Raw genomic sequence first — 72,089 nt, 5'->3', positions numbered from 1 at the left:
GTTAGCTTTATGGAGTAGGAGATGTTAGGAATTCTAGATCCAAGGGATGAGTTAAGGTCTTAACGGGTTAAGACCCAGAAATTAATTTAAGCAAAACGGGGAGTACGCCCAGCATAATTCTAGTACTCCCCGCGTACTGGGCTGAGGTCCCCGATTAGATTTGTGCATGCTTGAGTATGTTGAGTGTACCAAAGGAGGTACGCTCCGCGTAACCCCTCTATGGGCTTTTGGGCTAAGTGATGTGTTGGGCCTAGGGTTCAGGTCATTAACGGGCTGGTAGGTGGTCTATCTTTAGACCCAAATAGTGAGAGGTTGGACTTAGCTCCTAATTGACATAATTGTAGGTTTGGCACAGAGTTAGAGGCCGGTGCGTGGCAACAGTGTTTATAGGAGTTGTTCTTCTTTCGAGGTGAGTCTTCTCATTATACTTTAACTTGAGTGGTAGATATGTGACCGGAAGGTCTTATGTGCTTACATTGAGTATTATGTTATATTGTTGTATGTGACATGCTATGCATTATGTCTTTGTGATTTATGCTATGTAGATTTTATAGACCGGACCAAAGGGTCCAACAATTATTGAGGCCGAAAGTCTTAAGCAGACCGGACCGGAGGTTCCAACGAGCTTAGGACCAGAGGATCCCCAGAGTTAGGGCCAGAGGGTCCACAGAGTTGGGACCGGAGGGTCCACAAATTTATAGCCTCGAGTGGCTAATATGTGTTATATGTGGTATTTTGGGGAACTCACTAAGCTTCGTGCTTACCTTGTTATGTGTTATGTGTTTCAGGTTTTCTTGTATGGATCGCGGGACGGCACCGGCTTGATTGTACACACTAGAGAAAGAGTTAAGAGGATCCTTGATTAATATTGGAGTTGTGCTTTGTAATTAAATTGAGGATATTTTTATAAGATATGTTATGACGAGTATGCATTTTAAATGAAAAATTGTTTTAAATTTTCACGTCGTTACATTTTTAACGCTGCATGGCAGTATTTGGGTGCTTCATTCGGATGGGACCCGATAGATTTTGATGGACGAGACACACAAATTGAGACCTTCTATTCACCCGGGGGCAATGAAGAGGTATCATGATCTGAGAGATAGTTACTAATGTCCATGTTTGAAGAGAGATATACCTTGGTTCATGGAGCAGTGCTTGACCTTTCGGAAGGTCATGGTCGAGCATAAGCGCCCTTACAACAAATTGCAGCCCTTGGAGGTCCCATTATGGAAATGGCAGCATATCCCTATGGATTTCATCATGAAGTTACCAAAGACTGCAAATGGTTTTGATGCCATATGCATGATTATGGATCGTTTGACATAGAGTGCTCACTTTTTCGACATTCGTAAGAGCTCTTCTACTAAAACGTTGGCGGAGATCTATGTTTGAGAGGTGGTTTCTCGATACGGTGTACCCAAATCTGTCGTTTCAGTTCGGGATGTTCATCGCACTACCAGATTTTGGAAGAGGTTACATAAGGAGTTGGGTACCTGATTGCATTTTAGTACTACTTATCATCCACAGACAAATGGGAAGAGTGAGCAGACCGTTCAGACACTCGTGGATATGTTAAGGGATTGCATTATAGACTTCAGTAGGAGCGGGGACTCCTACCTTCCCTTGGCTGAGTTTTCATATAACAAAAACTATTATCCAACATTGGTATGCCTCCCTTTGAGTTTCTCTACAGAATGAAGTGTCATACCCCTATATGTTCAGGAGAGGTTTGGCAGAGAGTCATGGGGAGAAAGGAGATAGTCAGCTTATATAGTAGGTCAGACAGAGGTTGTTGACGATCCAGAGCCATCAGAAGAGTTATATGGACTAGCGTCATTCTGAGTTGGAGTTTTAGATTGGGGATATTGTACTCTTGAAGGCGTCGCCTTAGAAGGGTGTTATCTGATTCACGAATAGGGGCAAGCTAGGCCCCAGGTTTATCATTCCTTTTAGAGCTATGGCCAAGGTAGGTAAGGTGGCCTACCGGCTGGCTTTTCTAGAGGAGCATAGTCAGATTCATAACACCTTTCATGTTTCCTAGTGTCGGAAGCGTGTGACCAACAAGACAACGATAGTAACTTTGGATGATATTTAGGTCGATGGCCACCTGAATTATATCGAGCGACCGATAGCGATTCTCAACAAGAAGAAGACACTTTTCATAACAAGGTGGTGGACTTAGTGAATGTTCATTGGCAGCAACAGAATTGTAACATCCTAATGATGAGATATTTTCAATTTTTACCCCTATGTATGAAATAATATTGCATTTTGACCCTTGGGCTTGAGAAAGTTTGCAAGAATAGCCCATAGTGGCATTTTGGTGATTTTGGCCAAAGGCCTAGTACGTTGTGCGTACTTTGTGTATACTGAGCGTACTAGGATGGACCTTAGTATGCTAAGCGTACATCGCGTACGCAGGGCGTATGTGAAGAAACCTTAAACCCTAATTTTTAGGGTTTGGTCCATATATAAACATCATGATCTCCTCATTGCTCCTTTCCTCACCAGCCTACATTTGAGCTAACGTCCCTCTAGCTAACCCTAAGAGTGCTTCTTGAGCTTATCCTCGTGTTTTTTCATAATCCTGAAGAAGAAGAAGGTGGTGGGAACCCTTGGAGCTTGGAAGCAACTTAGATATGGGATTCTATCTTTGCTAGAAACCTCTAGGTGGTAAAAAGGTCATAACTTGATCATCTTATCTTATAGATGTAGCCATTTCTCAATTTTGGGCATTTTTGCTCCCAACTAGGATGATTCTTGAACATGGCATGCTCTTAGTCAAATAAGTCGTCCTTTTAGACCTAATGAGAGGTCTTGAGTCATAAAAATGTGGTCTTGATGCTTAGGTTTTCTCCGTGCATGCTCTAGAAGGTCTTAAGGTGTTAAGAAGTTGGGATTTTATGTATTATGCACTTATTCGGCATGCAAAGTCATAAAGTTGGAAACTATATGACTCTTAGTAGTATTTTGGCCTTGGATCAGAAATTAGGACGTGAGAGCTTAATGCATTAAGCTTTTATGGCGGAAATAAGGATATGAGCGTATGTCGTGCGTACCCTAGCATACGTCGCACATACATGGTCAACCTCCCGACTCCGATCAAAGCAAGAGTACGCCCAACGTAGGAGCTGAGTACGTCGCGTGTACTCAGCTGAGTGGACCAAGTTGACTCCTTGACCCATTGAATTTGAATTTGACTTTGACTATGGTTGACCAAGTTTGACTTAAGGGTATTTTGGATATTTTGAGCTATAGTTAAGCCTTGGTCTCTGTATGTTGAATAGGTGACCTGTAGAGTCGGTATTTGGAGAAGTATACTATACTCGTGGGTTGAAGGCACCAATGTCGGGCCACTAGATCTATATCTTGGTATATAGGATGTTGCTATGTGGTAGGGATATGTAGATCTGTCCGCTAATCTGTTAACAAGTTATATGATTATTTGATGTTGGATATATGTTATTTGTTTTGTATATGTCAACATGGTATGGTGAGGTTGAGACTGTATTGCTTTGTGTTGTAAGTCAGCATATCGGGTGATTCCAACAAAAAGTTTGTGGGCCATGGCATTCTAACCAGAAAGGTTATGGGCTGGGCGTAATCCAACCAGGAGGTTGTAGACCTGTTTTGAATTGGGAAAGCCAACCAAAAGGTTGTAGGCTGGGGCATTCCTGCAGAAAGGTAGTGGGCCAGGGGTAATCCAACCAGTAGGTTGTGGATCCGTTATCTGTTTGATTATATGTTTGTGTGGTGGTACTTTGGGGGAACTCACTAAGCTTTGAATTACAGTTTTAGTTTATGGTTTCGGCTACTTCCGAGGATCATGGGAAGACAAAGTCGTGATCGTACATAACTTCCTGTTTTATGTATCTAGGTCTTGGGGAAAACTCTTATTTGAAATAACGCTTTTGAAATAATGACTATTTTGTAAACAATGTTAATGAATGGTTGATTTTAAAAATTTTATATTTATTGTGGTTTAGAGTGTTACAGGAATGGTTCTAAGTGAACTTGGGAACTCGAGGAGGAGATGCGTACCCACTATCCTGATTTGTTTACTGTAGACGATTTCGAGGGCGAAATCTGATTCAAGTAGGGAAAATTGTAACATCCTCTTTCTAGGTATTTATTTATGGGTTTTATCTATTTATTTTTTTTATATGTTCTAACCACAGTATGGTATTGGGAGTGCTATGACATCACACTCAATGGATGAGAAACACACATCCACGATTGGCCATGACCTGTCATTATGTTTGGCACGTCGTGACAATCGTTTGGGCCTAAAACCCTAATCTCGGGGTCGGTGCCCTATTTAAGGACACTAACTCCTAGGGTTGCCTCATTTGGCAACCTCCAACCTCTAAAAACAAACCCCCATCTAAACCATAGCCTCTATTTGTGTTTTGAGTGCTTGCACTCCATTCTTGTGAAGGTTGAAGGAAGAAGGAGACTTTGGTGTTGCTTGTGAGTGTCGTTTCAGCTTAGATCCATCTCTTCTTCTCATTTCCGACTCATTGGAGGTATAAAATCTCTACATTTCTCCTTATTTCTCTAGATATAGTTTTAGGCCATTTACCAAATATTCCTATTCTTGGAGTTTGAGTGAAATCCATAACCCTTGAGTGTATTTTTTAGCTTCTGGACTTTGGGGTTGGTAGGAAAGTTGGCTTGGATGGATTATTGAGTGAACCTATGCCTTGGTGTTGTCATTAAGAACTTAGAATTTGAGATATTATCTTAATAGGATGTATTAATGGATAAAGTTAGAAACGTTATCCATCAAGACCTTGAGGGTATCTAGATCTAAACTTTAGAGTTGATGGGATTGAGGAATAACAACTTAATCCATTGAGCTGTTGGTGCCTAGTGCCCAAGCTCATGACTACTAGCTGCCACGACATGGCAACTGGTGTTTTCACGACCATTTTGTTTAGAAGTTGCCATGGCATGGGAATCGACTGATTACCGATAGTTTGTCTTGGACTACCCATGAGGTGGCCTATGGATGGCCACGATGTGGAGACCTGTCAAAGTTGGCTTTGACCATTGACTTTGACTGTTGACTTTCGACTATGATTCAATTTTAGTCAATATGGGGGATATAGAGTGTAGACCGAGAGGGTACTTCCTTATTGTTGAATAGGTGTTTCATAGTATCGGTCTTCATCGTGTGAGAGCTATTGTGTTTTAGCTGCTATCAACGAGGTGAGTATTCTCACAATACTATATGACACTAGGTGTCATTTCTGCATGTGTTGACTATTGCTGGTATGATTGTATATTATATGCATGGAGCCAATCTAGGCTCGGAGACACTATGGACTCGTGATTGTTCCGATGGAGTTGATCTGGGCTCGGAGTCATTATGGACTCGAGGTTGATATGGACCCAGGGTTGCTACGGATCCGATACAACTACATGTTGTTATATATGTTGTATGTAGTATTTTGGGGAAAATCACTAAGTTTCATGCTTACAATTGTTGATATATTGTGTTTCAGGAACTTCAGCTGATCGTGAGAATGCGAAGGATTGATTGTACACATCCACCGATAGTTCTATGCTTTTGCATGTTGTGATAATTTGATATTTTTGGGATGATTGTAAGTTGATACTTATGTTCTTTGACTTGGTTTTTGGAGAAACACTGATTTATCCTTATTTATAAATGATTTTTTTTAAATGGGTCGTTACACTTAGTCATCACTGAAAGGATGGTATTGACAGATACCGACAAAATAACTTAACTATAAGTGCCTTAGTAACCTAGTGACTTTTCTAGATCTAAGTGTGAGTCCTATGCTTCTGGTAGTATGGGCCTCTACTACCTTTCACACATACTCATACTTATCCTAAAAATCATCTCGCAGTTTCCAAGTCACTTCCAATACTACACACATTGACCACCAAACATATATATGTATGTATGTATCGCGTTAGCACATACAATAGTTTTTCCTAAACTCCACTAGGGCTTTGCTTATTTACCGATGCCTTATCCTACGAATATATGCCTTATATAGCATATATTAAACTTCATAGATTCTCATTATATGTTTCCTTTCCACTCCACCCACTATTAGCTGAGGATGAACTTCTAGCAATATTAACTAATTATCGAATGAATACGATTATATGCCCATAAAATCAACCACTGTGTCGACTGAAAGATTCGACACTACGACGGTTAGACTCATAGGAGAGTTGCGCAGTAGCGCCAAATCAAGCAATCTAAAACAATTTAATTCTGGGAGCATGTAACCTAATGTATTTGTCAAATAACTAATTAATATCAATATAGGTTCTAAGCAACAATTAACAAGCAAATATCCAAGCCATCAGACATTTTAATTATCAAGGAATTCTATTTAGCAATTCCAAAAAAGATATATAGCTTTCAGAACATTTCAGAATATCAACAATCATAACAATATGAGTATTTTGGGAATCACTTTCCTTTATGAGCTTTGGCTGACTATACGCATCACAAGGGTCTGATACCAACATGTTACATCCCAATTTTCAAGGAAAAATTTTTCATTTTTATTCATTAAAACATATCAGAGTATAATTACATTATTCAGAAACACTTTGCGAATATGCATGTGTACGGTCGAACCTTTCCCTTCATTTGAATAACTGAAAAATATTTATCTTCAACTAGGACAACAAAAATCTTAGTGATTTCCCTAATATATCATATCCCACAATACACATACAATGCATACACGAAGCTGTTCCGCCCCTTTTTGCCTTCATCATATAGTTGGTCCACACTTTGGCTTATAGCATAATGCCAGTACATCTGAGTCTCTTGGCCTTCAACATGAAGCTGGTCCTCCCTCAACTCCACATATAATATATCAACACATATATGGCATACCAACAGTCCAATATAACAGGCGACTAACTAAACTAGTCTAGTGGCCTAATTACATACTACAAGGCAACTATATCCTAACATACATAGGATATATATATATATATATATATATATATATATATATATATATATATATATATATATATATATATATATATATTGAAGCACATAATATAGCAAGAAAACAAAACTTTGATATCGAGCATTTCTATTTGCCCCACCCCCTGCCTCAGAGCTTCACTAAAGTGGAGTACCTCAGACTCCTAAAAATACCTCAAGGGTCGAACTTGAGAGGGAGATGAGAGAGTTTGGAGTGAGGGTGGTGTGGAAATGAAAGAGACCAAAGACTTCTATTTATAGTTGGGGTGTGCGCCGCGCAACATAGATGTGTGGTGTGAATCTTGTCGAGGCTGTTGACGTGGTTTGACTAATTTCTGAATTTATTTTTAAAGTTATATTTTTAATACGCTTAGATTGTTACAACCTGTACAAAAATCATAAATATCTCATATGAATTCCGTACTAGACTATGTTTATATCGACGAAACAATACCGGCGAGATCTTCAACTCTTGTTTAGATTTTTTTCCCAACAATTGACCGATCTCCATTTCGGTTTCTCTGTCATACACTGCTATGTTGAAACTTCTAAAAATCATAACTTCCTCTCATGAAGTCAGATTTGGAGGTTCTCTGTACGCATGCTCTTAGTTTTCCGATTACTACAACTTTCGTTAAGACTATTTATCCTAAATAGACTTCTATAAAAAAATGTTTATTTATGTGATCATTCGTTTATACTATAAGGCGGAAAAAGGGTGTTACGTAGTCCATTTAGTCTTTTTGGCTCCAGTGAAGGTTGTTTCCTTTTCCATATTCATAGTCATTTTTGGTCTTGTAAGGAACATATTCTGATGCCTGAAGTCCAAGTATATTCGGAACATCCTTCTACGATTTGATAGTTTCACCCCCAGAATCAGATCCAATGTCCCTTTCCTACCTTGCTTCCTTTGAACACTAAGCAGTAAAGTCTTGGTCTAAATAAATGGTTGTGACATCCTATTACGCTTTAAAATCATTATATCTTTGTTTGCGGAAATCCCAATACAATAAAACATTTTAAGGATGTCTTGTTTTGTTAAAATATCTTTGAGTAATGATGTTGTTTCAAAATACAAAAAATATAAGGATGTCATAATCAATACATAACATTGTTACAATGTAAAGACCTAATGGTCTTGAACACTACTACAGGTTGTCTCTTAATCACTCAGCATCCTAATCAAGTTCCAATAGCTTTATACTTGTTACCTGTGATGCATATAATTTGAGTGAATTAGGTTGGGAAACTTGGTGAGACACATAGGGTTTGCAATCCCACAATATTATTATGATAGTAATTTATAATTATCAAACCTGCAAAACCAACTGTTACCAAACAATATATATATATATATATATATATATATATATATATATATATATATATATATATATATATATATATATATATCCCTTAACTTATATATCTATAAAACATTACACCCATTCATACCTCTCTATGACAACCCGAGATTTCTATTCTGTACAACCCTTCAGTTCAATAGAAGTCAGAAAAGTTGCTGCTAAGTTTCAAACTTTTTGGAACAAGTTTGAGTATTTTAGGATTTACATTTTGGGTGATATCAGGAGAAAGGATGCCCTAGGGTTTAGTGTGCAACACTGTTATTCCAAAACTCAAAGAAATTAGAGTTTACTGCCTGAATAAAATATTTACAGCCAAAAACCCTAAATCTGGGAGTATATATATGACAATTAGTCATTATTTACACTTTTTCCAAATCTTAAGATCCAAATCCAATTCTCTCTCAACTATCATCCAAAAGTTTTTCAAGATCTTCAATCTAGTAAGTGTTTCTAGCTTTCTTAAGTTGTTATATGACTTAATCTAGTGTTTTAACACACTTCTAATCGTGAAATCATTCCAAAAGGGCCAATCTTCAAGCTTCAATATAGTAAGTACTTCTATCCTAGAGTCTCATAGATCTTGTTATACTTCTTAACATCAAGAAATCGTCTCAAGAACACCAAGATCAAGGTGTTTACGGTCCAAGAAGTTCTTGGACCGTAAACCCCAAATAAAGGTGCCAAAGTGTGCCTTATCCTTTCATAAGCCTTGGATATTAACCTAGAACCTTAACTTGATGTGTTTATCACATAAAAACCACCAAAATATCTCATTTATATGTGTTTACGGTGTGGGGATCTCCCAAAACTGTAAACACCCCAAAATGTGTTATAAATGACCCATATTCCTTCCTTATGCCTAGAATCTAGCATAGACTTTTACCTTGAAGTGTTTAGGACTTGAAAACATCAAAATACCATGGTCCATAGGAGTTTACGGCATCAAACACATGGGGATATGGTCCATGGGCCGTAAACTCCATTTGGGAGTGTATTGATGCCACAAACATTTCCTAAGGCTTAAACATGGAGTAGGAATGCTTGGATTGACTTAGAAGACTTCAAACCAACAAATGGTCAAAAGGTTATGAGCTTACGGCCGTAAACTCAAGGGTTTACGATCGTAAACTCAATGGGTTATGGTCTTTAGGGAGTAAACTCATGAAAGGGGTTCTTTTGAACCCTAAGCTCAATAGCTTTGTCCTACAACACTTAGATGCAATCCTTAGCACTTATAACACTTATATAAAGTGTTTAACATGTCTTAGGATGTCTTAACTTTGTTAATTAGTGTTTAAAGGCTAATTGGATACATATATGAACTACTATATGTTAACTAGAATCCTTGTGTGTGTACAAGTCTTCACTTGGCGCTTAGCATCCTACGGCGGTCAATACATCCAAACCACCAACTACAGGTGAGTTCATACCCCTTAATCAATGGTTTAAATGTTTTTAAATGCTTTTATGGGGGGGGGGGATACAAGTTGAATCATGTTAGTTATTATATCAATCACATGTGATTAATAAGTAGCACACAAAAGGATTTACTACTCTTTTAGCTGTTTTACCAAACAGATTACTTCAAATGGTTTTCCAAAAACATGTTTACTCGTTTAAAACTCATTGTTAAACTGTCTTACATACTGAATGTTTCTTTTCAAACCCTGCTACAATTGTGTTTCAAAACAAAGGTTTTCCTTATACTTTAAATTGTTCTCATCGAACAAATTGTTTTCAAATCGTTTTACACACTGACATCAAGTCATCTTTTCCTAGTTATAAAACTTTTCAAAGGTTTTACAAAACTTCTTTTATACTTTTATATTGTCAATTGCATGCCTATATATGTATAGTTATATACGTAATGTTTAAAGGACTTAGGAAGACTAGCTCGCTTTACCTCCGTTTCCTCGTTAGGATGTGGCTTTAGGGCATCGGTTATCCGTCCGAAGGTCGTCTAAATATTAGTTATATATCATGTATACATATATAGACATAAAAGTTCTATTAGTTAATTCAATACCCTTGGGTAGCAAGGGTATACTTTCATGTTCATACATACCAGTTACATTACTAGTAAGCTACCATATGGGTAGTTTAGGAAGATACTAATACTATTCTAGAACGCGGAATTATACCACGAGTCAGTTCATTCATGAGTCAATACTTGCTAGATAGAGAGAGAGCACACATTACAACTAGTACACACAGTACATTACTATAAATGCTAGATAGAGAGAGAACACACATTATAGCTAGTACACACAGTACATTACTATACATGCCAGATAGAGAGAGAACACACATTACAACTAGTACACACAGTACATTACAATACTATATAGAGAGAACATACAGGCTAGACAGAGGGAGAACATATGTCATAGCTAACATTCATTACGTATACATTCATGCAGTTATGTGAGACATTAAAAGGGTCCTGGCACTTCCTGCCATGATCGTTTTTGTATCCAGAATCTCCTTAATTGGGGAGCGTATGAGTTTGCGTATAGATCTATACTGGATTGACTATCCTACACCTTGCTGCTCGCTACAGTGGGACTTGCAAGTCTACGGGTGCCAAATGTCATTTCTTATGGCGTCTTACATCGTCGTTTTACTAGAGTCGGTAGCAGGATACAGGTCGATCACATGTTACTTTAAATTACAATAGATTTAAGGTAGTTAGTACGGTTGTAGTTATTTGATACTACACCATAGTACTATTTCATTTTCCCATTACATTCACTTCGTGAACATTCACACGATGCACGGTAATGTAGAAGCTGTATTTTTGGTTAATGATAGTCAGATTTGGGAAAATACACACTTTTACAAAAGAAACAGTCAAATACTAGATGCCTTGGTAGAAGGCTACTTCCAGTAGGAAGCATAGGGTTTTGTAGGATATTCAAAACTTTTACATACTCATACTTACAAATACATTCTTACAAATTAAGACACTAAAATACTTATGATCTCACCAGATTTAAAGTTGATACTCTCTTTCAAGATAACTTGTATCCTCAGGTCAACAGTATACAGGTACCGATGCGAGGATTAGAGAAGATGAAGCTCGTTCAAGACTCGTCTTTCATTTTGATTTATACTTTAGTGTCTATTAGACATATCAGAACACTTGTATTAAAATTATCTTATTAATGCAATGGATGATGTTGTTGCTTGTTTACTACTATTCATTGTTGTGATACTGTACATGACGTCCTCCGTTGTGACATCCCCAAAATCTCGGCCAAAAAAGACCGATTTTCATTTATGCTTTTAAAATAATTTCAGAGTAAATCCTTTTGATTTGAAAGAGTTGCGGAATTTGTTCCCAAAAACAAAGTATGATAAAATAATATTTACCAAAGCATTTCATAAAGAAATGTGTTTTCATTATATAATCAAAACTCAGGATGTCATGTTCCGATACAGACCATAAAGCATAAACGATAACATTACGAGTCGTTCAACAAATATATACATATACAGACTTGTAAACAAAACAAATTGATGATTCATCCATCTTATGCCCTTGCGCCACTTCCTGTAAACAAAACACGTATTTTATACAAGATACTTCATAATTATGCATTAGAAGAAAGTAACCACACACTCACTTGATAAGAAGATGATCGGACAACACTACGGCTTGCAGAAGTAGTGTTTTTCCGTAGATCTGGAAGATCTTCACAAAAATCGATCTCCTCGCGGGCAGAGCTTCGGCTCGGGAATCGCACTTCTCGGGATCCCGGGAGGGTAAAACTTCCTTCTTAACTTGGATATAAGATCCGGGGTGTCGGGATGGCTTCGGGGGTTTACACGCAGGGCTTCGGCACGAAAAAGAGAGGAGATGAGCAAGAATGCCCGGAACCCTCGCATCCTATTTATAGGAGGCTGAAGCCTCACAGTACGTTGGGCGTACGCGTCCGAATTCGTCACTGCATGCGTCATCTGAAGAACTCGAGTGCGAGGCGTGTCATGCTTCGCTGTACGCTGGGTGTACTTCAGATGAGTCCGATGACTCCCCTTCGGATAATACCAGATTTATTAATTAAATTTAAATATTAATTATTTAATAAACTTCGGAAATTCATATCTTCTTCATACGAACTCCGTTTTCGACGTTCTTTATATCCACACGTAGGTGAAACTACGCTCTACAAGCTTTGTTTAGACTCCGTCGGCTAATTTTGACTTTTATTTTTATTATATATTTTTAGTAGGCCCGGATAGGAAAACTACGTTATAAATTCATAACTTCTTCGTCCGACGTCCGTTCTCGCCTAACTTTTCATCGTTTCGCTACTAACAACGAGATCTTCGATTCTCGTTTAGATTGTTTCGGTTACGAATCACTCGATCTCAAATCGAGTATTCGGGCTGCATACTGCTAAGTCAAAACTTCGAAAATCATAACTTCCTCATACAAAGTCAGATTTGGGCGTTCCTTTTATGCACGCTCTCGGTTTAACGAACTCTACGAATTTCATTTAGATCACTAAGGCTAAATATCGCTCTAACGTAAATTTCACTTTTTACGTCATTCAGCGTTGTCGGTTTTGTCGCGAAACTTCGACAGGTCATAACTTCTTCGTTATAACTCAGATTTCGACATTCTTTATATCTTCGGAATCCTTGTTTCGACCACTACATCTTTACGCAAAGATATTGAGTTTATTTTACACTTAAATTTTGGCACTTATTTTATTCTTAATTAATCAAATCACATAATTAAGAAATTAAGCACACAAATACACATAATTCACATAATACTCAAATATTTTATCATTAATACTCCAAAAAGAGTTACAAGGGTTGACCTAGACTATTACATCAATGATAATACCTAGCCTGGAAACGCGGGTGTTAGAATTCTCTCCCCTTAAGATGATTTCGTCCCCGGAATCACACATCAACAAACAAACGCGGATAGCGACTCAACATGTCATTCTTTGTTTCCCAGGTGAGATTTGGCCCATTCGAATGTTTCCAATGAACAAGCACTAATTCGACCATCTTGTGTCGAAGCTTCTTAGTCTTTCGATCAACAATTGCCTCTGGTTCTTCAATTAACCTCTTGTTTTCATCAATTTTCAATTCAGAAATTGGAATTATATCGGGAACTTCTCCCGTGAACTTCCTCAAATAACACACATGAAAAGTGTTGTGAATTCCATTCAGTTCTTCGGGTAATTCGAGCTTGTAAGCTTGGTTACTGTGACATCCCTAAAATCTCGGCCAGAAAAGACCGATTTTCATTTATGCTTTTAAATATTTTCAGAGTAAATCCTTTTGATTTGAAAGAGTTGCGGAATTTGTTCCCAAAAACAAAACATGATAAAACAATGTTTACCGAAGCATTTCATAAAAGAAATGTATTTTCATTATAATCAAAACTCGGGGTGTCATGTTCCGATACAGACCAATAGGCATAAACGAATACATTAGAAGTCATATAACAAATATAAACATATGCAGACTTGTAAACAAAACAACTTGATGGATCATCCATCTCATGCCCTTCCGCCACTTCCTGTAATACAATTTAAAACTGAGTGGGTCAGGCTTGGGAGCCTGGTGAGCATATAGGGTTTTCAACCCACAATAAATATCATATTTAATTTTCACCAACCAACAATAACCCAATTACCCATTCCCGTTATTCTCACTTTAATGTCCCTAATTCAACTAACATAAGGGACCTAGTCTAAGAATATTTCATCGGGGCGACAACACATGCTTCGGGGGTACCTCAGCAATATAAGTCAAATAAGGCAACCATGAGTGGGATGGAGTACAGCGAATGAACACCCAAGTTCATTAACACCTACAGGTGGCGAACCTGCTAATGTTTCCACAAGACTGTCTAGAATAGCCAGTGGTCGTCATCTAAACTCCGCTAGATAACTCAATCAAACAACAACGAGGCCTCTCATCTGTTTATTACACACCAACTGTCTACCCATGTTCTACCCAACATATTAGTAGATAAAAATATACATTTGTATACATAGTTTAAAGAAAACCTGTATAGCATGCTTTAATCAACACATATATCACAAAACAGATGAGGCACACACACACATAACACATATTTCATAAAGAAATAAGCAGATCATTAAGATAGAAGAGAGTGAATACACATTCACACATAACACAACCAAGTATATACACATAGCACGTATTTTTATATAAAATACTTCGTATTATTGTATTAGAAAGAAAATAACTACACACTCATACTTATAAACAACAATATAATTAATACACTCGAACCAAACTCGTATTATTATTGTGTTTAAGAAAGTTAGTATACACTCACTTGATCAGAAGACGATCGGACAGCACTACGGCTTATAGAAGTAGTATTCCTCAGCAAATCTGGAAGATCTCCTCGAAAATCGAACTTCTCGCGGGCAGAGCTTCGACTCGGGAACCGCACTTCTCGGGATCTTCGGGGTCTCGGGACTTGCCTCGGGGCTAGAGTATGATACCGAGGCTTCGGGGTAGCTTCGGCACGAAAAACGACGCAAAAGACTAGAGAGAAGAGAAGAAATGAACAAGAAATATGGCTGTCTTCGGATCCTTTATATAGAGGCTGGAGCCTCGGAGTACGCGGGGCGTACTGCAGTACGCAGCGCGTACTGCTTCCGAAATCGTCATTGCATGCGTCATCCGAAGTGTCGACACTATCGGAGTACGCGGTAGCGTAACCTCGTACGCGGGGGCGTACTCCGGATCACACCGGTGACTCGTCTTCGGATAAGGTTTCCGATTTTGAATTAAATATAAATACAAAATGATTAATAAACTTCGGAAATTCATAACTTCTTCATACGAACTTCATTTTCGACGTTCTTTATATCCACGGAAAGGTGAGACCACGCTCTACGACTTTCGTTTAGACTCCGTTGGCTAATTTTGAATTTATTTTTATTAATTATTTTTAATAGGCCGTGACAGAAACTTTCGTTATAAATTCATAACTTCTTCGTTTGACGTCCGTTCTCGCCTAACTTTTTATCGCTTCAATACCAACAATGAGATCTTCGATTCTCATTTAGATTGCTTCGGCTAAAAACTGCTCGATCTCAAATCGAGTATTTCAGGCTGCATGCCGCTAAGCCGGAACTTCGATAAATCATAACTTCCTCATACGAAGTCATATTTGGGCGTTCTATATATATTCGGAAACCTCGTTTCAACTACTACAAGATAAATCAAAGTTATTAAGTTTATTTTACACTTAAATTTTGACGCTTATTTTTATTCTTAATTAATCAAACCACATAATTAAGCAATTAAGCACAAAACACATAATACTCAAATAATACAATCTTATTATTTCAAAACGGGTTACAAAGGTTAACCTAGACTATTATATTGCTACAAATAGCAAGCCCGGAAACACAGACGTTACAGTTCCTAACCCTTTGAAGAACTTTAAACGGTCCAATAAACCTTGGACTCAACTTTCCCCTTTTACCAAATCTTATAAGCCCCTTCCACGGCGAGACTTTAAGCAAAACCGAATCTCCAACTTCAAAAGTCATCGGTCTTCGCTTCTTGTTAGCATAGCTCTTTTGACGATCCTGAGCTGCTAACATTCTTTCTTTAATTATTTTCAACTTTTTAGCGGTTTGATGGACCATCTCGGGACCCATAAACTGCTTTTTCCTAGCCTCAAGCCAACAAGACGGCGTACGACACTTTTGTCCGTACAAAGCTTGATAAGGTGCCATCTTTATGCTCGAGTGGAAACTATTATTGTAGGAAAATTCTACCAAAGGTAAATGTTCATCCCAGTTACCTAGGAATTCTAGGGTACATGCTCTCAGCATATCTTCAAGTGTTTGTATTGTTCTTTCACTCTGACCATCAGTCTGTGGATGGTAAGCTGTACTTAAACACAACTTGGTACCCATTTCCTCTTGTAGACTTTTCCAAAACCTTGAGGTGAAACGGCTGTCACGATCTGACACAATCGTTAACGGAACACTGTGAAGCCTCACAATTTCCTTCACGTAAGAATTTGCAAGCTTTTCCATAGACCATTTCTCATTGGCTGCTATGAAATGCACACTCTTAGTGAATCGATCAACGACCACCCAAATCATGTCGTGACCACTTTTTATTCTGGACAGGTTAGTGACAAAATCCATAGCAATGTCTTCCCATTTACCCATAGGCACAGGTAAAGGTTCTAAACTCCCGTATGGTTTCTGATGTTGTGTCTTGACTCTCATACAAGTCACACACTCGGCCACATACTTTGCAACATCAAGCTTCATCGTCGGCCACCAGTAGTAGGGTTTCAGGTCCCTATACATTTTAGTGCTACCAGGATGAATCGAATACATGGTTTTGTGAGCTTCTTCCATCAGAAGATCTCTTATCCCTTTTGACTTAGGTACCCAAATACGATCTTGGAATACCTTCAGTCCATGACCGTTTATACTGAACATTAACGTTTTACCCAAGCATTCCTCCTTTCGGTTATTCTTCTCTAAAGCATCTTCTTGAGTTTTCTTTATACTCTCCACAATTATTGAGACAACTTCTATTCTCAACGCTCTTGGCCTTTTTCTCTCAACATTGACTTTCCGACTAAGAGCATCAGCAACAACATTAGCTTTACCGGGATGGTAAAGTATCTCATAGTCGTACTCCTTGAGTAACTCTAACCAGCGTCGTTGCCTCATATTCAATTCTTTCTGATTAAAGAGATATTGGAGACTCTTATGATCAGTGAAAAGTTTACACTTCGTGCCATAGAGGTAATGCCTCCATATTTTCAAAACGAAAACTACCGCTGCCATATCTAGTTCTGAATGCAGTCTTCTCGATATCTTGCTCTCTTACTTTTAGCTGATGATATCCTGACCTTAGATCGATCTTCGAGAAATAGCTCGAACCTTGCAATTGATCAAATAGGTCATCAATCCTCGGCAATGGGTATCTATTCTTTATTGTTGCCTTGTTCAGCTCTCTGTAATCGATGCACATTCTCATACTTCCATCTTTCTTCTTCACGAATAACACCGGAGCTCCCCAGGGTGATGAACTAGGTCTAATGAAACCTTTGTCCAATAACTCCTGAAGTTGCATCATCAGCTCCTTCATCTCCGTCGGTGCCAATCGTTAAGGTGCTTTTGCTATTGGCGTGGTTGCTGGTAACAAGTCAATTCTGAATTCCACTTGTCTATCAGGTGGTAATCCAGGAAGATCTTCGGGAAATACTTCCGGATACTCACACACCACTGGTATACTCTGCATCACATTCTTTTCCTTCTTAGCATCGATCACGAATGCTAAATATGATGTACACCCCTTGGTCAAACACTTTCTGGCTTTCATTAGGGAAATGATTCCAGAATTTACTCGGCATTTGTCCCCATACACCATAAACGAAATTTTCCCAGGCGAGTTTATTTTAACTATCTTCTTCTTGCATAAAATTCCGGCATCATTGGCGCTAAGCCAATCCATTCCCAAAACGATGTCGAAACCATTAAGGTCGATAGGTAATAATTCCTCGTGAAACTTATTCCCATTAAGGTCGATTAAGATGTTTTTCATACGATGGCTAACGGGTACAAACTTGCCACTAGCAACTTCGACTAATAAAGCATTATCTAGTCTATCAACAGGCAAGCTAGTTTTCTACCAAACTCATGCGAAATAAAGGAGTAGTTGGCTCCAGAATCAAACAAAATTTGAGCAGGTAATTCGTTTACGAGAAAGGTACCTGAAGCGACATCAGCTTCATCTTTCGCAGTCTCAAGTGTCATCTGGAAGGCTCTCGCCTTCGGCTTTGGTGGAATGTTGGGCTTAGCTGCCTCCTTCTTCTTCGGACAGTCTTTCAAAATGTGCCCCTCTTCATTACAACCAAAACACATCCTTTTGTTGTTCGGACACTCATTGGCAAAATGCCCAATTTTTCCGCACTTGTAGCAGGTTATATCCTCATTACATTTTCCAAAGTGCTTCTTCTTGCACTTATCACACCATTTCGCTTCGCCTCCTTTTCCTTCACCAAAGTTTTTTGAATCAGATTTCAAAAATTTGCTTTTCTTATCGGAACTAGATGTTCCCTCAAACTTTCTCTTCTCACCAACCTCAACCTTGTTTGTGGTTCTCCCCTTAATCATGTTCTCAACAGACTTGGCAACCCAGATAGCTGCCTCTAGAGTATGTGCCTGTCGTACTAGCACCTCATACTCCCATGGGAGTCCCTTCGCATACCGCTCCACCTTTGTCAGCTCGTTTGGAACGATACGCAAGGCAAACTCCATCTTATCGGTAAAGTTGTTGGTGTATTCATCAACTGACATGCTGCCTTTCGTCAATGTCAGAAACTTATTCTCCAACTCCAACAAATTTTGAGCCGAGCAGAACTTGCGCTTGAACTGCTCCAAGAACTCTGCCCATGACAATTGCAGTGGCTCATTAGGGCTTAAAGTCTTCCCTAGAGTGTTCCACCAACGAACGGCTCCACCTCGGAACTGACGCACTGCAGAGATAGTCTGCAACTTGCCTCTGCAGCCACAAGTCATGAATGCTAACTCCATTTCGGAGATCCAATCCATCACTCCGATCGGGTCCTCCTTTCCAGTGAAGGTCGATGGTTTGCAAGTTAGAAAGTCCTTGTACTTGCATCCCATTCCATCATTCCTTCCATGATGGTTGTTTTGCCTAACTATCGGTGGGTTGGCTTGACCAAAAGACCCACTGAAGTTTCCACCTTCAGAGTGCCCTTCATTTAAATCAGGCTCTTCCACTTGAATTGACAGTTCTTCACGATTCTGTTGAAGCAACCGCCTAGTTTCATCCATCTGACGATCCAACATTGTTTGAATCATCGTTTGCACACCAGCCATGGTCATTGGCTCAGGTGCTGCTGCTACAACAGGTATTTGCTGAATCACTAGTGGTTGATTCCTGTTTTCATCAGCATTTCCAACTCCACTTCTTATTCTCACCATTTTTGATCTATACACCGAATAAGGTGAAATTAGATCCTCATTTACGATAGATATTCAAATCACCCTTATCACTCTGAAACGTTTACATGCTAGTTCTAAAGTCGTAGACGTACGCTTAGAATCCTACACACGTAAGGTTTCTAGATCCGGTCGGCAACAGACCATAGATCCGAACAAATAATATCATATATGGCAACATATAACATTTAGCACATAAAAGCATTTTAGGCAACTTTCTTAAAATAAACTAGTGCTTGTGTCTAAAACATAACAGACACATATCTCAAAATCTCACTTAGCATTCTAAGTTTAAGTCTAGAAACCCTATAAATTCCTAGTTCGCTTAAACTAATGCTCTGATACCAACTATGACATCCCCAAAATCTCGGTCAGAAAAGACCGATTTTCATTTATGCTTTTAAAATAATTTCAGAGTAAATCCTTTTGATTTGAAAGAGTTGCGGAATTTGTTCCCAAAAATAAAGTATGATAAAATAATATTTACCAAAGCACTTCATAAAGAAATGTGTTTTCATTATATAATCAAAACTCGGGATGTCATGTTCTGATACAGACCATAAAGCATAAACGATAACATTACAAGTCGTTCAACAAATATATACATATACAGACTTGTAAACAAAACAAATTGATGATTCATCCATCTTATGCCATTGCACCACTTCCTGTAATACAAATAAAGTTGAGTGGGTCAGGCTTGAGAGCCTGGTGAGCATATAAGGTTTTCAACCCACAATAAATAATTATATTTAATTCCACCAACCAACAGTAACCCAATTACCCATTCCCGTTATTCTCACTTTACGTCCCTAAGACAACTAACATAAGGGACCTAGTCTATGAATATTTCATCGGGGCGACAACACATGATTCGGGGGTTCCTCAGCAATATAAGTCAAATAAGGCAACCATGAGGGGGATGGAGTACAGCAAAAGAACACCCAAGTTCATTAACACCTACAGGTTATGAGCCTGCTAGCGTTCCACTAGACTGTCTAAAAAGTCCATGGTCGTCATCTAAACTCCGCTAGATGACTGAATCAAAAACAACATTGAGGCCTCTCATCTGTTTATTACACACCAACTATCTACCCATGTTCTACCCAACATATTAGTAGATAAAAATATACATTTTTATACATATTTTAAAACCTGTATAGCATGCTTTAATCAATACATATTCCACATAACAGATGAGTCACACACACATAACACGTATTTCATAGAGAGTAAATCAGATCTATGAGATAGAAGAGACTGAATATACATTCACACATATAACAACAAAATATACGCAAAACACGTATTTTATATAAGATACTACATAATTATGCGTTAGAAGAAAGTAACCACACACTCACTTGATCAAAAAATGATCGGACAACACTACGGCTTGCAGAAGTAGTGTTTCTCCGTAGATCTGGAAGATCTTCACAAAAATCGAACTCCTCGCGGGCAGAGCTTCGGCTCGAGAATCGCACTTCTCGGGATCCCGGGAGCGTAAAACTTCTTTCTTAACTTGGAAATAAGATCCAGGGTGTCGGGATGGCTTCGGGGGTTTACACGCAGAGCTTCGGCACGAAAAAGAGAGGAAATGAGCAAGAATGACCGAAACCCTCACATCCTATTTATAGGAGGCTGAAACCTCGCAGTACGTTGGGCGTATAGCCGTACGCGGGGCATACGCGACTGAATTCGTCACTGCATGCGTCATCCGAAGAACTCGAGTGCGAGGCATGTCATGCTTCGCTGTAGGCTGGGCGTACTTCGGATGAGTCTGATGACTCCCCTTTGGATAATACCGGTGGTGTGTGCAAACTCACTTAGTTTTAAACCTACTTTTAATTATCAAATAACACACAAAAGGCAGTGAACCTATCAATTGTGGTATAGTTAAATAAGCAGGGTATCGATCACAGGGAACGGCAAATTAAAATTAAAAACTAATTTTACTAAGTTAATTAATAAGTAAGGGTTTTATCTACTTTTACAAGACTAGAAACTTACTAACTATTACTTACTTAAAAACTAGAAAACAAAATACTAACTAGATTCAATAAATGGAAGGGAACTTCTGTTTAGTTCAACTTAGTTGATTCTATGGTTGATTTCAAGGTAATGGTGCAATGGATTAATTCTTTCGTTGGTTACCGATTCAAGTGATTAGATTTGCATTCACTACACTAATCCTTAGCAAATAAACTAACTTAAACAGTGGCCAGTTGTCTAATTTAATTAGATTTACTAGATTAATTATTCGGGTTAATTTAGACTTGCAATAGTTAACTAATTTATTTAATTAACTTCTTGTTTGATGGTCATCTTACAAGCTTGCAAATGAATTTACTCAATTTTCTTATTAATTCTAGTTTCATATTCATTAATCCTAGACATATGGCATAGTGATCACATAGCATATGAGGTTAATAATCAATAGATGTTCATGCTAATCAATTATCTTCCTATTAACAGAAAATTAATTATTATTCACACACAAGGTTCTTTAGCAAGCTAAAATAACAAAAATTCACCAACTTAGAATTAATCCTACCAATCAATCAAACCATATTGTCAACTTTGTATCCCCAAACAGGAGTCTAAAGGTTTTAGCTCATAATTGAAGTAAATAACAGCAAACAAACAAAGTCAAATTGTTTAACCATAATGATAAAACAAAAGAATAAGTGGAATGATGAAATTTTGCCTCAATTATTCTTCGGGATTGAATTCTAGCTTCTCTCGTCGTCTTCTAGGGTTTTTCTGCCTTCTCAATCACAGATAAACTCTTCTGAATCGTTCCAGAATTCTTCTCTATCGTTCTGAGGAGTTATCTTTATATATACGAATTGACTCGTCGAGTCCATCTCTCAGTCCCCGTATTGTGATAAGTCTCTGGGATCCCGAGTCATTATCTTCTCGATTCTTCGATCGGACTCGCCGAGTAGGTGTTATTTTTGGTGTTTTTCTTCTTTGTTCCATTCTTGATCTCTCAACCGCTTCTCCTGCTTCCGAGCTTCATTTTTGGACTGAAAATATAATTCAAACACTTTTAAGTACCTTTTGTCCATAAAATGCAATAATTTAGCTAATAAATGAATAAAAATCTATACTTAATATGAACTAAATATGCACATATCAAAATACCCCACACTTGACTTTTGCTTGCACATATCAAAACTAAATTTTTCCTAAGAACCTCCCATACTCCAAATACTCACAATCCTCATAAACATTCGCTCACTCACCCTGAACTATGCTCATTTTATGCAACCCTCCGAATCCATCCGGAGAAAACCTCTTACCCTCAAGGTGTTTTTAATTGAGAAACCCAAGCATACATAATCTAGAATTACACTTTTCGATACCACTATGGAGCTCTTTTATATTCTTCACTTCCTTGATAATTTGATCTTTGATCTCTTTGAAATCACCACCTTTATTGTTTGATTGTTGGTATCTTCAACTTTTTTGAACTTCTTGGAATTTTGATCTTCTAATTTCATTTTTGACTTTGATGCTCCAAAATTCTTACAACTTTTCTTGTAATTCTCTCCTTTTTTTTTCTTACATGTACCTCACTTTTTTCACTCAAATCCGTACATGCTTAAGCAGGGGCGCTCAATCTCAACCTTTATTGGCTAACGATAACAATCTTCCTGGATACATTTCAGGTTTAGGCTGCTAAACATATTGCATCCCTCGGGCTGAGCAAGGTCGTGTTTTTGTCCCATGATTTCACTGGAATAAGGAAGCCACAGATGCACTAGAATGTATATAGGCTCAGCTAAACATTTGGGTCTTCATGCAATTATCAACACAATTCTAACATGGAATCCTAATTTTACTTTTACCAAAATTTCCTAAATTAAATCCTAAGTAATATTTTTTTAGTATGCAACAAATTTTTAAAATTAGTCTAAATTAAGATTCTAAATTTTCTAATATGTAACCAACCCCCTACCCCACACTTATTTTATGCAATGCCCTCTTTGCATATTATGCATGATAAAAACCTAAAAAGAGAATAAAGAGGGAATTGGAACAAACTCCCCTGGGATAGCAATCGATAGGTTGGTCACTTTCATTTTAGCTCCAACTTCAATTGACTTTAGACATGGGAACATCTCATCCATGTCTTGGGTGTCAAAATCTCGTGTGGGTCGCTCCAAATACGCGGAAAAACAATATAAGATCTTCAGGAATCAATATAGGAAGAATAAATGGTCAAGTGGTACTCTTATCAGCATCAAATCAGCAGTCCCCTTCGGTTAAAAATGAATGACTCGTTGAGTCATATATGTGACTCGTCGAGTATAAGCGCGAACATCTTCATATGTTTTAGAATACAAGGCGACTCGTCGAGTCAGTTTAGTGCACTCGACGAGTAGACCGCTGGACGAAAAAAAATTTGGAATTCTGCATTTGTTCCAGCCTCCAATAAATCTTCAAAACTTTCTCCTCACTTCTGGACTCACTCGCTCATGTCCCTAAGGACCGGACTCGATACCTTGACTCTAATGCTTCCCTTTCTTGACTCTCTATCACTCTTATAACCCTTTTTGACTCTATAACTTTAACCCTCCTATGCAAGCATTCCTAATTCAATTCTGAAAAATAATCAAGCAAACACACCTTAAACAAAACAGTAAAAAGTCTTAACACATTCAAACTAACAAAAAACACAAAACATAAAAAAAAAATAAAAATTGAAAATTGAAAATTGTTTAATAAAAACGCAAAGAAATTAATCCTCCTCCTCGTCATGATCCGCTGCTGTTCCACTTCCTCCCGCACCACTCCTTCTTGCACTAATCACCTCGTCCCACGATGGAATGTAAGGAAAGTTACCGCCATCAATATGCGGTATGTTGAAGTGATCGAAAAGCCGGATATGTGATTGATTGCTAAAATTAATGCCCCGCGCCATTTGATCTTGTACCCGCCTCATCTCCACATTGTACCAATCCATTGGTACCTCTTCATTATCAACCGGAATCACCGGCGGCTCTTCCTCCACATCCCGCTCCCTCCTCGATCGGACCCTCCTTCCTGGTGCTTCAGGACCAACTACCGGATCATCATGCGGGATAGAATAATGACCACCACCATAGTCTTCAATAATCCTGGCCCGCCGGAAAAGAATTGGATTGAATGGAGGTGTAGGAATCATCGTCATAAAGTTCCATGCACCACGGGTCATCAACCCAAACGAGTTGGCTAGCCGAGTGACAAACATACTACCATTGATTCGAGAAGTTTTGCGATCCTTAACCGCACCCTCCGATAGATATGAAGCCAAACACCATGGAATATTTCAAAAAATGTCGGGTGTAATAATGCTCCATAAATAGAAGACATCAAGGTTAGAAACCTTGTCATCATCCTTCCTTTGGTTAATAGCGGATGAAATGAGACGATGAATAAGGCGGTGCGTAGGTGATCGGATGTTCCCCTCTTGTGCCGATTTCGGAATATAAACTTTGTTGCCAATCGTGTTCCACCACCCCGTGCTCGTAACTCCATCGGGAAACACCATGTGGGATTGCTCCATAAAGGCCCGAAAAACAGCTGTTGAGACCAAGGGCTGGTCATAAATTCCCAATCGACAGGAAAGGTCGAGCACGGAACATTGATGAAATTCACCCCCAAGACAGAAACTGAAACTTGTTGGGTGATAACAATCCACTCCCCCTGTGAAAGATACTGTGGAGAAGAACTCTAGGCATAGCTCCAAATACACCGGCTCTTGAATTCGAAAGACTCGACTCCACCCATCACAAATCATTGTTTCTCCTTCGTGGGTAAACTCCTTTAAAAGATACGGAGCTAACTCCTCTTCATAGCGTACTCCCTGCAACCAATCCCAATCTATCCTATTGGGCACGTATATTTCCTTCTTCCTTATGTCGGCTAACTTCTTCTTCCACTTCCACATTGTTGAAGCGGACTCAATTTGTGGGAAATTCAACCAAGGAAAGCCACCTTGGTGTCCCCCAGGACTTTGTCCCCTGCTGAACATTCTTTCTGCAAAACAAAGATACAAAACCCAGAAACATAGAGTATAATTAAAAAAAACGTCATGCGCATGTTTCCCGACTCGACTCGTCGAGTCCATGTACGACTCGGCGAGTCGCAAGAACTGCACGAGTCAGTCGGCGGGTCGGTCTAAATTGGACCAGGAAATCTCAAAATTTCTTCAAGGGTTTTGTCTAGACACATGTATATAAGGTATTTAGGCAAGAATAAACATGCAAAACATCATAATTCATGAAAAATTGAAACCCTAGAAATTTAATATTTTTCAAAATCGGTTTTTTTCTATGCAATTTCCATCATAGATAGTCTTAGAAGCATACTTTTAACAGAAAAGAGGAAGAAATTCGTTACCTTTTGTGATGAAACTCGAAAAATTTGAAGAATAATGGAAGAGGAACACTTGAATGCTTGAGAGAAAATTGAGGGAGAGGCGCACGGCGAGTGTATGTGAAAAAGAAATTGATTCATTAGGGTTAAAACCCTAGTTACCGGTTGTAAAAGTAATTTCAATATTTTTTTTTCTGTAAATAATACCGACTTGTCGAGTCGGGGTCAGACTCGGCGAGTCTGGTCGCGATACCATTTTTTCTGAAATCTATATGTACTCGTCGAGTCATGGGCAGACTCGGCGAGTCTCTTGCAAACAATTCAATTTTTTTTTAAAATTCTTGTCATTTATTAAGAAAAGAAAATTTATTTCACCCCACACTTAGTCCATACGCACTCTCAAGCAGACTTGTCCGATGATTTGGAAGATTAAAATTCTAAAAAAACAAAAATTTCAAACAAAACTCAAAAAGGTAAAAGAAAGCAAACTCTAAACAACGGGTTGCCTCCCGCCAAGCGCTTCTTTTTAAGGAGTCGTTAGATGGACTCCTTCCCGTCTACGTCTCGTCGTCTTCCAGCATCGAGAATGCACGCCTAGTCTTTTGTGGTTTGTACTTCGTTTTGTAAGCGTGAATCTTCTTTTTGTAAGCCTGTTTTGCTTCCTCTCTCTTCTTTTTCACAGCATCATCCTTAGCTGCTTGGGCTTCCATTCTCCTCTTTTTCTTCTTCACCCCATTCGTTTTCACCTTCTTTTGAACTTCTTTTCCTTCAAACTGAATTACATCATATTTTATGAAGGTACGTGCTATTGGTTTGGTAATGAATGGTTGATCAGCTTCCACCCTCCTTTCTTTTGCCTCCTCTTCTTTCTATGTGCTCACCCCATCTTCAAGTGTAATTGCATTAAGACATGCTATATAGGCATGTTGAACTTCCGTATCCATGTCTTTTTTTTTTGTTTGTTCTCCTAAAGAATGAGGAAAAATTTCCAAATCCAGATTATACAGAGGACTAGCAACCAGCAGATCCAAACCGTCCAAGTTATTATCAAATTCGACTGGACTCATCGAGTCCAGTAAAGTGACTCGGCGAGTCTGATCGTATTCCACCATTTCTTGGGTGTTTTCTGAGTCGGCTTCTTCCAGTAGCTTTTCTAACTCCTCCAAGTCCTTGTTAGCATCTCCATCCTCTCTAGAATGTAGCAGAAACTTGGTAGTATCTTCTTTTTGCAAAAGTTCAAGTTCTTTTTGTAATATCTCATCATCCAAATGGATAAATGAGATGTTTTCTTTTCTTTCCTCTTCTTGCTTGGCTTCTGGTAAAGCTTTAAATATTACGGACTCATCACCCACCCTCAATGTTAATGTAGACTCGCATACATCAATTAAGGTACATGCGGTGTTTAAAAATGATCTCCCCAAAATGATTGGAATTTTGGGGTCTTCTTCCATGTCAACCACATCAAAGTCTACCGGAAATATAAACTTGTCTACTTTAATAAGGAGATCCTCACAAATGGCTTGTGGATGAATTATTGTCTTGTCTGCCAAATGGATCTTCAAATTTACCGGTCTTGGCTCCGGTAAATTCAACCTCTTAAAGAAAGTGAAAGGCATCAGATTGATGCTTGCACCCGAGTCGGTCAATGCTTGGGTGACAACTTCATTACCAAACTGGCACGGAATTATAATATTCCCCGGATCGCCCTTCTTTTCGGGTAGCTCACCCAATAGTATCTCCGCGACTTCAGCCAAATCTTTCCTAGAAGCAAAAAGACCTTTTAGCAAGTTGAAGTATTTTGGTGTCTGGAGCATCGTTTCCACAAATGGCATATTAACTTGGAGGGCTTTAACATGCTTCATGAAGGTTCTATATGCTTCATCTTTTTCTGCAGGCATGACTTTAATTGGGTATGGCAAAGGAGGATTATATGGCTTTAAAGGACTGACAGTTTTATCATTCACGCATGGACTCGTCGAGTCCACTCGAGGGACTCGGCGAGTCAGATCGGGTTTTGCTGGAGCCGACTCTTCTGCCCTTTCTGTCTTCCTTTTGGAGATTCTCAGTGTATCTGTGAATATTTCTTCCTTGCTGGAGGTCACTGCACTCACATTCTCCATTCTTGGATTGGTTTCGGTATTACTTGGAAGTTGACCCGGTCTTCTTTCGTTCACTTGGTGTGCAAGCTGTCCCAGCTATTTCTCAATGTTGAGGATGGATGCCTGCTGATTCCTTAGCATGTTTCTGGTCTCATGTATTGCATCCTCGTGATAATTGTGTCTCTTTTCGGACGCGGCTATGAATCTAGTGAACATTTCTTCCAAATCAGCTTTCTTTTCTACCGGTTCTTCTCTTTGATATAGTCCCCTCTCCTTCTGCTTGTATTTTTCCTCCTTATCCTTCTTATACTCTTCGTATGGGAGCCATTCCTTCTTAGGTTTTCGCCAATTTTCGTCGTATCGATCGCCACTTGAATAGAAGACTTGAGCTTTCTTATTTCCATTCTCATCCAAATCACAATCCTTTGTTAGATGGGGCCCTCTACAATTTTCACATCCCACCCTCATAGTATGATGGATTGTTTGATCCATTTTTGTCATTCTTCTATCAAGACTATCAAGCTTATCTATCACCGCCGCTATGCTATCATTTGGCGCGTTCACTACTCCCCGACTTACTTCGTTTCTTGGATTGTGGTATTCTCTAGAGTGCTTAGAGAATTCTTCAATTAGCTCCTTGATTACCAGGGGCGCCTTCTTCGTGAGTGGACATTGAGAATCTAGCAATTGCCTTGTGGTGACATTGACTCCATCATAGAAAATGGAGACCTCTTGTTGGCTATTAAGGTCGTGATGTGGGCAATTTCTAAGCAAACTCTTGTACCTTTCCCATGCTTCATAAAGAGATTCTCCGGGCTGTTGCTCGAAGTTGGCAATTGCTTTCTTTAGCTTGGCTATTTTGGAGGGTGTACAAAAGTGATCTATGAACTCCTCTTTCATCTTGGCCCATGTGGTGACTGATCCGGGAGGAAGTGACTTTAGCCAATCCTTTGCAGCTCCTTTGAACGTGACTGGGAGCATGCGAAGAAGCTGGGTCTCGCGGGGGACATTCGGTACATTGAAGTAGTCGGCCACATCATTCACTTCGTCCAAGTGTTTGTAAGCGCCTTCGTGATCCTTCCCATAAAAAGGAATCTTCTTGAGTTGAGCGAAAATATGGCCTTTTAGTTCGAAAGTGGCGGTTGCGGGAATTGTGGGCTGCACAAGTCTCGGGCCGGTGTCATCGCGCATCCTCTTCTTCCATTCCCCCATGGGGACTTCATCGATATTAGCCATAGTGATGACTAAATCGTCTTCAAAATCGGAGTCGTGCTCGAATATGGGTTCTTCTTCTTCCTCAGTCTCGTATTCGATATCTTCTTGAATTGGGTCTTCAATAGTCAAAGAGGCATTGGATGCTCCGGATTTGCTGCTCTTCTTGAATTGGCTCTTCTTGCTGAAAACGGACTTGAGGTTTTTGAGTGGCGAGTTCTTTGAAGAAGCGGATTCTCCAACGGCTTTGCCTTTGCTCTTTCTTAGTGCGGATTCCGGGTCTTCAAGAGGGGGGACCAGAGGTGTATCAGATCCTCGGGTCATGAAACAACTGTAAACAAAATAGAAAAATGCGTAAAAGGAACAGAAATAAAATAAAATTTTAAAACTGAAACAACGATGTACTCGCCGAGTCGGCACGAGTGCGCTCGGCGAGTTCAAGGCAAAAAAAATATTCTAGTTACTCTAAAAACGGAATTTTATTAAAACTAATTCTACTTACTGAATTGCTTCTTAAATAACTTTGTGTGAGATAAATCCCACACAAAGGATCGATTAAATTAGAATTTAATGTTAATTTTTAGAACCGTTCCCCGGCAACGGAGCCAAGAACTTGGTGTGTGCAAACTCACTTAGTTTTAAACCTATTTTTAATTATCAAATAACACACAAAAGGCAATAAACCTATCAATTGTGGTATAGTTAAATAAGCAGGGTATCGATCACAGGGAACGGCAAATTAAAATTAAAAACTAATTTTATCTAAGTTAAGTAATAAGTAGGGGTTTTATCTAGTTTTACAAGACTAGAGACTTACTAACTATTACTTACTTAAAAACTAGAAAACAAAATACTAACTAGATTCAATAAACGGAAGGGAACTTCTGTTTAGTTCAACTTAGTTGATTCTATGGTTGATTTCAAGGTAATGGTGCAATGGATTAATTCTTTCGTTGGTTACCGATTCAAGTGATTAGATTCCAATTCAGTACACTAATCCTTAGCAAATAAACTAACTTAAACAGTGGCCAGTTGTCTAATTTAATTAGATTTACTAGATTAATTATTCGGGTTAATTTAGACTTGCAATAGTTAACTAATTTATTTAATTAACTTCTTGTTTGATGGTCATCTTACAAGCTTGCACATGAATTTACTCAATTTTCTTATTAATTCTAGTTTCATATTCATTAATCCTAGACATATGGCATAGTGATCACATAGCATATGAGGTTAATAATCAATAGATGTTCATGCTAATCAATTATCTTCTTATTAACAGAAAATTAATTATTATTCACACACAAGGTTCTTTAGCAAGCTAAAATAACAAAAATTCACCAACTTAGAATTAATCCTACCAATCAATCAAACCATATTGTCAACTTTGTATCCCCAAACAGGAGTCTAAAGGTTTTAGCTCATAATTGAAGTAAATAACAGCAAACAAACAAAGTCAAATTGTTTAACCATAATGATAAAACAAAAGAATAAGTGGAATGATGAAATTTTGCCTCAATTATTCTTCGGGATTGAATTCTAGCTTCTCTCGTCGTCTTCTAGGGTTTTTCTGCCTTCTCAATCGCAGCTAAACTCTTCTGAATCGTTCCAGAATTCTTCTCTATCATTCTGAGGAGTTATCTTTATATATACGAATCGACTCGTCGAGTCAGGTGGCGACTCGTCGAGTCCATCTCTCAGTCCCCGTATTGTGATAAGTCTCTGGGATCCCGAGTCATTATCTTCTCGATTATTCGATCGGACTCGCCGAGTAGTCGACCCTACTCGCCGAGTAGGTGTTATTTTTGGTGTTTTTCTTCTTTGTTCCATTCTTGATCTCTCAACCGCTTCTCCTGCTTCCGAGCTTCATTTTTGGACTGAAAATATAATTCAAACACTTTTAAGTACCTTTTGTCCATAAAATGCAATAATTTAGCTAATAAATGAATAAAAATCTATACTTAATATGAACTAAATATGCACATATCAACCGGATTTATTAATTAAATTTAAATATTAATTATTTAATAAACTTCAGAAATTCATATCTTCTTCATACGAACTCCATTTTCGACGTTCTTTATATCCACGCGTAGGTGAGAGTACGCTCTACAACCTTCGTTTAGACTCCGTTGGCTAATTTTGACTTTTATTTTTATTATATATTTTTAGTAGGCCCGGACAGGAAAACTTCATTATAAATTCATAACTTCTTCGTCCGACGTCCGTTCTCGCCTAACTTTTCATCGTTTCGCTACTAACAATGAGATCTTCGATTCTCATTTAGATTGTTTCGGTTAAGAATCACTAGATCTCAAATCGAGTATTCGGGCTGCATACTGCTAAGTCGAAACTTTGAAAATCATAACTTCCTCATACGAAGTCAGATTTGGGCGTTCCTTTTATGCACACTCTCGGACTAACGAACTCTATGAATTTCGTTTAGATCACTAAGGCTAAATATCGCTCTAACGTAAATTTCACTTTTTACGTCATTCAGCGTTGCCGGTTCTGTCGCTAAACTTCGACAGGTCATAACTTCTTCGTTATAACTCGGATTTCGATATTCTTTATATCTTCGGAATCCTTGTTTCGACCACTACATATTTATGAAAAGATATAGGGTTTATTTTACACTTAAATTTTGACGCTTATTTTATTCTTAATTAATCAAATCACATAATTAAGTAATTAAGCACACAAATACACATAATTCACATAATACTCAAATATTTTATCATTAATACTCCAAAAAGAGTTACAAGGGTTGACCTAGACTATTACATCAATGATAATGCCTAGCCTGGAAACGCGAGCGTTACATCCGCCCCAGAACGTTTCCGCCGTTCATGGTTTTGGGGTGTGACACTATCCCAACCGATTCTAATAAATCCTAGTCCACGATTATCAACTCGCCCGATGAATTGTTTAGAGAAATGGTTTGACTACACAACTAGGGTCTTCCTTCATAAGTCTGAATTTTAAAGGCAATTAAACCATCAGAGTATTTGATGAAATATGATATCCCTTTTCATCTACATCTATGGGATATGAGCCCACACTAGCAAAGAAATTCACATGACCGTCTAGAATGATCAAGTGTTGTCATCTGCTCCGGAAGATGACCAAACATAATGTTACAGTTTTCTGATATGTACCCACCATTTTTGGTCATCCAAAGGAATACTTTATCATACTCTGGTACATAATTCCTACAGTCAACACCTAATAGTCTCATAGAACAGAGTTCTGCTCTCCGTTCCTATCACACACACCCATAATATGATTATACCCAATATCCAAAATTAATTGAACTAGGCATCCTCTTTAAGTCCTAATGTATAAATAGACAAGATTACAAAACCTGTAATCAACACAATTTTTTGTCTATGTTATATTTTTACAATACATGGAGTAAGTAAACACTCTTGTAGTCTAACTCGAACTAAGCATCCTTTATAAATCTTATTTTATTACCAGGTGAGACTATAATGTTTATAATTGATTTACAAACCATTTTCCTGTTTATACCATACTATCACAATACAATATGAGACTATTATTTTATATCTTTACTATATCTAAATATTATTTATATGTCTTAGTTCTAAACATAGACAAAATTACAATCCTTGTATTCAATCTTCCATTACTAACTCTGTTTACACAATTTTATCCTAATTTAGTGTATTTTTTAACGCAAAGTATCAGGTATTTTAATGTACAATAATCTTTTAAGTAATAATACTTATTTTTATTATTATCATGAAATAATATCATATAAACATTAAACACATAATTAACCATATCTAGTTCACATAGTATATGTTATTGATATGTCATTATTTTGTGGTTTGGGCTAGGCTAAGTTCATGGTCATGTTTTACATGTTTTGTGTGATTTTACGATTTATGTATGTGTGTACGGCCGTAAACAGGTTTACGGCCGTAAACCTGTTTACGGCTAACTACTCCCTATATATAGGTCTTGTCAGAGTTGTGTCAGGTTGTTGACGAATCACTGAGTGTCTCTTATAGTTTACGACCCAAGGTGTATCTGACGTTTATTTGATATAAAACGTGTGCATGCTTGGATTAATCTATCTTCTACCCCATTCTCTGGTTGTTCAATTGATATTTGGTTGATCACTGTTTGGATTCTCAGTTTTAGGGTCCTTACAATTGGTATCAGTTTTATGCTTACGATTTTCAATTTATGTTTCAGGTACTTCCAGATCGATATGGAAGAGCCCATGATGATTGCAGAGCACACGCCACCTTTTTCTTTCTCTTTTTGAGATTTACTCTGATATGATATGATGTAGTGACATACTTTGGTCTTTTTGGGTGGTATGACAATTTTTGGATTACTGATTTTATAAAATTAAAAATGAATTTTTTTGGGGTTTATTTTTGGGACGTTACAAAATGATCCCTAGAAAAAAAATGAATGTTTAGAGTTTTGCATGGACTCTTTAAAGTATGGTGATCGGTTAATTGTCTACCGGTAAAAATAAAGATGCATGCTCACTTACGTGACTAGCAAGATATGTGAACTAATGAATGATTTATGTATGATATGTTAAATTATAACTCACCAAACTTGTTGTATGATAGATATTGTTTCCATGTGTTTATAGGTTCATGTAGCAATCCATAGAGAGAGAGAGAGAGAGGGCTTGGATGCATCAAGGACGTTAGACCAGACTTTTGTTTATGTTTTATCTTTATTTCTCTAATTGTGGTTAGGATATAAATTGGTAACACCTGCTAATGTTCTATGAAAATACTTTTAAAGGTTTTTGGAAACTCTGGTGTTTGGGATAATGTAAATATTTTGATATTTTATAGAATTTGAATATTAAATATTTTATGAAAAGTATGGGTTGTTAAATCTGCAATATTGTTTCATCGTTCGCGTCACTCTTCCATTGACGTATCATACTAACAAATATAGAGTTAAAACTCTATGACAACTTTGTTGGTATTCCTCCACTTTGAGTAAATTTGATCTTTTTTTCAGTAGTCTCCATGTTTGATTTCTTATAGAAAACGCCTTGTAACTTTCAGGTAAAAAATTGGCGCATCTTGGTTGTTTCCGACTATTGGGTCTTCCGAAACATCAACTCATTCACATGTCAATGCCTTCTTTTCCTTTAGAGTCCAATTTTTAGAAAGTGCCTTTCCCTTTTTCTTAGGGTCCAGTTGAGGTTGAACATCTTCGGGCTCGGAATCCGTTCTAGGTAAGCTTTGGGGTTTAGATTGGAATTAGGGTTGAGATTGGAATGAGAATCAGATTTCTGGAATGTTCTAAAGTGGATTGAAATCATTTTTCAAATTGGGATTGTGATTGAGATTGAAATTGGGGTTGAAATTGAGATTAGAATTGAGGTTGGGTTTGAGATTAGAATTGGGATTAGGATTGAGATTAGAATTGGGGTTGAGATTGAGAATGAATAGGATATGGAGTGTAGTATGTATCACCGGGATAATGAAAATGAGTAGGTGAATAAATAGGACGATCCATTTGATTTTGGAAAAAGATATGTGAGGAATGGTTTGAAGTGGTTGTACTTTGGGCTTTTTTCTTGTTTCTTCTTGGTGTTTTTAGATTGAATGGTGAATTAGAAGAAACCGTTTTTCACAAAATAAGAAGAGTATTGGAGTGAAAAAAAATGGAGGAGGTTGTATGTTAAAGAATTAGATAGTTGTTGGTATTTATAATGGTTGAAAAGGTTTAAAATTTTGAATTTTTTATGAAAAAACGAATATATTTTTTGAAAAAAAAAACGAGTATATTTTTTGAATTTTTGAAAATTTGAAGCTTCTCCTTCATCGGAATGTCGTTGCCGAGTTTGGTTTCCGTGATCAGCATGCCGAGTTCACGGCCCGATGTTTGCCTGCAAGTCATTGACGAGCCTATGTCGAATCCATTCCTTTTAGTCTAATAAAAAAACGTTGATTTACTATTGAAAAACAATAGTTTCATGTTTTTATATGAAATGTGATTTCGTATTTAAGAAATTAATTTATCCATATTACCACTAGTATGCTAAAGAATCAATTTCTTAAATTAAAAATAACGAGCAATCACTGGTATGCCGAGTTCACCTCCTGATGTTTGCCTGCAAGTCATTGACGAGCCTATATCGAATCCATTCCCTTAGGCTAACAAAAAAACGTTGATTTGCAATTGAAAAACAATAGTTTAATGTTTTTATATGAAATGTGATTTTATCCATGTTACCGGTATGCTAAAAAATCAATTTCTTAAATTAAAAATAACAAGCAATCAGAATTTTGGAAGGCAAATAGGCACATCTCACATTCAACTACACCGATCTTGACCAAATGGGGTCAAATGTAGGACCATCGATTGGAAACCTTTTTGACTTGGCTTGGTCATATTGATTGGATCATTTGAAACAACAGTAATAACTAATAATAAAATCTTTAAAACTTTATTATATTATATTAAATTACAACTATTTATTACATACGATTCAGATGTCTACAATAAATTACTTCAACATATCATTTTTGCAAAGTATACATCATATAAGAAAATATGACGTATGTGAAACATAGTGACGGTTAAAAAAAGATTTTTTGTTTCAACTACATTGATCCATAGACTCTGTATCATCCATTCTTTAAACTAATATATAAAGTTAGCTGAAATTTTATCAAAGAATAAAATATCATCTAATGAACCAACATGTCGGTTTGTTGATGTTAAGAAACATGTGCAAAAAGTAAAAATAAGCACTTACAATTTAGATTAGCAACAACTAACAACATACTAACAAGAGAATAAATTTTAAGCCCCTTCACAACATGTGCAAAAAGTAAAAATAAGCATTTGCAATTTAGTTGTACACCTCCTCCCAGCCGGCCCTACGAACTAATATATAAAGTGAGCCTTCAATTTTTATCAAAGAGTAAAAAACTATAAAAAAAAAAAATTATTAAGTTTATTTCTAGCCTGGAAAGACAAACAATTAAATTGTTTCAATCTCGATACAATCTAAGAACATCCACAATGATGAGTTTAATAGAATAGTTGAATGAGGTGTCATGCCGACTTGTCATTCAATGGATACAACTTCACCATTATGAAATGTCACATTGACATTGAATGGATTTGGAGTTCAATAGTGATTGAACTCTTCAATGGGAAAAAAGAAAATATTTAAATCTTTAAATAAATATTATTTTAGTATGTTCCATTGAACTCGTATAGTTTAATGCATTGTGGGATAAAAATAAATATTGTATAGAATAGTGAATGATGATTTTGCACTCAATTGAACTTTATAGAGTTTAATGTATTGTGGATATCCTAATGTATAGTTTGTTGAGATTGTGTAACTTATGATCTAACGTCTAATATAAAACATTATATAACGAAATCCATATTATCAATATTTTATATAGATTATAAAGAGATATCTACTATAAAGTTCATACATTTCACTTTATATTCAATTATATATATATATATATATATATATATATATATATATATATATATATATATATATATATATATATATATATATATATATATATATATATATAATTATTTTTTCTATCAAGTCTTGAATATCGGTAACTGCATTTATTTTAACCATTTACCAACATGTTATCCAATTTCAAAATTTACACTTTTTGTTTAGATTTTAAATTTTATTACAAATTTAATCCAAAATTTATGTTTTTGACTCAAATTAAAAAATTTGTTACAAATTCATCCTACATTTAGTATTTTTAAATATATATTTTTTTCAAAATTTAGTTTAGAATATTTTTTCTTTTGGCTTTATAAAATCATATTTATTTAAAAAACTTATTTTCACATAAAATACAATTTTTATATATAAAAATATTTTTTGTAAACATATTTGTTCGAGAAAAGGTTTTTATATATGAAAAATATTAAAAAAGACATAAGCAAGAAACAATGGTCACATATTGTTTTATTACCATAATTATATTTGTTGTTAATTTATTCAAAACTTATAAAAAATCATAACTTCTTCATGTAAACTTCCTTTTCGACGTTGTTTATATCCACACGTTCGTCTTGACGACTACTGTAACTTTAATGTTGATCATTTTGGATTAGAAGCAATTATTTTCACTTACATTTTTATAAACAAAGATTTATATTTGTTAACTTTTATAAGTGAAAATAAATGTTACAATTTATTTGTAACGCTGACATTTCTTGCTAGATATTAATAAAATATGTAACCGATGTTGGTCAACAATTGTAATGTTTACTTGAATAAATGAAAGAATTTTGTTTGAATATATGTGATTTATTTCTATAACACGTTTATAATATAACTTAATAATTAGAGCTAAAATAGGCGTATTTATGACAAATAAATTTAAACAGAGATTGTAGTAGTCGTGATGGTGATTCCGCATATATAAAGAACGCCTAAATCTGACTCCATATTGAAAAGTTAAGATCTTTTGAAGTTTCACGTTCAACCCGATACGACAGGGTGCGTCATAAAAAGTAAATTTTAGATAGGTTGCTTATTAGCCTAAGTAATCCAAACAAAAGTCGTGGTAAACATAAAACCGAGAACGTACATATAAAGAACGCCTAAATCTGACTTCACATGAGGAATTTATGAGACGGAGTTCTGCCAGTGCAATTTCCGACTTGTGTCTGGAAAATTTCTGTAAGTTAAGCTACATTTATATTGCTTTGAGTGTAACTTATATTAATATTCCTAGTCGTTTTTATGAATTTGTAAATAAGATTTATCAGCGATTCCAAGTTATTATACTGATTGATCTACTTACGGGAGTGATGTCTAGGCTTGATTTAGTGAGGCGTTTAAGTGAGATTTCTAAACAGTATGCTTTGTTTACTAAATGAACCCTACCTCAAATAAGATCTTACCTGATTGCTCCATACTTGATACATTTTGATGTAGACATTGAGATTGTTGAGGAATCTAGACTAATATTAGTCATGAGGAATTTTAGACTACAACTTAATGATAATTAAACGTAGGTCACATAAAATGAAAAACTAAGTGTTGAAGCGAAGCGCTGCCTAAATTTCCAGTTATCCACTTTAAAATGTTTGTGCATAGTTAATTTCAACTTACATATAGATATAAAGTATCTAGATGATTAAATGTTATGTGTGCTTATTATTTGTGTTCTTGATATCTGTGTAAAATTAAATAATATGATTTCTACTTGATTTAGTGTGACATCCCTAATTTCACGGCCAGAAAACACCGATTCGTTTATACTTTGTTTTATAAATCAGAGTAATCGTTTAAAGAAAACAGTTGCGGAATTTGTTCCCAAAATAAAATATGATAAGAATTTATCAAAACGTTTCTCAAAGAGAATGTATTTTCATTATATAACAAAATCTTGGGATGTCATGTTCCGATACAAACCAAAAGCATAAACAATATAAAATAGACCTTACAATAGTTATTTATAACTACTGATCTATAATCCAAAATCTCTCGCCAAGTCCACCAACTTATACCCTCGTCTCATTACCTGTAATGCAAAAAAACTGAGTGGGTCAGGCTTGGGAGCCTGGTGAGCATATTGGGTTTTCAACCCACAATAATACATTTATTATATTCAATTATCAAACAATCAACCCAATTACCCATCCCCCATTATCTCCATTTATCTTAAGGATCTACCCTAAGAATCATCTATCCTTCATTCTAAAGGATTGACCTGAGGTATAGGCACGAAGTCACATCGTCGCTAGGGTTTACTCAATAGGCGCTAACTCCATAGTCACCAAGGTTTATACAATAGGCGCTAACTCCATAGTCACCAAGGTTTATACAATAGGCGCTAACTCCATCGTCACCAAGGTTTATACAATAGGCGCTAACTCCATAGTCACTAAGGTTTATACAATAGGCGCTAACTCCATAGTCACCAAGGTCTATACAATAGGCGCTGAATCCATAGTCACCAAGGTGTATACAATAGGCACTAAATTCATAGTCACCAAGGTTTATACAATAGGTGCTACGTCTCATAGTCGCCACTCTTTCATCTACCCATGTTATACCCAACATGTTTGTAGATATAAAATACATATATAGTTTAAATCATTTAACACCCATATAAAAACATCAATTCCAAGCCCATTCTATTTATAGGGTGCTGAATCTAGGATTACGTTGGGTGTAAATCTAGGTACGTTGGGCGTACTAAGCCTTACGCTGGGCGTACGCAACATCATTGCATGCGTATGTACTCGAGTGACGTCATTGCATGCGTAGCTGAGGCGGTTCCGAGTACGCTGGGCGTACTCCAAAATTACGCTGGACGTACTCGATTAAGTAGACTTCAAACTTGCGTAACTTTCGCATACGAGCTCCATTTTTGATGTTCTTTATATTCACGCATACGTGAGACTAAGCTCTACAACTTTCATTTAGACTCTGTCAGCTAATTTTGATTTATTTTTTTATTATATGTTTTTAGTAGGTCGGGACAAGAAAACTCAGTTATAAATTCATAACTTCTTCATCCGACGTCCGTTTTCGTCTGTCTTTTTACCATTGGACTACTATTGACGAGATCTTTGATTTTCGTTTAGATTTTTTCGACCAACAGTCACTCGATCTCGAATTCGAGTTTCGGGCTGCATACTGCTTAGCTGAAACTTAGATAAATCATAACTTCCTTATACGAAGTCAGATTTGGGCATTCTTTTTATGCACGCTCTCGGTTTAACGAAATCTACGACTTTCGTTTAGATCACTAGGGCTAAATATCGCTCTAACATAATTTCACTATTTATGTCGCGCTGTGTCGTGCCGGTTCTGTCGCGAAACTTCGACAGGTCATAACTTCTTCGTTATAACTCGGATTTCAGCGTTCTTTATATGCATGGAAACCTTGTGACATATACTACAACTTAGTTAATATTATTCATTCTAAATAATTTATCGTGTCTAAATTTACTAGCTCTAATCTACGGGCGTTACAATTATCTCCCCCTTAGGATGATTACGTCCCGGAATCATCAATGAAAATAGGACTTGTATAATGATTCCATATGTTATATTTCCATCCTAAGTAATAACCGTAATGTATATGTTTCTTTGAACGAGTATCGAACTCCTGGGCTTCTTGACTGCAGACGATGCTCAATCTTGCATCTGCTTTTCGTACTACTTTGGACTTTCAATCATAACCTTCAAGTTACAAAATAAGTCCTTATTATGGACTCCTTCTTCTTCTTAGGATAAGTACTTCCCCTTATCTATTGTAACAGATCGATGGGTCATGTTCTAATGACCTCTCATCGTATGATGCAACGCTTTGACTCAAGTCTCTTAGAGTCAAATTCCCAAGTGGAATATACCTTCCTTCATATTCTAATGTGATATAATCACATTTTTACATGTAGCATTTCTAGCTACAAGCTTCCTTAACAACGAGCGCGATGCTATCGATCGCATTGATTTTAATCTTCTGACTTGAGTCAGATGCTACCTCGAACTTGGTTCTATGAACCACGTAACAAACTCATCATAGTCAGACTGAATTTGATATTACTGGTAGGGGCAAAATATCAATCATCTTCTTAGTCACTACCGAAACAATGGTAACGACATACTTGAATAAAACGAGATTAATCACTAGCTTCTTGGTAACCTTGTGACTTTCCCTGGTCCAAGTGCGAGTCCTATGCTTCCGGTAGTATATGCATCTACTATCTTTCACACCTACTCATACACGTCCCAAGTATTGTCCCGCAGTCCCCAAGTCCTAAACTCACAAAACAATTTAACACATACGAATGTGTCCAAATAATCATAAAAATTTCCCTAGACTCTACTAGGACTTCTTCATTGCGTATCTTCAATCATCAATTCCGCTTCAAATCGATTGGTGATGGAAATTCCAGACGATGGGAAAACTTCAAGAATTACACCGATCGCTCCATCATCCTGCCAATCGAAGGTATACTTCAGACGTACCGTACTCCTCTAAACGTTCCGTTATTTTATCAGACATAATCTAAAGGCAAGATACCACTCTTACAATATCTTCTGATAGGTGTCATTCACTATCATAAGCCTTTCATTTCCTCCATTTACTCAATTCTCTACGAGTCTTCACCATAACGTTCTAGACACCAAAGCAGACATTCAGTCTATCGAGACAAGAATTTAAGATAAGAAAGCTTTATTTCGGATAGACGTATAAATCTCCTTATCACCCCGAAACGTTTACATGGTAGTTCTAATACCGTAGTCATACGCTTAGAATCCTAAACACATAAGGTTTCCAGACCCGGTCGGCAACAGACCATAGATCCGAAAAAATAATATCATATATGGCAAACATATAACATTTAGCACATAAAAGCATTTTAGGCATCTTTCCGAAAATATACTAGTGCTCGTGTCTAAAATATGGTAGACACTCATCTCACAATCATCGCTTAGCATTCTAAGTTTAAGTCTATAAATCCTACAAATTCCTAGTTCGCTTAAATTAATGCTCTGATACCAACTGTGACATCCCCAATTTCATTGCCAGAAAACACCGATTTGTTTATGCTTTGTTTTATAAATCAGATTAATCGTTTAAAGAAAACAGTTGCGGAATTTGTTCCCAAAATAAAATATGATAAGAATTTATCAAAACGTTTCTCAAAGAGAATGTATTTTCATTATATAACAAAATCTCGGGATGTCATGTTCCGATACAGAACAAAAGCATAAACAATATAAAATAAACCTTACAACAGTTATTTATAAATACTGATCTATAATCCAAAATCTCTCGTCAAGTCCACCAACTTATACCCTCGTGTCACTACCTGTAATGCAAAGAAAACTGAGTGGGTCAGGCTTGGGAGCCTGGTGAGCATATAGGGTTTTCAATCCACAATAATACATTTATTATATTCAATTATCAAACAATCAACCCAATTACCCATCCCCCATTATCTCCATTTATCTTAAGAATCTACCCTAAGAATCATCTATCCTTCATTCTTAAGGATTGACCTGAGGTATAGGCACGAAGTCACATCGTCGCCAGGGTTTACTCAATAAGCGCTAACTCCATAATCACCAAGGTTTATATAATAAGCGCTAACTCCATAGTCACTAAGGTTTATACAATAGGCGCTAACTCCATAGTCACCAAGGTTTATACAATAGGCGCTAACTCCATAGTCACCAAGTTTTATACAATAGGCGCTAACTCCATAGTCACCAAGGTTTATACAATAGGCGCTAACTCCATAGTCACCCAGGTTTATACAATAGGCGCTACGTCTCATAGTCGCCACTATTTCATCTACCCATGTTCTACCCAACATATTTGTAGATATAAAATACATATATAGTTTAAATCATTTAACACCCATATAAAAACATCAATTCCAAGCCCATATCATAGCACGTATTTCATAGCTATTACTTTATATTTATGTGTTAGAAGAAAGTAACCACACACTCACTTGATTAGAAGTTGATCAAACAGCACTATGGCTTGTAGAAGTAGTATTCTTCGGTGAAACCGGGAGATCTTCACAAAAACTGGGCTTCTCGCGGGCAGAGCTTCAGCTTGGAAATTTCACTTCTCGGGATCTTCGGGGATTCGGGACTTGCTTCGGGGCTCGGGAATAATAACGGGGCTTCGGGATATTTTTTGCACGAAAATCGAGGCAAAACGGGAGAGAGAAAAGAGAAAACGAGCAAAGGAATCGGCTGCCCTCGCATTCTATTTATAGGGTGCTGAATATGGGATTACGTTGGGCGTAAATCTAGATACGATTGTCGTACTAAGCCTTACGTTGGGCGTACGCGACGTCATTGCATGCGTATGTACTCGAGTGACGTCATTGCATGCATAGCTGAGGCGGTTCCGAGTACGCTAGGCGTACTCCAAAATTACGCTGGGCGTATTCGATTAAGCAGACTTCAAACTTACGTAAGTTTCGCATACGAGCTCCATTTTTGACGTTCTTTATATCCACGTGTAGGTGAGACTAAGCTCTACAACTTTCATTTAGACTCCATCAGCTAATTTTGATTTATTGTTTTTATTATATATTTTTAGTAGGCCGGGACAGGAAAACTCCGTTATAAATTCATAACTTCTTCATCCGACGTTCGTTTTCGTCTGTCATTTTACCATTGGACTACTATTGATGAGATATTCAATTTTCGTTTAGATTGTTTCGACCAATAATCACTTGATCTCGAATTCGTGTTTCGGGCTGCATACTGCTAAGCTGAAACTTAGAAAAATCATAACTTCCTCATATGAAGTCAGATTTGGGCATTCTTTCTATGCACGCTCTCGGTTTAACGAACTCTGCGACCTTTTTTTAGATCACCAGGGCTAAATATCTCTCTAACGTAATTTCACTATTTACATCGTGCTGTGTCGTGTCGGTTCTGTCGTGAAACTTCGACAGGTCATAACTTCTTCGTTATAACTCGGATTTCGACATATGCACGGAAACGTTGTGACATATACTAAAACTTAGTTAATATTATTCATTCTAAATAATATTCTATCACAAAGTCGTTTTTGACGTTTATCGTGTCTAAATTGACTAGCCCTAATATACAGGCGTTACATTTAGTCATATATATATATATATATATATATATATATAGGGTAGTGACGGGTGATGAAAAGATGAAATGATGATGAGAGGCTGTGACTATTGATGAACCAGTCGTCTAACAGAGTATACATGACAACCACAGACTAGTCTAGACAGTCCAATGGAAATGCTGGCAGACTTGCAACCTGTAGGTGGTAATGATCTATCTGTTCATTTGATGTACTTTATGATTCCCTCCCCATGGTTTCCTATGTATAAGATGAAAGTAACTGTGCGCTCACTTGTTAAAGTGACGACTCGAAATTCGAGTAGCGCTTCGCTTATAACAATTTTCTTTTCATTCGACGAAACCTAGTATCATTATTACTAGATTTTAGTCTAATATCTATTGGGAGTAATTATTAGTCTAGATTTATCATTAACTCAAAGTCTACGTTCATGATATATCAAGTAAGGAACAACCAGGTAGGATCATATCCGAGGTAGGGTCCATTTTGTATACGAAGTATACTGTTTGGAAATCGCATTTTAAACACCTCACTAAATCACAGACTAGACATCATCCCCATAAGTAGATCAACAATTATAATGACTTGGAATCATTGATAAATCTATTTTATAGGTTCATAACAATGATAATGAACTTAAACATAATTTATACTTAAAGTAGGGTAAGCATAACTCACTTACAAGGGGGTTTAGCGAAGAACCAGGCTTTGCGCAGGCAGAACTGCTGAGCTGAATGTTCTTCTTCTCGCAGCCTTCAGGTGCTCCATGACTCGCCTCTAACACTTAGGAAGTGCTTTGGAAAACCTTAGAAGGTTTGGGGTGTTTGGGAAAGAAGGTTTGAAAGAGTTGTGAAGAGAAATGAGGAAAAACGCCTCTATTTATAGGTTAAAGGCTCAGCGTACATTGGGCATAATCAAGAATGTACGTTGGGCATACTCGATACGTGGGGAATTAGCTGCCACATGTGGAGATCTAGTGCGAAGTCATGGGGAGAACGGTAGGGCTGAGATGGTGCCACGTGGCACTCCGAGGTTAAACCCAAAAATTAATTATCTTCTAAATTTCGTAACTTTCGTATACGTGCTCCGTTTTTGAAGTTATTTATATCTACGTGTAGGTAGCAACATGATCTACAACTTTGAAACCCCCGTTTTGAAAAGTACTTCGGTTGTGGTTTTAGAGGCCTAGGGTATAAGTGATTCGGTCTTTTTTGGGGTCTCGGGTTTTATCTAGAAGGTTTTAGGCTTGGGGTGTGGCTAGGAACATAGGGCTTCCCGCCACCTTTTCATGGATATCAAGTTCGTCGGAAATGAACTTAAAATGAAGGAGTTATGGCATTTTGATGTTATTGTCAAGTTTAACCCCTAATGGAGTTTTGTGACAAGGCAGCCCATGCATGCAAGGAATGCATTCATGTGTTTAGCTGGGTACACCCAGCGTAGGCCGGGTTATGTCCAATGTATAAAGGAGAATGGTCGCGGGTGCAGAGGGGCGTACACCCAGCGTACGCTCAGAGTTCCCAAACCCTAATTTTAGGGTTGAGCCCTATATAAAGAACCTTATTTCTCGAAGTCTAACCTCCATTTCCACCCTTAAGGAGCTACTACAAAACCCTAATCCATATTTGAGTGTTCTTGAAGCTTAAAAGGTCACTAGAGAAGCATCTTGGTGTTGTGGATCCATTTTCCAAACAAGAAAAGAGCAAGGAAAGGTGGTGGTTCAAATTGCCAATCTGGGATTTGTTGCTTCATTCTAACCATTTCAAGGTATAAAGATCTAAACTTGGTGATTATCTCCTTAGATCTCTTAGATTGAGTTTTGGACCATTTTGGTCGAAAGGTTGAAGCTTTGTGGTTCAATCTGATTTCTAGGACTTGGAGTTGCTACTCTTAATTCTAAATGAGTCCCTAAGGCAGAAAATTGCCATCTTGGATGTCCTAATGGGTTCATGCATGAGTTAAGACCATTTCCATGGAATTTAGTTATCACATTTCAAGTTTGGGCTCTATTGGTGGGTTTCAAGCCACCAAGTGAAGGACTTTATGGTTTTAGACGTTGAAAAGGACTTGGATTTGTGTTTGTAGCTTCTGGAGTAGAGTATTAAGCACTTAATGGGAAGGTGACTTAACAGGGGAGTACGCTGAGCGTACATGCAGGTACGCCCAACGTACGCACCATTTAGCTTGTACGCTTAGCGTACATAGGACTACGCCTATCGTACTCATCAGATTTGGGTTTGACTTGTTTTGGGCCTCGGTTTGGGCCATGCAAGGGATTTTTGTTCTTTGGGCCTTAGTGGGCCATCAGAAGTCAGATAATGTGAGCCAATAAAATGTTTGGGCTTAGGGTAAGGCCCATTAGAGGGTTTGGGCCCAATTTGGCAAATTGGGCCGTTAGTGGGCCACTAGTGGGGTGAGAAGCCTACCTAGTGCTGGGCCATTTTTAGAACATGGTTTGGGCCTTAGATATGGACCAATTTGGACTAGGGGTAAAATGGTCATTTTACCCTAAGAAGGATTATTGATTTGGTCTAAGTGATATTTTGGTATTGGTAGCTTGGGGAGCCGAAGGATCAGCAGTTCGGGGAATTGCTAGATAACAGCCAGAGGGATATCAGCAGGACTTCAATAGTGCAAGGTGAGTGTTCTCATTGTGTGCATGGGTCTAAGGCCATAATGCCGGCCCATTATGATTGTATATAGTAGGAATACTCGAGGGTTAGCCCTAGGAATTGTATGTTGTATGTTTCGGATCATGATCTGATGTCGTGTGAGGCCCTAGGAATGTTAGTATGCTAGAGGTCTCTATGATTCTTGCATGTTTCGGTACGATAGGTTCCGTACCAAGGTTCGATATCGGGGCAAGCCCGAAGTATGTTTATATGGTAGTATGTTTCGGACTAGGGTCCGATGCCGGGGCAAGCCCGAGGAAGACTTGTATGTGCATGTTAGATTATACTTGTTGTCTTTGTGATACTTGTATGTGCCTGGGAGGTTAGTGTGGGCGCGGTCCCGTATCTCATCAGTAGCTAAGTATGGATGGGGTTCCATATCTCAATATCAACAGAGTAGGGGCGAGACTCGAGAGTAGTGAGTGTGGGAGGGGGCCCATACCTCACTGACAGTAGGAGTGTGGATAGGGTTCCATAGCTCATTAATAGTAGACCAAGGGTGGGCACAAGTTAGGCGAGGCCTTAGATCAGAAGTACAATTAAGTATGTTTCTTTATGTGCTAGTATGTTATATGTTTGTATGTGTATACCGGGCGAGGCCCAGAGACAGGTGGGGCCTAAGAGAGACAAATATGTATATCGAGCGGGGCTCGATGCCAGGCGGGGCCTGATGCCGGGTGGGACCCGATGCCGGAGCGAGTCCGATGTCAGGCAAGTCCCGATGCAGCAGGAAGGGGCCTAGTATATGGATATATGTTCGGTATGTGGTAGATTGGGGAACTCACTAAGCTTCATGCTTACAGTTTTCAGTTTTGGTTTCAGGTACTTCCCATAGCAGAGGGAAGAGCTCGGGATGACTACATGACACACACCAAGAAGTTTAGCCTGGGATGTTTTCCTCTGATAAAATAAGCATGTTTTGAATTAATACTCTATTTTGCTAAAGCAACTTATGTTTATGAAAGAAATGATTTGATAATTATGGTTTGTTTAATGAATTAAAAATGAAATTTTGGACCGTATTTTTTGGATGATACAAACTTTTTTTTAGACTCTGTCGGCTAATTTTGACTTTATTTTTAAAGTTATATTTTAACAGACTTAGACAGTTAAAGTTCGTTAAAAACTCATAACTTTGTCATCCGACGTCCGTTTTCGTCTGTGTTTATGCCGTTGAGCTCCTATTAACAACATCTTCGATTCTTGTTTAGGTTGTGTCGGCTAAAATCGATCGGTCTAAAATTTGATTTTAGGGCTGTGCACAGATATGCTAAATTTTAGAAAAATCATAACTTCCTCAAACGAAATCAGATTTAGACGTTTTTTATGCACGCTCTCGGTTTAACGTATACTATGACTTTCGTTAAGATCTCTAAGGCCGAAAAGTATTTCATCAAAAATTCACTTTTTACGATACGTGGAGCCGTGCCGGTTTTGTTGCAAAACTTCGACGTGCCTTAACTTCTTCGTTATAAGTTAGATTTCAGCATCATATCATACATACTTATAAAGCTAGCATTTTTCCTTGAACCTCATGCATTTGAAACCCCCATAAAAATTCGCAAACACCTCATGCATTTGAAACCTCCTATTTTAATGAATACCAATCAAAAGTCTCTTAATAATGATTAACAATTCAAAGGTTTTATAACTTATATAACATATTTAGTAAACAATTAATGGATACTCTACTATAAAAATGTCAATCTTTTTGAGTAAACACACAAATACAAATCACATAAAAAACTCACAAAGAAAACAAGTTTAAAATTTTTTGTGTTGGTTTGAAGGCTTTGAACAATTTTTCGAGCCATGTTATTATGTTGATATTTTTAATTTGTAAGTTTGTTATATACTAATTCTTTTTTGTATTTTTCTTAATTTAAGTATTCTTTTAAAAATATCATTTTATGTTGTGGTTGAAATTTTAATGTAAATTAGATTAAATTCATGTTATCGATCATATGTTATGGAAGGTGATATGTATAATATTTAATTAACTATTTTATACATATTTGTATGTTCATGATGCTTCAAAACAATAATTAATTAAAAATCATGGATATGTCATATTATCCATATTATCCATGTAAACTTTTTTTAAAATACAAATTGTCTATCTTATCACTTTATATTTCAGTGTATGTTTAACATTTTAATTATAATAATAAGTGTTTTTTAAAAGTTTCTTTCACTTATTAATGATAACAAGTGGTTTTAAAATTAATAAGCAATAATTATAAACAATAAAATCAAATTACATGAATATGTCATATTCTCCATGCAATTCTCTTTTAAAATGCAAATTGTCTATCTTATCACTTTATTATTTAGTGTATGTTTCACATTTTAATAATAATATTAAGTGTTTCTTAAAAGCCTTCTTTAACTTATTATTAATAATAAGTGGTTTAAAATTAACGAATAACAATTTTAAATGATAATAACATCAAATTATAAATTGCATTTAGCTATAAATAAATTGTATTTTAAATGAGCATCATTACTGAAATTAGAAAAATGAGGAATGTTGGTTGATGTCAATGAATATTATTGTTCAAAATAATAGAGATTATATATATATATATATATATATATATATATATATATATATATATATATATATATATATATATATATATATAAATTAGTGTAAAAATATTATCTCAAAGTTAATGTCAATAACATAACCATTTTAAACATATATTTTTCAATATTTTTACAATATATTTTTAATCTTCGCTATGCAACGAGAGGGAATTCGTCTAGTATACTTATAAAGGAAACATTTTCCTTTCAGCACATTCATTTGAAACTCTCATGAGACATTTTTACTCAAACTATATTCATTTGAAACCTCATATTTGAATGAATACCACTTAAAAGTCTCTTAATAATTATTAACCATTCAAATGTTTTATAACTTATATAATATGTTTAATAAGCAATTAATGGATAGTCTACTATAAAAGGCCAATCACTTTGAGTAGACACACAAATACCAATCACATACAAAATTCACAAAGAAAACAAGTCTAAAGGTTTTTGTGTTGGTTTGAGAGTTTTGGACCATTTTTCGAGCCATGTGATTATGTTAAAGTTTTTAATTTTTAAGTTTGTTATATACTAATTCTTTTTTTTTCTTGGTTTAAGTATTCTTTTAAGACAATCATTGTATGTTGTGGTTGAAATTTTAATGTAAATTAGATTAGATTCATGTTATCGATCATATGTTATGGAATGTGATATATATAACATTTAATTAAATGTTATATTTATGTTTGTATGTTTGTGTTGCTTCAAAGCAATACTTAACTAAAAATCATGGATATGTCTTATTATCTATATTATCCATGTAAGTCTCTTTTAAAATACAAATTATCTATCTTATCACTTTATATTTTAGTATATGTTTAATATTCTTTCACTTATTAATAATAATACATGGTTTTAAAATTAACAAACAATAGTTATAAATAATAAAATCAAATTATAAAAATCATAGATATGTCACATTATCCATGCAAGTCTATTTTGAAATGCAAATTGTTAATCTTATCACTTTATTATTTAGTATATGTTTCATATTTGAATAATAATAATAAATGTCTCTTAAAACTCTTTTTTAACTTATTAATAATAATAAGTGATTTAAAATTAATGAAATATAATTTTAAATGATAATAACATCAAATTATAAATTACATAACGTTAGCTACAAATAAATTGTATTTTAAATGAACATCATTAATGAAATTAGAAAATAATTGCATAAGTAAAAATTTAAATTAATCAATCATAACAAATATTAAAAATAATACCAAATAGATAATTATATTTAATTCTATTAATGAGGAAGGTGAGTTGATGTCAATGAATATTATTGTCCAAAATATTTGAGATTATATATATATATATATATATATATATATATATATATATATATATATATATATATATATATATATATATATATATTAGTGTAAAAATATTATGTCAAAGTTAATTTCAATAACATAACCATTATAAACATATAATTTTCAATATTCTAACAATATATTTTTAACCTACGCCGCGCAACACGCGAAAATTCGTCTAGTTCTTTATATGTACGGAATCCTTGTGGCATATATTATAACTTGGTTAAGATTATTTATTCTAAATAATCTTCTATCAAAAAGTCATTTTTAACGTTTATTGTCTCTAAATTGATTAGCCCGAATCTGTGGGCGTTATAAATCTGGTTGTTATACTTGTATGAAAGACCTTGGTTTGACCCATTGATAGCTTATTTTATTTCCTTATTTTATTAGTTAATTTTTAGATTTTTAGATTTTTTTATTATTATTGCATTGCATATTCTTTATTTTCTTTATTATGGATCATACCGGGTGCTTGTTATGTTGCATGAGATATTTTGTAGGTTTTTTCGGTGTTTGTTGCGGTTGCGGGTTGATTGGGGACGGGCTTAGTGGGCTCCCGAGGCATTATTGGGCTTGGCGGAATCAAAGAAGAAGAATTGGGCTTTGAAAGTTATTGGCTTGGATTATTTGGGCTTGTGAAGATGGATCATAAAATTCTAATTTTAGGCTTGGAGCATCCATTTGGTGGCTAAATGATGATTGGTGGATTCAAATTACCTGGACAAAGGGGGGACCAAAGGAATCTTTGGTAGTGGAAGGGTGGAGTGGTGGCTTGGTGGACCAATGGCAACACAACAACATTTGCGCGGGTGGAATTTTCTCCGCGCGGGTACCCGCCCAACTGCCCAGTTTGGGCATTTTGGTCATTTGGCTCACCATAATTCTTAGGGATCAGATCTAGAGGCTCATTCACGTTTTTCCACCATTGGAGACCTGCAAGAGGCGATTTTGGGAGCTAGAAATCATTTCCTTTCATCTTTCCAAATCTTAGGTAGTTTCTTTATGCAATTAGATTATTGTTCTTGTTACTTTGTTGCCATGAGTGGCTAATACTCTTATTTGGTTGACTTTGGCTGAAAACCAATGAATGTTTGTGGGTTTTGAAGGATTTATGTTGATTATCAATTTATTTCATGTTTATGATTCTAGTTTGCAATTCTTATGCTTATTTGATGCTTTGATCATGAGCTTAGTATTTGATTGAGCAATGGTTGATTTATTTCATTGATTTTGCATTGGATCATTGAATTTATCTAGAACAAAGGCTTTATGATGGTAGAAATCATCTCTAGCTTACGAATCATATCTCCTTTATGGACGTGTAAGCATTTGACATCCTCTAGGAATTGGGGATTCCTTCATTCTGAAGGCTAATTGATTTCTTGGGATTAATTGCTTCAATTGACCCTTGATCTTAATTAAGAAGGTGTGTTGTGGGCTTCCCCAACCTCCATACTACCTATGAGGAATCTTAGCATATCATGCTTCATGATTGCTATAACCAATTTGGGATGAAGGATAAGCTTTGTATTAGATCCTAATGATAAACACACAAATGTTCATTGTGTTGAATTGCCTTAGTTAACTAATTATTTCCAACCTTTGAGCATCTCATCAAGTTGCTTAATTGCAAGGTTTTTAGTTATTCAAGTATTTTAGTTTTCAAGTAATCAAAAAACCCCCTCTTAGTTTAATTGTAGTTAATTAGTTTAATTTCACTAGTTCTATTGAATTGCATTGGTGATTGAATACAACCATTTCCCCGATGATCGATACCCCTTTTTACCATTATATTATGTTTATTTAGCAATCAAAGGGTGTAATTTGCTTGGTGGGCTTGACATCCCACCACCCATGACGGGCCATTATACGGATAAGTGTCCCACACTTGGAAGTGAACCGGAAGATGTGAATGCAATGGGCGGATATCAAGGTCAACCAAGACCCATGTGATTTCAAAACAATTTCAACCCAAATTGGAGGAATAACAAAAACAACCCTTATCCACCAAAGTAAAATCCGCCAAATCTTTTGATGAGACCCCAACATCCACAATACCAATCCCAAAAACCTCCATATTCACAAAATTCTTATAACTCTCCAAATTACCAACAACCTCCACAACAAGGCCAATCAAGTGGTACCCATCAAATGAGCCTTCAAGAACTTGTCACTTCTCTTGCTCAAAGCCAAACCCAATTTCAACAAGAAACCAAGAATACTTTATCCAACATTCAAGCACAAATTGGAGACTTGGCAACCGCTTTAAAAAAGATAGAACAAAGGGGTAAACTTCCATCACAAACCGAGAAGAACCCCAATGTGAGTGCCATCACCTTGCGAAGTGGAAAAACACTTGGAGAAATTCAACCTAAAAGAGTTTCAAGAGAAGACGAAGATGAAGTGATCATTGTGGAATCTCCAAAAGTTTTAGTTCCTCCAAAGGAACCGGTTGAGCCAAACGTTGATCAACCCGACTCTTCCAACAAACCCATCAAACCATTGGTCATACCACCTCACTTCCCTTCCCGGTTAGCCTTTTCCAAGAAGATAGAGGAAGAAAATGAATTATTTGAAACTTTTCGCAAGGTCCAAATCAACATTCCACTATTGAATGCTATTAAGCAAATTCCAAGTTATGAAAAATTCCTTAAGGATTTATGCACCAAGAAGAGAAAACTCAAGGCAAATGAAAAGATTCAAGTCAATGCAAATGTGTCTGCGGTTATCCAAAAGAAGTTACCTCCCAAATGCAAGGATCCGATAATATTTTCTATCCCTTGTACCATTGGTGATTTGCATGTCGAAAGTGCCATGCTAGATCTTGGAGCCTCGATCAATGTGATGCCATATTTGGTTTTTCAATCTCTCAATGTTGGACCTTTGGAAGAAACTGGAGTAATCATTCAATTAGCAGACATGTCAAGTGTGTCTCCAATAGGAGTGTTGGACGATGTGTTAGTACAAGTTAATCAACTTGTTTTTCCGGCGGATTTTTATGTCATTGATCTTGAAGAGAAGACTCCTTCCAAATCATCTATGATCCTCCTTGGAAGACCTTTCATGCATACCGCTCACACAATCATTGATGTCCATAAAGGAAAGATAACTATGGAGTTTGATGGAGAAACCATTCACTTCAACATCTTTGAAGGAATGAGGTACCCTAGTAACATTTCTCCATTGTATCGGGTTGATGTGATTGAGCCAATAAACAGGATAAGCCTTAATGTATGCACAGACAAGATAATCATGGAAGATGATTGTAATCCTAAGAGGGAACCTCAAAGAAGATTGGATCCTCCAATGATGGAAGTGGTCAAGAAGAAGATAATTAAAAGGTTCAAAAGGTGAAAAAAAAAAAAGAAAAAGGCATTTCATGACAAGCACATAACCCAAAAACACTTTATTCCGGGTCAAAAAGTTCTTCTTTGTCATTCACGCTTAAAGCTATTTCCGGGAAAATTGTGATCTCAATGGCATGGACCTTTTATTGTTATAAAAGTGTTTGATCCTAGTGTGGTTGAAATCCAGAGTTTGGAAACAAACCAAATCTTCAAAGTGAATGGGCACCATTTGAAACTATTTTGTGAAGGCTTTGACACGGGAGAATTCGACAACGTAACAATGGAAACACCGATTTACGAAGGTTGACGGAAGCGGGGCTATGACTTGGCAAAGACGTTAAATATTTTCATTGTGAGTAAATAATCTCCGCTTGAAGTTTTGGGTGTTTCTAAACTTGAAGTTGGCCTAAAAATAAGCATATAGAAGTCTTCTAGTGATTTTGGTGAATTTTGAAAAATTCCAAAAATTTGACTTTTGCGCGGGTGCCCGCGCAGACTTTGCGCGGCCAACCCCAGCCGCGCAGGTCCCGAGTTCCAAATTACCCCAACATGGGATGTATTCTGACATGTGCGCGCGGCTGCCCCCACCCGCGCAAAGTTTGCGAGGGTACCCACACAAATATGTCATTTCATAAGAAAATTTCGAGCCATTTCATATGCGTCCTTTGCGCGACCAAGCTTTCATCCATGTGTATTTAGGCGGCCAAGAACTCCTTACAAGCATCATTATGAGACCCCATGTGTTGCTTCCATATCGTCCTCGCGGGCCTCCTCCACCTTGATCCCGGTATGATCCTTCCTTACTCCCATCCTAAGCATTGAGGACAATGCTTAATTTTAAGCTTGGGGTGAGGTAATCTAATCTTTTATTTTTATTGCATTTAGGTTGTATATAGTTGCATTTAGAGTTAGTCATTTAGGGCATTCATAAAAATTGCATAAAAAATTCAAAAAAAAATATTGCATATTTTATTTCTTTCTTTTCTAATTTTCATACTTTTTAGATGCATTCTAGGTTAGGTTCATGCATTTTTGTTCTCTCTTGTCTTCTCATCCCTATAGGTACCATAGCGCCGAGTCATAAGTATTGAATCATAGATTGGTCCCGGGTCTTGATATGGAATTCCTTGTATTTGATGAATGGGACACGTTTTGGGCCTCACAGACCACTTTGAGATGGCTTGTGTGGGGGTCAGATGCAGGTAGCTTGATTGGGTCTAGGTGCGGAGGGATGTGATTGGTCATGCCAATGTGTGCGAGCAAAGACTAGCCCGATAAGGTATTTTGAAGGCATTGAAGATATTGAAGACTCACATCTTGGTTTTGGAGGGAGTACCCCTTAGTACTCCCGAGTCTCGTCCGAGCCTTGCTTAGTTAGATTCTCACCACCTTTTTAGGATAGGTTATCATTTTTCTAGGGGTCTAGAGTATATAGTTAGATAGATTTTGTTTATCATACCTTGCATTGAGGTGCTTGATGAACTTTGAAGTGGGTCCCCCAATTCACATCTTTTGGGACCAAGTCTTTTCGGTAACACCCATTTTTGAGTCATTCCCCACCCTTTTTAGTTAATCTTGGCACATTGTCAATGATCATTAGGTGCTCATATTAGCCTCTATCTATCACTCAATTTTCACTATTGGAGTCCTATGTTACTTGGTGAAATTCCTTAGACCTTCCAAGAAGCAACACAAAGAATGAAGAAATTTGAAAAAGTGAAGAAAATAAGAGCCTATTAAAGATGATTTAAGAAAGGCAACAAAAACAAAGAAGAAAAATGAAGAAAAAAGAGCAACACAAAAAGAAGAACAAGGTTCCAAGTTCAAGACTTATGTTATATATATTTCAAAAAAAAAAGAGAGAAAGAAATCTGAATGTCAAGCAGCAAATGTGACTGAAGACCCAATAACAGAAGTTCAAGATTGAAGATTTAGGTTGTTAGGTTTAGATTTAGGTTAAGTAGAATTTTTATGTTTTTTGTTTTATTTTTGATTTTCGGTGAGAAAAGGCCCCGACGATGAGACGGTAGACTGTAAAGGACAGTACAAGGGAGAAGCCTCCAAAACCGGATGTTTGCCCGGCGGCCGTGCTGCAGAACCCTATTTTGTTATTATACACTTTGGCCTGACAAATGTAGGAATCATAGTGTGTGAAGAGACGCCTTTCCTTCGTGCACTATGGTCTACATTGGTGATTTAAAGTGCCCCCACTGGGCGCATCTCTGTTTCCTTTGTCTTGCACACCGCGACCGCATCCAGCCGTGATCTATTCACCCATCAAGTGGTTAAGAATGTGGTTTATGGTTCTAAAGCGGGGAACATTTTGAATATGCGTAGGGTCCATTGAAGGACTAATTCTGACCATGTTGACTGATGTTGACCAAGTTCTATGGTATCTTTCTTTTTCCTTTTTAGATAGTTCATCCCGAGCTCATTTTTAGTCTTGTTCTAACTTGAGGACAAGTTAGGTTTAAGCTTGGGGTGATTTGATAGCTTATTTTATTTCCTTATTTTATTAGTTTATTTTTAGATTTTTAGATTTTTTTTATTATTATTGCATTGTATATTCTTTATTTTCTTTATTATGGATCATATCGGGTGCTTGTTATGTTGCATGAGATATTTTGTAGGTTTTTTCGGTGTTTGTTGCGGTTGCGGGTTGATTGGGGACGAGCTTAGTGGGCTCCCGAGGCATTATTGGGCTTGGCGGAATCAAAGAAGAAGAATTGGGCTTTGAAAGTTATTGGCTTGGATTATTTGGGCTTGTGAAGATGGATCATAAAATTCTAATTTTGGGCTTGGAGCATCCATTTGGTGGCTAAATGATGATTGGTGGATTCAAATTACCTGGACAAAGGGGGGACCAAAGGAATCTTTGGTAGTGGAAGGGTGGAGTGGTGGCTTGGTGGACCAATGGCAACACAACAACATTTGCGCGGGTGGAATTTTCTCCGTGCGGGTACCCGCCCAACTGCCCAGTTTGGGCATTTTGGTCATTTGGCTCACCATAATTCTTAGGGATCATATCTAGAGGCTCATTCATGTTTTTCCACCATTGGAGACCTGCAAGAGGTGATTTTGGGAGCTAGAAATCATTTCCTTTCATCTTTCCAAATCTTAGGTAGTTTCTTTATGCAATTAGATTATTGTTCTTGTTACTTTGTTGCCATGAGTGGCTAATACTCTTATTTGGTTGACTTTGGCTGAAAACCAATGAATGTTTGTGGGTTTTGAAGGATTTATGTTGATTATCAATTTATTCCATGTTTATGATTCTAGTTTGCAATTCTTATGCTTATTTGATGTTTTAATCATGAGCTTAGTATTTGATATAGCAATGGTTGATTTATTTCATTGATTTTGCATTGGATCATTGAATTTATCTAGAACAAAGGCTTTATGATGGTAGAAATCATCTCTAGCTTATGAATCATATCTCCTTTATGGATGTGTAAGCATTTGACATCCTCTAGGAATTGGGGATTCCTTCATTCTTAAGGCTAATTGATTTCTTGGGATTAATTGCTTCAATTGACCCTTGATCTTAATTAAGAAGGTGTGTTGTGGGCTTCCCCAACCTCCATACTACCTATGAGGAATCTTAGCATATCATGCTTCATGATTGCTATAACCAATTTGGGATGAAGGATAAGCTTTGTATTAGATCCTAATGATAAACACACAAATGTTCATTGTGTTGAATTGCCTTAGTTAACCAATTATTTCCAACCTTTGAGCATCTCATCAACTTGCTTAATTGCAAGGTTTTTAGTTATTCAAGTATTTTAGTTTTCAAGTAATCAACCCCCCCCCCCCCCCCCTTTTAGTTTAATTTTAGTTAATTAGTTTAATTTCACTAGTTCTATTGAATTGCATTGGTGATTGAATACAACCATTTCCCTGAGGATCAATACCCCTTTTTACCATTATATTACGTTTATTTAGCAATCAAAGGGTGTAATTTGCTTGGTGGGCTTGACATCCCACCACCCATGGAAATTGTAGGGTTGTTGTAAGACTATGATTTGGCATGTAACTTAGGCTGAAATAGACACATTGGCTGAAATAGGCCGTTACAGGGATGATTGTAAGATTATGGTTTGGCATATAGCATTCACTTGGGTTGAACCAGATCCATTGGATGAAATAATTTGTATTGTTATGTATAAAGATATGTATGGTATGTGGTATCTTAAGGAACTTACTAAGCTTGTGCTTACTATTTTAAGTTTAAATGTTTCAAGTACTTGTCGGAAGCGAAAGATCTAACCTTGATTCCGTCGCACCAAGTGGAGATTCCACAATATTTTCTTTTATGATTTTCACTCTGATGTTTTGAAACAATAACTTATTACTCTGATTATCTGTTGAGGAAACGGTATTTGAATGGTTTTAGTGTAACGTCCAACAACTCAAAACTAAATTTTTTGTTTTTTTATAACAAATAAAACATCATTGAAACATGTTTGTCAAAACCATAAAGTATTCAGAAAACATCCCAAAAGTACATCAGAGTCCAGGTAGCAGAAAATCATGGTGTGTGTAATGCGATCATCCCGAGCGCTTCTCTTCGAGCCGCTAGTAATTGAAACATAAACTGAAAACCGTAAGCACAAAGTTTAGTGAGTTCCCCAAAATACCTCATATCATACATATTAAGCATATAATGGGCCATGCCCAAAAACCAATGAGCCCTGCCCGGAATTGAGCCCCGCTCAGAACGGATCCGTCAGCAACATGTGATGGGCCCCGCCTAACACAACCATCAGGCCCCACCCAACATACATACAACATATACAACATATGTGAGATGACATAGACAAATAGTATACAAATAACAATAATCCATGGGTTTGCATTGGTGCTTTCGGCGCGCCAAACACTAGGAGGAGACTCACCTCAGTCTACTAAAAAGTTAGGTGAATGTTTGGACTACTGATCCAAAAATCTTTGCACTAAATATGATCAAATAATGCACTAGTTAATATTTAGGTCACAAACCCTAACCGAGGCTTTAATTCAAAATTCTCGACTCCAAGGGTAAAAGACCATTTTGTCCTTCCTCAAGTCGACCAAACTGAGTAGCACTCCAATCTCTAAAATGGCCCAAGTCCATAAGATATCCAAGGCGCAAAATCCTATAGCCCAAAAGTGACCCAAAACGTACGCCCCATGTACCCAAACTGTACGCCTCATGTACGCACGTTGACCTGGAAGCGGGATGCTGACCTTGTACGTGACGCGTACTCAGGAGTACACCCGATGTACTGGCCAGAGTCCCAAAGCTAACCAACAGTCTTAACCCCTTAATACCTTAACGTCCAAACCACAGATCTACTGCTAAATAAGGTATTAAACCATAAAGTTGACAACTTTATTAACTTGCATGGCTAAAAAGGACCCAAAACCAAACCCTAGGCCCAAAACTACATAAAAGGCCAACAACTCAAGCATGGGTGAACCTCAACCCTCAAGATCTGATTTTTATGACTTCATACACTCGTAATTACCCAAAAGCACATATCAAATAGTATGGAGTAGTCTATACTCCATAAGACCAAGGTTTTGGGACAAAAAGTTCATAAACATGGTCATAATGAGATCTAGAACAAAGAACTCCAAAGTGTGAACTTGATACCTTCTATAGATGCACAAGAAGGTGTTGAATCTGGATCCAAGGACTTGAATACGCCACTCTATCTTCAAGGAACTTCCTTCACCACCAAGAACCACCCAAAAGCACCAAAAGATCACCATAAGGCTCAAGAACACTCAAAAAAGGGATAGGGTTTCGTGGGATATCTTCTAGGGTATGAAGGCTGATGAGGGAAAAGGTCTTGGGTCCATAATGATGCTTTAATATGGTCTAAACCCTAAAAATTAGGGTTTGACACTGGACAGCGTATGCCCCAATTACTAGAAGTACGCCCAGCGTACGCACCCCCTCTCTAAGATTTACACTTTCACCCATTGGGACCAAATTTGCCATCTCATTTGATATCAATGGTCAAAATAAGAAATACCTAGAATCTAGGTGTTACAATTCTTCCCCACTTGAACTAGACTTCGTCCTTGAAGTTTGCTACTACAAATAACTCTAGTTAATGCTCCCTTATCTCGTCCTCAGGCTCCCACGTCCACTCCGAACCCTTTCGGTGCTGCCACCGATGGGTTTTAAGCATTCTAACACTTCCTAAGTGTACATGCAACTGTAATAACCTTGAATCTATGTTTTCTCTATATACATGCAAATTTCCTTTTCAAGGTTATTTCCTAACTAGCATGGCATGGGGATTACATAAAACATAATAACTAGTAGAAATACATACCTTGTTGTTGCTTGGATTCCTTCAAGACTTTGTGAGCCTAGCACCCCAAATGTTGTGCCTCAAATGCTTCACACAACACCACAAAACTTGGAATAACTTGAGAGAATACTTCTTACACTTGAAAATCGGTTATACCCTCTCTAGAAACACTCTAGTCACGATTTTGCATGCTATAGGGTTTCTTTTATAGTGTGTCATAATTAGGAGTTACAAATGTAAACCCTAATTGTCATGACTCGTCATTTCTCATGACCCATGGGTTTGTAACTCCCATGGACTATCCATGGAGCTCCATATGGTTATCCAAAACCATAAACCATGGATCATTAATCTACCATAAAAGAATTGATGATTGTCATAATCAACCCTATATATTTAATTAGTCTCACTTTGATCACCAAATTAATACTAGATTAATACTTGATCAATACTAATTAAATAATACTATTATTAATATATTAGAACTTATAATATATTAATAATCACAAGTGTACTTTCTCTCATTTTGTCTATCCAAGTATTGCAATGCCATGCAACCCAAATGGAGAATGCCGGGTCGGGTCAAGTACATACCAAATAAAGTTATGGACTTAGACACTATATCCAACAGTCTCCCACTTGGATAAGTCTAATAACTATATTTGTAAATATGACTTCAAATCCGACTAGCAATCATAGCTCTTTCAAAGTCTCTCGGAACTGAGATGATGATGATACGCCATTTAAGATAAGTGATCATATAATCCTCTGTTCTCATGATATTAGCCGAACAAACACATGGAACATGGTCTTACTTATTGTCCAACATTTGTTTCTCGATCTTTGATTTGTTTCGACATAGAACTAAATTGAACACATTAATTAGGTTCTGACCGGGCCCGATAAATAGGTCAAAACCAAATCATCGAGGGGCCCAGATATCGTTTCTATTTCTAGAAGGAACATATAAACTTCGACTGATATGCTTGTACTAACTACTTGTTGAATTATTCACAAAGGCACGTTTTATAACATCGAGTTACCAATGCGTTTTCGTACAATCAATGAATAACCAACTCATAGTCAACAACTCATATCTCTAGGTTTGAAGATTTATATGATATTACCGTCTCACGATCACTCAAGATAAATTCCATGAAGTGATGCACGTGAGCGTGGGTTGAATCTAATACTCAGCCCTTATGAGTGCTCATGAATGTTGTAGCAACCATTGCATTGTCTAAAGCACTTTAGACAAATCATACAAGCCAAATTCATGACAGTCTTGATTCATATCTACTTCCAACATATGACTGACTGTGGATGGTTTGAATAATATGATATATATACCATAACATAATTATTCAGGAAGTCAAAACATGCAAAGTGAAACACAAGAATAATACTAATCTTATATGGACCCAACACTTTGAGTGTAAATAAAAACACCTTTTATTTAAGCACCATATTGATTACTCATTATTTATGTTTCGATTAATCAACTTTATGCTTGAATTAAAACATTAGTTGTCCCATGCTCCAAGCATGTACACTATGTTTTTCCAAACAACAATTATGCCATACTCCAAGTATGCATAATATGTTTACATATGGTCCTCTCTTTGTGAAATAGATCAATTGACAATATTCCAATGATGCTTATTTCACAATTCCAATCCTTGTTGTAAATGCAAGAATACAAAAATCCTGCCATTTACTGTAATCTGTTAGATTCTAAACTTATATGCAATGATCCCCTTGTAATGACTATGCACAGAAGTCACAAAGACTTGGCAACAGACATTACAAAGTATTACAATGGAAAACAATTCCATGGAAATGAAGTCACAAATTCAAAGTACATTCCTTTGAACATCCTTCTTAGCATTAAGTTCATTAATCTTACACGAATTCAAAGAATAACTTCCACCTATGGAGACAATTCCATATTGCTATTTTGACCATCACTTCTGAACAAGATTTGCCTCTTTTAAAAATATGTCAATATGGTCTTTACTCTATACTTCTAATTGTCCATGAGCAACCAATCTTTGGTAAACCTCAGATTGTCCACGATAACTTTTCTTAATCATTTTAGTCGTTTCTAGTTCTATTCCTTTGTCCATCTTAATGCCCTAGGCATTTGGAAAATTTAGAATGGATGAATATTATAGCACATGTAATCAAACTTATACCCAAAGCATATGGGACATGATTTATGCTATAAAATGTTTTATTTGCCATGTTTTCATAATTCGAACTATGAAGAGGGATGCCATAATCATAATCGAATTTTGAGAAAGCAACATATATAGAATTTCCTTATGTTGAACCATTCCAGCATAACATTCATATATATTCTTAACTAAAGTAGATTAAATTCTCAATCTAAGCTTGTAGAATTGGATTGAAGTATAAAATCCTCTCCCTTAATTATAGCAAAACAACTTTTTCAAGGCGAATTGAAACTTTTGTTTTCTATAATTAATATTGCTGACTTGCAACACTTAACATAATAATCATGCTCCCACTAGCATAATGATTATTATCTTACTAGCATAACACTTATGCTCCCACTAGCTTTGACATGTATCCAGAGATCAGCTGGACTTTTAGAAACCAACACTTTATTGACTTTTCAACCAAAGTTCAGATTTCTGATATGCAATTTCTTTGATAAGACTTTATCAAAACCATACACCTTTCCTTAGATAGCTCACTTGTGTATCTAAACAATTATGAAGAGGGATGTCGTAATCATAATGTTTAGACCTTTTGTCATTCTCACAATTGCTATCTACTCAAAATCTACTTAGTGAAAGAGTTTCCTTACCATCATTTTCATGAATCGAAGAGAAACCTTATGACACTTAGATTTTTATGGTTTATGTGTTCCTATCCATGTGAATTTGTCATAACCATAATCACAAGACAAGGTTAGTGACAAATCCAAACTCATATGGACTGAACTTGTTCAATCTTAATTTCTTGCCACCTAGTAGCACAATGCCCACCATTGCTTCCGGGTTGTTATGCAAACAATTGAGAACTCATAGAACTCACAAGCATAATCAACTTTTAACTGGAATTGACACATAAATAAGAATATGTCAACACGATAGGTTACAAACCTCAAGTCATGGGCTAGTGATTAACAAAACTCTTGATTAGTTCTTGAAACTATTTCAGAATCTTTTAGACTCCCACTGTCCTCTTGACATATAAGACTTTTCTTTGTCAAGAACCATTCCTTGACAATACAAATATTCAAGAGCTAGTGCAGATTCTTATCAAGTTAAACACTTCTCACTATTGGTCTTAGCTGGTCTTTGTTTTATCCAAAACATCACAACTTACCAATCTCAAATGTACAAGAACGGAAACATCTTACTCTACATTTGACAAGTGTTATGAACTTTCTAAAGACTATGTCACCCAAGTTACAATCTTGGAGTATAACTCCAGGATTTTTTTTGGAATGAAGTATGAATTATCTTTTGGTTTAACCATTTCAACAATTCACGATTCCTCTCCTCAGGCAAAAAGCACACTAAGGTGTCCTTAGAGGATCAATTGTGATATGGTTCCATAATCACTAAGATAATCATAAAAGAAATACACAAGTACTCTCCCATCTCTTCAGATTGGAGAAACTTTTATCTTTCTGCCTTATTTGATTCTTCTTATTCATTCTGCCATACATTGAAACCTTTCCAATGTTTCAGAATTACACTTAAACTCGTAATCATAACCATATTTACTAAAGTTTAGTAAATCATAACTAATAATCTTATCTACCTTTGTGGTGGACCTGACTAGTGCACAACTTAATGTACCCGATCCTTTAGTCCTTCGCTTGACTCATATGCGGATGTGAACAAAGAATTAGTCTTAATTTACCAAAGATGAAAATTCTCATTCATCACATAATACAACTTGCATGATTCCAAGTTTCTATCCAACTGAAGCTTGGGTGATGAGAATCTTTCCTTATTTTGTAAATTATGACACTACCACTAATGAAAGAATCAAATCCATTTACCCATATTGCTTATCAATGGAAACATATAAGCAACAACCTTTTTCACAAATGCCATTGTAAGGATACTTAAAATAAATAAAATCAAAACCATTTTCTTTTATTATAAAACTTTGTGGAAAACTTATCCTTACAATCCATATGGAAAACTTGTTGTTATCTATTCCTAAGCAATATATCATAACTCTTAAGTAACAACTCAAAATTCTGATCACCGAACCATGCGATCGAAATCCATCTTCACGATCAGAGTTAGCATATACTGCCTTTAAGTTTCTTCACTCTTCTTTGATTATTAAAACATCAATATGTGACCCAATCACATCATGCAATAAGAATCTCAGAAAAGAAACTTAATAAAGTTAGATAATGGACTTTACCTAAAGCAGAGTCAAACATTTGACTTTACTATCCTTATGGACTTTTAGGTAAATTTGGAAGCTTCGCAACCAATTCCCTTCCTTTGGCAACAGAAACATATAGACTCTTTGGAAACAGACTTAGCCTTTCTCTTTACCATTTGGTCAACCGAGTTGACTATGGCCAATCCCTTTCAATTGGGAAGAGAAAGTTTTTCTGGACTTCCAATGTTACCATTGTCAATGTCCATGGAAGTTTGGGAAGTTGATCTTCTAATTAAATTTTGCTTTACCAATGCTCCAAATCATTGCTGATTCAGCATCATCAACCAAATAGGTAAGATCATTAAGGGTCATGTCGTGATCAGTCATCAGGGAGTGACTGAAGAACCAAGTCAACAGCCAGCTACCTCGAGACTTCGACACCCGACTCTCCCGGCTTGTCAATATGGAACTTAATCTCCAAGACCTAAGCACATATAGAATTTGTTTTCCAATAGGGATTGAGTGACTTAGAACTTATCAGGTCTTGAAACTTGTGGGATAGGGAGATTTATTGGAGGAGGTGGAGGAAGTGAAGTATGATTTCCAGTCCCACTAATGCACAACAAAGGGATTGATCTTTCACCTTGGTTGCAATTTGGGATATCATCTTCATTAGGAAGCTTGTTCCTAAAGATTTGGGAAGACCATAGCTATCTAAACTAGACATCTATAATGGGAGAAATTCAATTTAGTTGATTTAAAGTCCTTAATATAACACCTAATATGAAATATTAAGGCTAGGATCCAACAACCTATTTATAACTGGAAGAGGGATGTCGTAGTCCAACTTATAAAATAGTTGAAGGTAGGTAAATGACGATTTACCAATTTCCACCATAAGAATGAAATATTTTATTATTAGGTTTTATTGGTTTTGAAACTCCTAGATCTTTTGAGATACATTGAACTTTTCAATGGCATGTTTGAATCTCGATTGTGCCCTCTCAAGTTTGTGACTAGGATGTCGAGGATCACAAAGAAGGTGTGAATAACCATACAAATTGACTTGGTACCCTTAACTTTATCACCTAATCGATGTTCCGGTTAGCCACACAGCTCCACCGATCTATAATAAGGTCAAGTTACCCCTTGCCACACTTACTAGTTCTTGTTAGTGTGCCAGTTAACCACACACGCTCCACTAACGACTTGGTAAGGTACAAAGTGTAATTTTATGGGTTAGCACCAAATTCATATTTTCCTAAAGTAACTAAGATTGGGAATTATTAAGGTATAGTTACTTTATAATTTCATTATACTTTTAATGAGGATTAAGGTCCTATCCTACCTTTTTCGGCTAACGACCCTCCACCAGTCAAGGAAGCGGTGGGTGAGAGTGGAAACCCATTAGACGCCATTTTATAGGCAGTAACCTTATACCCCCCTTATCGACCAACTTCGTGAATGAGGCCTACTAATGGTAAGATTGACTTATTCTTATACATTTCTATATAATTAAAGTTATAATAATAGTATAAGGGTGTATTTTAAACAATTAAAATACTTGGTGGTTTAATCTATTAATTAAACTATACTCTTAATCTAATTAAACTTAAACCATGTCTTTATGGAATTATTAACTCTTTTAATTAAACACTTTAATTAATTTAATGAAGTCCATAAAGTTTGAATTTTTTAACTTTTAAAAAAAATTATTTGGAATTAAAGTGTAAGACTTTACAAATTTCATAACTTGAGGGCAAGTTTTGAAACTATTTCAAGACTCTTCAAATTTGTAACTTATGAGTTTTAATGGTTCATAAAGTTGAAGACTCTTCATTTTATGAAACCTACTATTCTTTAATGACAACTTTTAAAGAAGTGACTTTTGGTTATCCATAACTAGAAGACAAGTTATGGACACCATCATTAACATTAAGATCATGAATTAAACATACATGGAGGTTACACACAATTCCTATGATCTTCTAAAACTCATAAGAACAAATATTCATATCAACAATTTCAAGAATCATAAATAAACCATATAAAACTTGAAATTTTGATAATAACCATTTATTTGGATGAGAATAAACATTACCATAACCTCAAAATCAAGTTTTAAGAACAAAAACACTTTGTGGTAATTATTCTAATCCAAAACAGGCCAAAAACAAATTTTTTTTACTGAACAGTCACCACCTCGTGGTAAACTGGCAGATTCCAAAAAAACGATTTTTCTTGCAATTTGCATCAAGTATACAGAAAACAATCCTAGGCTCTGATACCGCTGATGGGTTTTGAGCATTCTAACACTTCCTAAGTGTACATGCAACCCTAATAACCTTGAATCTATGTTTTCTCTATATACATGCAAATTTCTTTTTCAATGTTATTTCCTAACTAGCATGGCATGGGGATTACATAAAACATAATAACTAGTAGAAATGCATACATTGTTGTTGCTTGGATTCCTTCAAGACTTTGTGAGCCTAGCACCCCAAATGTTGTGCCTCAAATGCTTCACACAACACCACAAAACTTGGAATAACTTGAGATAATACTTCTTACACTTGAAAATCGGTTATGCCCTCTCTAGAAACACTCTAGTCACGATTTTGCATGCTATAGGTTTCTTTTATAGTGTGTCATAATTAGGAGTTACAAATGTAAACCCTAATTGTCATGACTCTTCATTTCTCATGACCCATGGGTTTGTAACTCCCATGGACTATCGATGGAGCTCCATATGGTTATAACCAAACCCATAAACCATGGATCATTAATCCACCATAAAAGAATTGATGATTGTCATAATCAACCCTATATATTTAATTAGTCTCACTTTGATCACCAAATTAATACAAGATTAATACTTGATCAATACTAATTAAATAATACTATTATTAATATATTAGAACTTATAATATATTAATAATCACAAGTGTACTTTCTCTCATTTTGTCTATCTAAGTATTGAAATTCCATGCAACCCAAATGGACCATGTCGGGTCGGGTCAAGTACATACCAAATAAAGTTATGGACTTAGACACTATATCCAATAGCCACTGCACCTTCACGAGATCCACCGCCTTATTTGGCAAGGTCTTTGACCTCCTATCAAGAGATCCACCACCTTCACGAGATCCACTAACGGAACCATTGCGGAATCATCAACCAAACACTTCCGCAGTTGAGAGACATGAAAAGTGTTGTAAATCTGACCGAGCTCCTCGGGCTGCTCCAAACGATACGCAACCCTATCCGCCCGCGCTATCACCCTAAAAGGACTAATATACCTGCGGACTAGCATATCCCGCTTCATGAATCAGATGACACATTTCCAAGGTAACGCCTTCAGGACTACCATGTCCCCAACCTGGAACTTCAAGTCAGACCTCCTCCTATCTTTGTAACTCTTCTGTTGGATCTGTGTTGTCTGAAGTCTGCTACGAACCTGTTGAATAAATTTTGTCTTCTTGAGTACCACCTCTGTACTCTTCATAACCCACTGACTAACCTCACCCCAACATATTGGGGTCTTACACTTACTTATGTAGAGCATCTACAAAGGAGTTTGATCAATGATGGTGTGATAACTTTTGTTATAAGAAAATTCCACCAAAGGAAAATACGTCTCCCAACTCCCGCTAAAATCTAGTACCAATACCCGCAGCATCTCCTCCAATGTATGGATAGTCTGCTCACTCTGACCATCAGTCTGCGGATGGAAAGTCGTGCTGAAGTGCAGACGTGTACCCAACTCCTTGTGGAACCTCTTCTAGAACCTGGAAGTAACCCAAATATCTCTATTAGAGACCACAGAAACCGGTCGTCCATGTCATGCTACCACTTCTCGAATGTAAATATCGGCCAAATTCTCCGCTGAAATACTCTCTTGGACTAGGACAAAATGTGCGCTCTTAGTCAATCGATCCATGACGAACCATATCGAATCCAATCCGTGCGCCGTCCAAGGCGATTTGGTGATAAAATCCATCGTAATCTCTTCCCATTTCCAAATGGGGACTTCCAACGGCTCCATTTTGTAGTGAGGTCGCTGATGCTCAACCTTGATTTTCTTGCAAGTCAAGCACCTCTCCATATACCAAGCTACATATCGCTTCATACATCGCCGCCACTAGTCAGGATGGAGATCTCTATACATCTTCATCGCTCCAAGATGAATAAAGAATCTAGAATGGTGTGCCTCCTCCATTAGAACCTGGCGCGCACCACCCTAATATGGAGCCCACACCCTCTGACGAAGGGTCAATAATCCCCGACTATCATAATCAAAGGAAGCCACCTGACCCACTATGTGCTCACTCTTTCGGTGCTCTTACTTTCATGGCCTCCACCTGAGCCTGTCGAATCTACTATAAGAGTGGGTGATCACTATCATTCTCAAACACACATCTCTGTTTGGAGAAGTAACCGTCTTGCGGCTAAGACCATTGGCCACCACGTTGGCCTTCCGCGGGTGTTAAAGGATCTAAAATTCATAATCCTTCACCACAACCAACCATAAATGCTTCCTCATTTGCAGATTTGGCTTATCCATCAGATACCTCAAACTCTAGTGATCCGTATAGATAGTACAATGGACCCCATAGAGTTAGTGTCGCCACATCTTGAGGGCGAACACCACTTCCCCCAACTCCTAATCATGCATAAGATAATCTGCCTCATGAGGCTTCAGCTGCCTCGAAGCGTACGCGGTTACATATCTCGTTGCATCAATACTACACCCAAACCGATGATCGATGCATCACAGTACACCATGAAATCCTCAACACCCTCCGACAGGGTTAGAATTGGCGCCTTACACAATCTCTGCCTCAGAGTCTCAAAAACTGCCTGCTTCTTAGCCCCCCAACAAAACGTGATGGTCTTCTTCGTCAACCGGGTCAAAGGAACCACTATCTTGGAGAAATTCTGAATGAATCTTCGATAGTAACCCGCCAATCCAAGGAAACTATGAATTTCAAATGGAGATCTCGGAATCTCCCACCTCATCATTGCTTCAACCTTGGCCAGATCGACCAGAATACCCTTCTGGTTGACAAGGTGCCCCAGAAACTACACCTCTCACAACCAGAACTCAGAGAATTTTTCATACAACTTATCCCTCCTTAAAGTGTCCAATACCCCCCCCCCCCTCAAATGCTCCTCATGTAACTCTTGGGTCTTGGAATAGACCAGGATGTCATCAATAAATACAGTTATAGACTAATCCGTCCAGAATGTCATTAATAAACACAATCAGAGACCAATCCAGTATAGACCTGCATACATGATTCATGAGATTCATGAACACAACTAGCGCATTGTTGAGCCCAAAGGGAATCACCATGAACTTGTAATGACCATAAAGATTTCAGAAGCTTCTGAGTATTCTCCTATCTTACCTTCATCTGATGATAGCCCAAATACAGATCAATCTTGGAAAACCAAGACACACCCTGAAGATGGTCAAATAAATCGTCGATCCTCGGGATCAGATAACAGTTCTTCACTGTTAGCTTACTCAGCCCATGGTAATCGATACACATCCAATATAACCCATACTTTTTCTTCACAAACAAGATCGGCACTCCTCATGGCGAAATCCTCGGCCAAATAAATCTCTTGTCTAATAGCTCATGCAACTATGTAGACAACTCCTATATCTTTGGAGGATCTATCTGATAAGGTGCTTTGGCTATCGTAGCCGCACTTGGAACCAAGTCAATCGTAAACTCCACCTGTCTCTCTGGAGGATCTCTAGCAAAATCCTCTGGAAAAACATCATGGCAATCCCGAACAATTGGTACCTTGCACACCATCGCCTTACCCTCCAGAGTATCTATCACATAAGCAACAAGTCCAGAACAACCCTGCAGAAGATAATGTCATACACTAGCTGCTGAACAGAGGGCCAGTCCACGATGTACACCCTCTCCCTGAATCACCAACTCTCCCCCACTTGGGGCCCGAATACGAACCAACTAATGCTCACAATCAATCATTGCCCCATTGAGGCTCAACATATCCATCCCCACAATAACCTAGCTATCACGCAGGGGAATAGGAACCAAATCGATTGAATACTACTCGCTGAACAACTCCAATATGCATCCCCGATGAACCCTCGACACTCGTACATGACGATCGTCAGAAATCTCGACCTCTAATGGGTAATTCAACTCCCTCGGAGCATTGCCAAACCTCTTGCTGAGTGCAGGAGACACAAAGGATCTAGTAGCCCCCGAATCAAACAAAACCAAATTAGGGATACTGCCCATGAGGAACAACCCTAAAAAGAAAGCACGTATATAAGCAGAAAAATCGACATAAATAAAAAAAATAAGGATAAGGTACATACCCGTCACCACATCTGGTGTCGTACGAGCCTCCTCGGCTATCAGATGAAATGCCCTGATCCTCACAATAGGCGCCTCCACCTTGACCTATTGGTCATCTATAATTCGCAAGGTCGTCAAAGTGGGTGCTACAACCAGTGTTGTAAAACTCACCGAGTTGGACGATTACTCCTTCGAGTACTCGCTACTCGGCCCCTTACCGAGACGGGTTACAGAATCCCGAGTACTCCCTGATCAACCGCTTATTGAACTGAGTAGTGTTGTAAAACACGGTCAACTCAGTGATTAATATGTATAATATACTTAATGATTTATTATTTAACACACACATGTGATTATTACTATGTATATATCTTAAATTTTAAGTAATTATTCACGAAGTGAGACCATTATGTGTTTTTTAGCTTTTGTGTCTTCACATGTATCTAATTTTGTTATATATTTCAATCCACTTATGATTTTAACTTATGATTTTGACATATATAATTTCCCTAATAGTATTTCTACATGAATTACCGAATTCGAGTACTCCCCGAGTACTCCGGAGTACTCCCGAGTACTCGCAACTTGGTAGTCGGTCGAACAGGTACCGAGTAACGAGTTCTACAACCTTGTCTACAATTGGTCCTCTCGCTGCTAAACTCGGGCAGTTGGCCTTTTTATGGCCCCTATTATTGCAATGGAAGCAAATCAGATTAGATACCTATCGGAGCGGGTGCTACAACCAGTCCTCTCGCTGCTAAACTCGGGCGATTGGCCTTCTTATGGCCCCTCTGATTACAATGGAAGCAAATCAGATCAGATACCTGGGTGGTGGTAGTGGCAGCGCAATCCCTACTGAAGTGACCTGTCTTTTCGCACTTGAAGCAACCAGATCCACCCACCCTGCATGCCCCATCGTCCGTCTTACCACACTTGCCATATCAACCCCGACCCTGCTGGCCCCTCGACCTCGAGTCAAAGATCTTAGGCCTCTTACCCAAACCCTTAGAACTCTGAACCTGATTTGACTTCCTCTTCTTCTCAATCTCTAGGTCAATCTCCCTCTCTCTAGCTCATGCCATCATATCATCCAATGTATTGCAAATAGATCTGCTCACAAACTTTCTGATATCGCTTCTCAACATCTTATGGTACCTCGACTTCTTCATCTCCTCGTCTGCCACATACTGCGGAACTAGTAACACCCTATCTCGAAACATAGCAGTGATCTCTACCACCATCTCAATAATCTGGAAAAGATCCTAAAACTCCCTCGCTAATTGCTAGACCTCAATCACCGGTGCGAAGTCATCCCGAAATCTTGTCACAAAATCCTCGCAAGTCATCGACTCAACCGCCTCGCCTCCTAAGGTGTGTCCAGCCTCCTCCCACTAATATCGAGCTCTGTCCTTCATAAGACAAGATGCAAGTCTG

The 72,089-nt window shown here is 37.1% G+C and overlaps 1 protein-coding gene and 1 non-coding gene across 2 annotated transcripts; both read left to right on the top strand.

The window, feature by feature from the left end:
* Positions 1 to 28,580: 28,580 nt before the first annotated feature.
* On the top strand, positions 28,581 to 28,687 carry LOC128132553 (small nucleolar RNA R71). The gene has a single exon (XR_008230598.1). It is a non-coding gene; the product is annotated as a small nucleolar RNA R71 (small nucleolar RNA).
* Positions 28,688 to 52,303: 23,616 nt separating this feature from the next.
* Positions 52,304 to 53,623, top strand: LOC128132445 (uncharacterized). The gene has a single exon (XM_052769022.1). The coding sequence runs from the start codon at positions 52,304 to 52,306 to the stop codon at positions 53,621 to 53,623; it is 1,320 nt and encodes a 439-aa protein (XP_052624982.1).
* The last annotated feature ends 18,466 nt before the right edge of the window (positions 53,624 to 72,089 follow it).

Source organism: Lactuca sativa, chromosome 2 (assembly GCF_002870075.4).
Source record: "Lactuca sativa cultivar Salinas chromosome 2, Lsat_Salinas_v11, whole genome shotgun sequence".
In the NCBI taxonomy this organism is placed as follows: Eukaryota; Viridiplantae; Streptophyta; class Magnoliopsida; order Asterales; family Asteraceae; genus Lactuca; species Lactuca sativa.
The sequence above is the reverse complement of the archived record's forward strand: the minus strand, read 5'-3'. Positions and strand labels throughout refer to the sequence as shown.

Excerpts from the sequence above, each read along its gene's own strand:
- LOC128132445 (XM_052769022.1), top strand. The coding sequence starts at position 52,304 with ATGAGACCCCAACATCCACAATACCAATCCCAAAAACCTCCATATTCA.